We start from the raw sequence: 71,909 nt of genomic DNA, 5'->3' as shown, positions 1-71,909 counted from the left end.
TACTCTATTGGATAATCAAAGCCCAAACAATAGCTCATACCATACTTGCATATGCCCTGACATCCATCCCTCTAACTGAGGACACTTTTGACCTAATTCTCTTAAAATGTCTCCTCGAGCATTCCTCCTTGAATTGGTCCGATATCAGTCTATACAGTTTATCTGTAAGACCTTGGCTACCTCACAAGGAGAGACTTCCTATCTACTGTCTGCTAGAATGGCCTCCAAATATTATGTTAATGTGTCTCTGTCTGAGGCCTCTGTGTTGTCCAACCCTGAGACTTTTGGGCGCCTTACCACAGAAGGCCTGTGATAGAAAATTCCCTCACAATGATGATGAGGATGATACCTGTTCCCAGTATTGATTTATTCTCTTGTCTGGGATCTCCTCCCGGTGGGACATGCCTGGAACACCTCCCTAGGGAGGCGTCCAGTATCAATTTATTCTCTTTTCTGGGATCTCCTCCCGGTGGGACATGCCTGGAACACCTCCCTAGGGAGGCGTCCAGGGGGCATCCGATAGAGATGCCCGAGCCACCTCAGCTGACTCCTCTCGATGTGGAGGAGCAGCGACTCTACTCTGAGCTCCTCCTGGGTGACAGGGCTCCTCACCCTATCTCTAAGGGAGCGCCCCGCCAGCCTGCGGAGGAAACTCATTTCAGCCGCTTGTATCCGGAACCTTGTTCTTTCGGTCATGACCCAAAGTTCATGACCATAGGTGAGGCTAGGACCGGTAAATCGAGAGCTTCGCCTTTCGGCTCAGCTCCTTCTTCACCACGACAGACTGGTACAGCGATCGCATTACTGCAGGCGCTTCACCGATCCGCCTGTCAATCTCACGCTCCGTCCTTCCCTCACTTATGAACAGGATCCCATCCATCCATCCATCCATCCATCCATTATCTTCCGCTTATCCGGGGCCGGGTTGCGGGGGGAGCAGTCTGAGCAGGGACGCCCAGACTTCCCTCTCCCCGGACACTTCCTCCAACTCTTCCGGGGGGATCCCGAGGCGTTCCCAGGCCAGCCGAGTGACGTAGTCACCCCAGCGTGTCCTGGGTCTTCCCCGGGGCCTCCTCCCGGTGGGACATGCCTGGAACACCTCCCTAGGGAGGCGTCCAGGGGGCATCCGATAGAGATGCCCGAGCCACCTCAGCTGACTCCTCTCGATGCGGAGGAGCAGCGACTCTACTCTGAGCTCCTCCCGGGTGACAGAGCTCCTCACCCTATCTCTAAGGGAACGCTCCGCCACCCTGCGGAGGAAACTCATTTCAGCCGCTTGTATCCGGGACCTCGTTCTTTCGGTCATGACCCAAAGTTCATGACCATAGGTGAGGGTAGGAACGTAGATTGACCGGTAAATCGAGAGCTTCGCCTTTCGGCTCAGCTCCTTCTTTACCACGACAGACCGATACAGCGACCGCATTACTGCAGCCGCTGCACCAATCCGCCTGTCAATCTCACGTTCCATCCTTCCCTCACTCGTGAACAGGATCCCAAGATACTTAAACTCCTCCACTTGAGGCAGGAACTCTCCTCCAACCTGAAGGGAGCAAGCCACCTTTTTCCGGTCGAGAACCATGGCCTCGGACTTGGAGGTGCTAACTCTCATCCCAGCTGCTTCACACTCGGCTGCGAACCGCCCCAGCGCATGCTGAAGGTCCTGGCTCGAGGAAGCCAACAAGACAACATCATCCGCGAAAAGCAGAGACGAAATCTGCCGGCCCCCCAACCGAACCCCCTCCGGCCCCTGGCTGCGCCTAGAAATCCTGTCCATAAAAATGATGAACAGAACCGGTGACATAGGGCAGCCCTGCCGGAGTCCAACATGCACTGGGAACAGGTCCGACTTACTGCCGGCAATGCGGACCAAGCTCCTGCTCCGGTTGTACAGGGACTGTACAGCCCTCAACAGAGGGCCTCCAACACCATACTCCTGGAGCACCTCCCACAGAATGACGCGAGGGACACGGTCGAATGCCTTCTCCAAGTCCACGAAGCACATGTGGACTGTTTGGGCAAACTCCCATGAACCCTCAAGCACCCTGCGGAGGGTATAGAGCTGGTCCAGTGTTCCACGGCCAGGACGAAAACCGCATTGTTCCTCTTGAATCCGGGGTTCGACTATCGGCCGGATTCTCCTCTCCAGTACCCTGGAATAGACTTTACCAGGGAGGCTGAGGAGTGTGATCCCCCGATAGTTGGAACACACCCTCCGGTCCCCCTTTTTAAAAAGAGGGACCACCACCCCAGTCTGCCAGTCCAGAGGCACTGTCCCCGTCTGCCACGCGATGCTGCAGAGGCGTGTCAACCAAGACAGTCCTACAACATCCAGAGACTTGAGGTACTCAGGGCGGATCTCATCCACCCCCGGCGCTTTGCCACCGAGGAGCTTGCGAACTGCCTCAGTGACTTCAGCCCCGGTGATGAATGAATCGACCTCCAAGTCCCCAGTCTCTGCTTCCTCTACGGAAAACATGACGGTGGGATTGAGGAGATCCTCAAAGTATTCCTTCCACCGCCCGACAATATCCCTAGTCGAGGTCAACAGCTCCCCATATCCACTGTAAACAGTGTTGACAGAAAGCTGCTTCCCCTTCCTGAGGCGCCGAATGGTTTGCCAGAATTTCCTCGAGGCCGACCGGTAGTCCTCCTCCATGGCCTCCCCGAACTCCTCCCAGACCCGAGTTTTTGCTTCTACAACCGCCCGAGCTGCCGCGCATAGCACCGGCCTCTTCTGATCCTTCCTGCGGGTGGTGGGCCTATGGGAAGGCAGGCCCACGTCGCTCATTCGGGCTGTGCGCGGCCGGGTCCCGTGGGCAAAGACCCGGCCACCAGGCGCTTGCCTGCGAGCCCCAACCCCAGGCCTGGCTCCAGGGTGGGGCCCCGGTGACGCCAATCCAGGCGACGTATGCTTCCTTGATTATTTCTCTTTCATAAGGGGCTTTTGAACCGCTCTTAGTCTGACCCGTCACCTAGAACCTGTTTGCCTTGGGAGACCCTACCAGGGGCATTAAGCCCCGGACAACATAGCCTCTAGGATCATTCGGGTGCTCAAACTCCTCCACCATGATAAGGCGTCGGTACAAGGAGGAGAGGTGTTGAATGGTTTATGGTAAGTGCTGACTTATTGTTATTTGAAGACTCTGTACAGAAGGGTTGTAACTCCTGACCTTTTATGCTGTGATTGGGCGTTACAATTGAAATGTTGACATACAGCCTCCTCGTGCAGCAGGTCTCTACTAAAATGTCTAAAAACACAATAAACATTGCATTGTCATGTTTATGTACAGTTATAGCTCTGGTTGAACGCCATGCACCAAAAGTGCCTTAATGTTGACAAAAAGCTCATTTTCTCATGCTTGTTCCCATCAGACAGTCTGAGAGGTTTGAAGGAATCACTGCTTTTCCATTCAATGATGCAGAGCTGTTTGAAAGGCAAAAGGAATAAATCTGCAGCACAGAAGAGCTCCCACCAGTGGCTTAGAGATGTCATTTAATTGTGCCTATTTAGAAGTAATATCAGTGTGACAATGCAGTCAATAATGATGATGATTTTCAGCTATACTTACAACTGTGACCTTTATGTTCTTTGTGTAAATATATTTAACTTTCACATATTTGAAGAAAAAAAAAAGAAATATTACAACAGATTTTGAAATACACTCCACTTTCTATATTTCTGCCTTGTCTTACAACATATTTTATAAGACTTGGAGATTTTCCCATTACTGTGTCTGGTGTAATGCCTGCCTGCTGGTCTACCCACAGCATCTTGAAGAGGTTCTGCATGCGGGAGATGTTCCTCCAATGCATTTTTCATCATAAGATTCAAGGACTAATGGTATTCCTTGGCTCGGTACAACAGTCGTAAGTGGATTGTCTCTGGCGTAACTATCCTTTCCCCCCAAAAAACAGCCAATGCAAGAAGTTTCTGATTTATTGTGGGCTCTACAATAAGTACTGCTGCTCCAGAGACTTTGGTTAACCTTGATTTCTCTAACTGTCACTCAACAGACTCTGCCTAACTGTTGATTATGTAACTGCTGCTTTTCACCAGTATATACATATATATATATAGGTGTGTGTGTGTGTGTGTGTGTGTGTATAGAGAGAGAGCACTTGTATAACCCTTTTCTTTAGACTTAACCACCTGTATGGTGTGACAGAGGGGATTTATAGTGTAGAGACTAATGGGACCAAACAGCTGTGACAGTGCTGGGAAGGGAAACACCTGCTCAGTAATGGAGGAGAAACTTTGAATCAGTCATGTTACATTTAGGTTGCCAACAAGGTGGCTGACGCACATGTTCAGTGTGTCTGAATGTCTCGCCCTCAGTAACTGAGTAATACAGTAACTAAGCCTATGCGCTGGGAAAAGTCACATTTCAGCTTTTATTATCCTATACAGCTGCATTATACATTAACAGTGGTGGGAAATTGAGAGTGCTTGGTGAAAGAGCACTGGTCTTTCAGAAGAAAGTGTTTCTCTTTTTCTGCAGAGAAGTGGTGGCAGTGCATTAAGCAACAGGGCTGAAAGAAAATGTGGCTTGAATTTTGAAAAACACCAGCACTAACAATACACTGCAGTCTGCGTTTTCATACCCTTAAAGTCAACCTACTCTCAGAGTAGGTTGAGATACTCTCAGTGAGTATCTCTGTGTCCCAAAATATTTTTGCGACTGGACTGAGGACTGCCGTACATTTTGTGGAAACAGATACATTTTCAGAGCTGAATCAGTTCTGCCTCACCTTCACTCCTCTGTGCTACAGTTCTCTCTATCACCACAAGAGGGTGGGAGATCTGAGTCACAGCGCTCTCCATGGGAGGAAGAAGCAAAAAACACTGAATGGGATGTGTTATTTAAACATGGTGCAGTAGTAATATTGCAAGTGAGGTGGAGATTAATGCTGTACTACAAGCAACAAAGGAAAACACTGATTGTAAATTCACTTATTTGCCAAAAATAAACACTCATAAGCCTCTTCGTTGTCTCTTGTGGTCTTCCTAATTAATAATTAATTTTATTGTGAATTATCATTTCAGATTCTGTCTTTGTTACCTAGTGTAGCTATATGCATGGCTAATCAACTAGACATAATAAGCCTCACAGTGTTGTGCCTAAACGCGTTTATTGAACAATAGTTCATGAACTCGTTCACATTTTGGGTGAACGTGAACAGAACGTACTGTATTACTGCCTGATGAACGTAACTATGAACTAGTTCATTCTGGTTGTAGGTTCTGTTGTAGTGTTACTAGGGGACTACCTTAATTTGATGTTGCATTCGTTGATAAAAATAACGGGGCACCACCTTCCTCAGCTAAGAAGGACTGCAGAAATTAACTGCTATAACGCTGATAAATACTAACGAATGAACTAACAGTAAACCAGTCTGATAATCTGAAGTGTAAACTCTGGATACAGGGATCGTATATATTCAGTTCAAAAGGACACCGTCTAACCAGGACTTATATCAAAATATCATTTATTAAGCAGAATTATGGATAATGAGTGATGTATCATGAATAATAAGAAGATGGGAGATGATATGACAAAACACACAAGACACTTATGGCAACACAATGGTAAATAAATTGTCGATAGTGAGAGGTAGTTGAAAAGGGAATAATGGGGACGCGAACGTAAAGTTAGGGAATTAACGAGTAGTTGAGAGAATTTGGATAAATTAGCAGTATCTTAACCTCATGGACCAATTCTTATTCAAACCCGCTCAGCATGCCTACTTGACTGATGGCGTCCCGTTGTACTCTGCTCCGAACTAACTCGAAGATGCCCAGATGGTCGTCCTTGGCTCGATCAACTCAGTGGTCTGGTGGAAGCCAAGCGCACCAAGGTGGAGAGCTGATGTTGGACGGTGATGTCTCTGGAACTGGTTCTTCGGTGTCGGTTACAGATGAGGGACGGCTCCGGATGGTCGTTAGTCGGACCAAGGATCAACAGCTGGTTGCAGGGTTTTGGTTCGGTTGAGTCCGTGACGGATTATTTTGGACTGATAGTACAAATTAAGAGTCTCTTCGATGTCGGTCGAAAAGGTTACAAAAATTACTTGCCTAAATTTTCTGATGTTAAAACAAAACGTTTGGCTAAACAAAAAGGTTAACTTGAAAACTTGCGGCAAATTATAGAAACACGTCTTCTGAAAAATGAATCACGCTACTCGGTATGGCTTTTGAGTAGCTCGAAGACGGGAAAAACTTAAAGAGCAAAAACGACTGTGCAAAACTAAAAGACAAAACTAAACATAACCTAAGACAAGACGGAGTAACGCGCACTCTGAGTAACGCACGCACTGTGAGTAACGAGCGCACGCACTGAATTCATGCTGCGGCTGCGGACATTTAAATCTCGCTCCAGGGGTGTGTCTAATGGGCAGGCCGTCGAACATGTGAGACGCTTTGTGACGTGCAATAGCCTCACGGAGCTGAATTAATCCATGACTCACACAAGGGGCTCATCTGCTTCTCACTATGGTCAATCACATATAATTTCAATAACAATTTTTCAATGACATTTCAACATTGTTCACAGCATGCATCAGGCACTTCCTATGGTTGGGTGACAACATTAAATGATAATCCTGGTACAGTTTCATCCCAACATGAATAATGACTCAATGTATAACTAATACAACAATAAAAGAAATAGAAAGAGATAAAGAAGGAAATAAAGATAAAGAAATTACGAAATAAAGAAATGCAGACGATATTTGCCAAAATGATTATCATCCTTATGATTATTCCTTAATAAAGGTCTTATAAAGCACAGTCAACTTCAAACCCTACGAACCCTTAGATAATAGGAAGGCTCCATTGCAGAGCCTCAGGCAAATCTTAAAACAAAGTTAGATTCACAGCTTGTCATGGGACATGAGAGAACATGGGCATCATATAGATCATGAGTTTAGCCATGTGAATATGTCCAGTGTTGATTCATACAGAGATGCAATTGTCAGGTATACCAAGAAACAAAGTCCTCCGGCTTACAAACAGTTCATTTTAAGGTTGGCTGCTTTGCAACCCATCAGCAGACTCTGTTTGTGGATTCAGTGGAAGCCTGGCCTTTGTTCTAGATGGTCTATAGTTCAATCAGTTAGACTGGTTTCCAACTCATGAGAAGTTAGAGAGGGTAAGAGAAGGTCAGTTAGAGGCTAGTTCTGCTACACTGTACGGCACGCTCTCTCAGTTTAACTTCGTTCAATCGAGTGCCAGATTTCTATACAGCCTTCCAGGCGAAAACCCAGCTAAAACACACCGTAAACAGGTCTTTATATGTAGCGGAAAAAACATCCAACCTGGCCACACCAGCTACTGGTGTCGCACCACCGCATGCATCATCAAAACAAAAAGTAGCATGGAGGCAACAAAGCAGCAAGGTGGCATCGTATGATCATTTAAATGAGTTTTATGACAAGGTTGATGAGGATGGGAAAAATCTTACATTTCTGTGCAAACTTTGGTTTTCAAAAAGAAAATCCGCACTTCAGTCACATCCACAGCAACCCTGAAACGACGCATTGAACTGGAGCACCCAGCTAGCCTTTCAAGGTATGTTCTGATGCATAGTTAGTGTTTAAACTGCTAAAATAATTGCTGTCTGTGGTTCTATATGGGCTGTGGCAATAATTTTGAAAAACAATAGCTCACAGTAACATATGGGAAAAAAAAGAACTATGAACTAGTTCACTTTTGGAATGGTGAACTTAGTTCAAAATTTTGAATTATGAACTATGAACTGAACTAGTTCATTTTAAAATTTGTGAACTGAACTTTGAACTAGTTCATGTAGAAAGTGAACTTTCCCAATACTGCACTGCATGAAGAACCACATTTCCAACCAGTAAATCCCCGCGAATTTCGTTGATTATTGGCAATTTACGGGAGTTTACGGGGAACTTCGCCCGCTCCGAATATCGTCCGAAATGAGCCATCTGTCAGTGGGGGGCGTGTTTATTCGCGCCTCCGCAAAGGTGCGAATAGCTCTAATTAGCACATGAACGCTACCGACGTTGATCTACTCAGGCTGGCCTGCTGGCTTCACAAACAACTATTGGATGATTCCACAGGCATTTAAAAGGAAACCCTCATGTGATTGGATAGCAACTCCAATCACAGTTGACAGAAACATTTTGAAAAAGTCTTTAATGAAATCGTGACAAACACACATCAACAAGGATCAACCACATAAAATCAGTGACTACTGGGGAAAAAAAGCAAGTAGGGCAGAGGGGTTCACTGATAAGAGTCTCTAGTTTGGGCCATGCCGCTGGTCCATGGTGCATGAAAAAAAGAGTCTAAGGCCTCTGGAAATGCTTCTTTGCTGCCTCTGGGTCATACTGAGTTGGCGCCTGTCGCTTTGAAGGGGACTCGATGCGAAGCCTCTTGCGGTGTGTCGCCACATACTTTGGGTCGCTCTCCAGCCGATCTTGCAGTGTCTGGCAGAGTTTGGAGAGCTAGGACACTCCTTCTTGCTTCCAGCAGCTGTAAATACAGGTATTAATATAATATTAGTACTGCTAAGAAACAATAACACACGATAACATATGTAACCATGTTTGTCAAAAACAATGCAGCTAATAAATAAAATTCAGCCCATTTTTACATTGTTGTGAAAATAAAGCGGCATTCGTGTAACTCTTACCCGCTTCCTTCTTTGTCTGCTGCGAGCTGAAATCTTCACAGCTGCTGCCTGAACTGAAAGAGCAGGCTGGGCATACCTGAAGCTCCTCCACACCATCTCATAATATGTCTTACAGGCCGCTGGAAGAAAATATATATTCGTTTGAAATAATTAAGACAGGCTTCAGTAAAAACAACAACAACAAAAAGAAACAACAGAAAGGGGTTAAAAAAAAAATACATAAAAGGACTCCTCTGTCCACACCATCCATGTCTGGACTCCCAGTTCAAGTGGCCATCAAGTGTGATGTCACCGTTTCGTTTTGGGACAAGTTCAGTCTGTAAAACACAAAAAGTACAAACACGTCATGCAACATTTATATTTACTTATATTCTGCAGAATATTTCCTGTGTATTTTATTAACTTACCGCTGCTCAGGTTCATATCGCCTGTCGTTTCCGCACTATTGTGCAGACGCCGCACCTTTTCCTTTAAAATAAAAAATACATTGTAATGTTAAATGTAATTTGAACAATTACCAAACATTTGGGACTTAGTGCAATAAGAATAATAAAGGTCTGGCTGCCTAAAAACTGCACAATGTAGTATTAAATGCTAACGTTACTTACTGCAACTTATGCACCCGTCTCTTCGTCTCCGCAGTTGCAGTGCGGTTGGGGCTGCTCCTCCAGGGCGAGCAGTCTGGCTTATATCTTGGTCATTCTCCTCGCCAACTGCGCGATCAGCTGCATTAGCAGCCAAGACAATCCACTGAAGACGCTCAGCAGTTTCTTCTCTAAATTGTTTGGACTTTCTGGATATGGTCGCTCCGCAGCCAGGCCGTCCACTCGTCGCAGAGGAGTGCCTTCTGGGGTGAACTGTCGACGACGTCCAGCCATTGTATGAGCAGTTAAAGTTTAACAGGACCCGAAACGTAACTGTTTTGATCTAAACACGATTCACATTCACAGACGCCCCAAGGTCGTTTTCTGCCGACGTCATTGCATCAGAGGAGGCGTCCAATCATATGCGAGGTCACACTCTCGGAATTTCTCGCGAGACAATTTTTGTTGCATAGAAAGAAAAACATGCTGTGACTACTGAGGTACTTTGATTTTCTATTTCCATTTTTCATCTGGTGTTGTGGTGGCTAAATGCGAAAAATTGTGAACTGTAGATGCTTTAATTTTCACAATTTGATTTAGTGGATTTAAGTGGAAAATGAAAGGCTTTTGAGGGTCAGGACACTTATCCTGTATGTAACCTATAAAATTATTTAAACACACTTTTAAATCCTCATGAAAAAAGAAAAAAATCTTTGTCTGTATTCTGTAGCACAGAACACACACACACACACACACACACACACACACACACACACACACACACACACACACACACACACACACAATCCAATTTGCGTTTGTATAGCTTTGCAGCATTTACATTTGCATTTTAACACCACATGGTCACAGGGGCTGAGAGAGAACTTCCACGGCAATTTACAGTGACGATAATTGACGGAAATGCTACTTTTCATGCAGTGCTGAAGCCTCATATCTTGTTCAATTAAAACATGAAGACAACAGCTTATACCTTACACACAAAAATGCAAACATATTATACAGATCCCATATTCACACAATTTATCACAATGTTAGAGGCCTTGAAACATCAATCAAAGACTCTGTTCTTAGCAGGAAATATTGTACAAGGCCCCCCAAAAACCACCCATTTTACACTCCATTGTCGAGGGCCAGTAATGAAAAATATGGCATCCACTTCTGCCTGTCTGTCAGTTATTTGTACAGTTTTGTCTGTGTCAAATACTTTAAACAGGGTTTCCTGCATGTCAGTTATTGAATGAGGACCATATTCTACAGCTTTTCGAGGCTCATTCAGCCACGTCACCACTTTCTTACTATAGAATGTTTTATCAAAATACGTTCTAAAACAAGATTTTGAATAACACAAGATCAGGCAGAACTGGCTGAAGGACAAAATGATTTAACAATATGGTGGGACCACCTTGGTTGGTCTGGGGGGGGCAAGCAATTCTCAAAATTCTTTGAATATATTTGACAGAATTTATATGTAAATATATAACATGTACATAAAGTTTGAAATATATAATCTCTATCACTGCATGAAAAAACAAATTTTCGACCCGTAAATCCCCGCGAATTTCGTTGATTTTCGGCGATTTACGGCAAGTTTACGGGGAACTTCGCTGGCTCCGAAAATCGTCGGAAACGAACCATCTGTCGGCGGGGGGCGTGGTTAATCGCGCCTTCGCGAAGGTGCGAATAGCTCTAATTAGCACATGAATGCTACCGACATTGATCTACTCAGGCTGGCCTGCTGACTTCACAAACAACCATTGGATGATTCCACAGGCATTTTAAAAGGAAAATGATCACTCACTCATGTGATTGGAGTTGCTATCCAATCACATGAGTGAGTGATCATGTGATTGGATGACAGCTCTGCTGCTATTGGTCATCTGTGCGCCACAAATAATAATAATAATAATAAATACATATTAAATTCATATATTATATAATAAGTTAATATATAAAAAATAGTTATTATATTGTTATATTTATGTATATATAAATGACATATATATTTTATTTGATTGATGATTCATTGATTTATTTGGCGATCCACCTTCTACACTACCACACAGTAGAACACAAAGAACACAGTTGACAGAAACATTTTGAAAAAAAGTCTTTAATGAAATCGTGTCACACACATTAACAAGGATCAACCAAGGAATGAAAAAAAAAAAATCTTTGTATTCTGTAGCACAGGCTGTGCACGCTGCCAGCCAGGCGTCATTCCTGAAGGACACACACACACACACACACACACACACACACACACACACACACACACACACACACACACACAAAATCCCAATTTGCATTTGTATAGCTTTGCAGCATTTACATTTGCATTTTAACACCTCATGGTCACAGTGGCTGAGGGAGAACTTCCACAGCAATTTACAGTGACGGAAATTGACGGAAATGTGACTTTTCATGCAGTGTATTTTATTTTAACATGGAATGACCTACACTGCTAAGAGTTGATCATCAGTGAGCATACGTGTTTGCTAAATATGAAGCTACAGACAGTTTTCAGCTGGCTGTGCAAAAATACTGGAAGCACGGGAGAGCACCACCTGTAAAGTTGAGTACATTGTATCTTGTTTGTTGAATCTGTGCATAAAGCAAAATGTAGAAAATGAATGTGTTTTTTAGGGTAGTGAGGTGGAACATTTCCCGTCTGGTCCAGTGAGTCCTGGAATCTCCTTCTGGCAGATTTTTACAGAGCCAGGCTAGCTGTGTGTCCCTGTGTCTAGTCTTCAAGCTAAGCTAAGATACACTGCAGATGAAAGTACTTTCATATTTAGTTTATGTTTCAAACGTGTTGCCGGCATCAAATTCAGAATCAGCATATATAGACAAACATTAAATATATTGGCTTTGTACTGTTTTCAACAGAGTATGCCAAAAAGGATTAGCGAATGATCACTTTTTGTTCCAGTCATGTTTCACAGTGTCCCAATTCTTTTGAGGTTGGTGAAATGTTGTTTCAACAGCAATACAGTGACTACATTTCCACATGTACTCTGCTTCAGGCTGACAAGCTGTTGAGGCAATTATTATATATAATCTAGATGCCTTTCTTTTGGAATTTGGACTTTGTTTTAGTCTTAAAGTTTTTCCTGCTCTCACACCATGGTAATTTTCTCAGACTTAACAAAGAGTCTGAGAATCACTCCTCATGACTCAACTGTAAACTGACCTTGATTTGTAAATTTGCACATAAGAGTGCACATTTAAGCTGCATCTTACAAAGTTTTGCTCAACAGTTTTACTTCAGGAAGTTCTCCCTGCCTCATCTCATTTAAGTAAAAGCTGAATTTTTAGGCCTCACTCTTTCAAAGTCCTTGGTGCTCCCTCACCCCCCAACCATGTCTCCATTCCCCTTGGCTCTCCAACTGTATGGGATTACGTAAGTCACTGGTCTGCACCCCTGGCAGTGTCCTGGCATTTTTATTAAGTGCGCTGTATATTATTTTTATGCCTCGTGGTACTGCCACTGACTGCCAGCCCTGCCATCCCAGTGCCAAGGTGAACATGGCCGCCCTAGACCAGGCTTTTGGCAGAAAGTCACAGCATGCCAACACATAAACACCTGGAGCTCACATACACACACGCAGCACTAAAGTAATGCCCTGTTGCATGTTGACTCACTGTGTGTCCCCATCGTCACTGACTTTCGCAATTTAGCTCTATGAGAAGATGAAAATGAGTAATTAGAGAGAATTTGCTCACAGGCTGATTTTAAAGGAGACAGATTGTTGATAAACTGAAGAGAAACACAGAAAAACTAGACAATTTCCCCTGGGGAAATTTTGAAATGGCCACGAGGGTTACTGCCAGAGTGTGTACATTATGATGAGATTCTTCAGAGATTTCAAACAATTAATACTAGTGACATTATGATATTATATAGAAGGAGCCAGTGTTGGGAAAGTTCACTTTGTACATGAACTACTTCAAAGTTCAGTTGTAAGCATGTAATGTCTTCTCACATCTCTTCATCACAGCAAGTTAACTGTCAATAGCTGTAGTGTAATAACCCTTACCAAAAAGAAGTATACTTCAAATTCATTTTCTTAAGTATACTTAAGTAAAGCATAAGTATATTTTTTATAAGTATACTTTATGTAACAAGTATACTAATATCAATGTACTAGTAGTATACTTCTAAGTGTACTTTTTCAATACTTCTTGGGACTAAATTGGCCCATTTTTTTGTTTATAAAAAGTATACTTTAAGTTTATGAGAAGTAAACTTTGAGTATACAATTAGTTTACTTTTAAGTTTTATTTTGTAATGCAAGTATAGTACAAGTAAACTTACAGGTATATTCTTTGTTTATAAAAGTATACTATACGTATACTTCGCTACTTAACCACTTCCAGCTGAATTTTTTTTGTGGGGGGGGGGGATTTTTGATTTGGTGTGACAGAGACAGTCAAATTTCAGTAAGCTACTAGTTTAATAGTTTTTATACTGCAAGCATACTTTAAAGTTTAAAGAGTGAAGTTAATATCATACTTAAAGTTTACTATTTCTATATTATTTTCATACTTCAAAATATACTACTAGATTACTATTTAGGTATACTCAATATGTAATGTAATGTAATGTAATGTTTATCTGTTTCTGTGTGGGTTAATAACACCACATAAAAGATGAAGTTCAGTTCCACCCATGTACTATTTACTCTAAGCTATTCCACCCCGAAGCTGACTTGTTACTGCAAATGTACTTGTGGAATATGTAAGTTCATGAGATAGTGTGTAAAACATACTGCAGTGTACTTCAAAGAAGCCAGTATGTATGGGAAAAATATTTTAATAGGCTACTATCAAAAGAATAAGCACGACTGCAATCCAAATATACTTGAACATTATTATACTTTTCCTAAGTATATCTCCATCAAAAGTTCAAGTACAAGTGTAAGCCAAATATACTTTCCTGTAGAGTTGGGCGGTATCCAAATTTTGACACTGTCAAACTTTCCCCACATTTTCCCGGGGTATACGGTAATACCGTGACTAATAAAAAATCACTTCGCAGGGCAGCGTCAATGCTCAAGCTAAGAAGCACCAGTCCTAACTTGTAGCATACCAGAATGACGGGGAGAAACTCAGTTAAAAGCCTCTACCAAGCATTGTAACCCAAACGAAACATAATTCATACCCCACAAAATTATATGTGCATTTAACGACAAACACGAAAACAGCGCACGTCAATGGCACTATCTGCTGATTTCACCACCTCACGCAAACCACCAAAGCCTGGTATCATATGAAAGCAGACAGTCTGATGACCACGAAGATGTCTGCCTCCACACTGTGCGACGAAAACTCGGCGAGCTAGCAGCCAAAGAGTACCAGAAAAAAAACTTTGCTAAATCATAAAGTATGTTTTACCTTTGCTGTTTTGGGATCAAAATCAGAATCAGAATCAGAATCCGCATTCCTTTATTGATCCCCGAGGGGAAATTGTTTTTTGTACAGTGCTCCACACAAAACAGAATTACAGATTAGAATAAAAAAGAGAGAAAGAACAAGAAGGAATAAATATAAAGCCAATATTAAGAAACAGAATATTAATACTAAAGATATATGTAAATAAGAAATATACAACACAAAATATGCAACACAATGAAATATACAGTAATAAAAATAAGTAATATACTGAGTATATTGGATGTGCAAAAAAATGTACAAAATGGAATCAGATGTGCAAAGTAAATTGTAAATATACAACAGAACAGACCAGACAATGACAGTGAAGTCCAAGGGCCATTCAGAGGGAGGAGTTGTACAGGTTGATGGACACAGGCAGGAATGATTTCCTGTATCATTCAGCCCTGTTTTGGTGGTATTAGTCTCTTACTGAACGTACTCCTGTGCCTGGCCAGCACATCATGAAGTGGGTGTGAGACATTGTCCATGATAGTTTGTAGCTTATTCAGCATCCTCCTCTCTGACACCACCGTCAGAGAGTCACACTCCATCCCCACAATGTCACTGGCCTTGCGGATCAGTTTGTTGAGTCTGTTGGCGTCCGCCATCCTCAGCCTGCTGCCCCAGCATGCAACAGCATAGAGAATTGCACTTGCCACCACAGACTCATAGAAAATCCTGAGCATAGTCCAGCAGATGTTGAAGGACCTCAGTCGCCTCAGGAAATAGAGACGACTCTGGCCCTTCCTGCAGAGAGTGTCAGTGTTCTTTGCCCAGTCCAGATTATTGTCAATATGAACCCCCAGGTACTTACAATCTTCCACTATGTCCACACTGACCCCCTGGATGGAAACAGGAGTCACAGGTGCCTTGGCTCTCCTCAGGTCCACTACCAGTTCCTCAGTCTTTGCCACATTTAGTTGCAGATGGTTCTGCTCACACCATGTGACAAAGTTGTCCACAGCAGCCCTGTACTCATCCTCATCGCCCTTGCTGATACATCCAACTATCGCAGAGTCATCAGAAAACTTCTGAAGGTGGCAGGTCTCTGTGCAATAGCTGAAGTCCATGGTGTAGAGGGTGAAGAGGAATGGAGAGAGAACAGTCCCCTGCGGGGCCCCAGTGTTGCTGACCACTCTGTCTGACACACAGTTTTGCAGGCGCAACACTGTGTGCCTGCTTATAAGTTATATTCTAGCCCGAAAATACGCTGCCAATGTCTCCTCCTATGACTCTGCGTTAGTTTGAGATCAATCACGAAGGTCCTGCTTGTTTACATAAAAAGGAGGGGGTTTCTCGAATGAAGGGAGAGCTCTTCATGCAATAACCTATCTCTGGGCTTACTTCCTTCTGGATCGTCATTGGTGTTTCTATGGTGAATGTGGGCGGGTCGCTGAGCTACTGACCGGCGTAACCACGCAGTTAGTTTCACCGCTCTGTCTCGTGAACGAGCAGAGCGCTCACAGAGGACTCTGCTGAGCAGCCCGAAGTGTTATTTTACTGTTTTATTTGCATTTCGTCCTTTTATGAGAGCTAAGAACAATAGCAAGCAGAAAAAGGCTGAAAAAGCGTTTTCAACAGAGGAGTTTCTCTGTATGCTTGGACGAGATAACGGTACTCTGCCCAGACACGCCCATATGAGCGCCTGGACATACCTGTGTTAAAACATCTGTAAAACTGCTCAGGTTTCACCTTTTTCTCGAGTAAAAATTCAACCAGATACATTGAACGGAGTGGACTTCATTTTTGTTATGACGATGCTACAATTATGTTGGACCCCATAGACCTATATGCGCAGCATTTTTTTTAATGATGGTAATGAAACTGATACCATTGCTATTTTAAGATACCACGGGATACCTTACTACCGGATTACCAACGCTGCTTTCCTGTATACTTTCCAGTGTAAGCCAAGTATACTTAAGTATAACTTTGTTAAGTATATTTCTGATAAGCACATCAAAAGTAAACTGAAAGTATCCTCTTTTATTTTTAGTTTAAAAGAAGTATACTAATAGTATACTTAAATAAACCCCTTTTTTGTAAGGGAATCCTGTAATCAGTTACTTTAAACCCAAAATTCGGTTAAACAGCCCCAAAAAACACCTACTACATATTTTTCACGGAGTTGTCTTTAGACGTTGTGACTGGGCAAGTCAAGCCACACACATCTACACACCACTTCCTTTTCCTGCCATTACCTTATGCCTTAAAATAAAATAAACGTTTACGGTGTGTTTTTCTCACGCATTTCCATTACTTTTCACACGTCTCTCTCTCTCTCTCTCTCACACACACACACACACACACACACACACACACACACGGGTGCACGCACGCTCTCAGCGCATCAGACACACACGGACTCAGACGGGGAAAACCAGCGACTTTCTGCCCCTGCATTGGTCTGACAACAAGGCTAATGCTACTTTGCACACGTCTCTCACACACATGCGCGCTCTCAGCGCAATGCACACTCATTCAGACGGAGGAAAACAGCGACTTTCTGCCTCTGCATTGATCTGACAACAAGGCTAATGCTAATAAAACGGTAGGTCCTATCAGAAAAAACACAGACCGTCATCACTGTAAGGCAGGGGTGCACACACTTTTTCAGCATGCGAGCTACTTAGAAAATGACCAAGTCAAAATGATCTACCCACTATAAAAATGCAAAACATGCATTTATTTATAAATATATTGAGAATTCTTCATATGTGCAATATATGCTGGTGTACCTTGTATAACTTCATGAACCCATATTGCATTATAAAACTTTGGACGTTTTATGTCATTACCTTACTCTGATGACCTGCACTGAATGGAATCAGCCAGGGATGCATAGTCCGGACAGTAACCACTTTTCCCTTCTTCAGTATAGCGATGGTAGGATGGCAGATGAGGCAAACGCACTTCGAAAATGACATAGTGAAAAAAAGTCCTCCTCCCAATCCGTATGGAAGTGGTAAGTTTTTGGCTTCTTACTTGGTCCAGCTCCCCCACTCATTGTTATACCCTTTCTTAAGTTTAGAAGAAATAAATTGGAGGCTAACTTGGCAACTCGCTAGCTTGCTAGAGTTTTGCAGCACTTAGCGCCGTTGCACGCACATGCGCGGTGACCCATGTGTCAGAAAAGGTCAGATGTCAGACTGGCTGCCCTGTATGTCAATCAAGTGACAAATTTCATTGTGAGGATGGATGATAGGCTGACGTCTATTTTTTTAATACCATGCGCTTTACCCACACTACCTTTGCGATCGACCGGTAGATCGCGATCGACGTATTGGGCACCCCTGCTGTAAGGACTTCCTGAACAAATCGGTGTGATTTCGGTGTATGTACAGTCAATATTTTGGAGACACTTGCGAGTTTAAAACAGGGCTCCGTTCTGCTTGTCTCAGAAAATCTGTGTATTGCAGTCAATGAGGAGCAGAGACGGACGTGGCCGCACTTAGAGGCTGCTAATTCAAATTCTGTAAGTGTCTCTGAGTTTTTGAGCACATTGTGAGAGACAGAACAAGTTTGTCTACAAATGTGGAAAAAAAATCATGCATGTAGAGTGTAAATAGTGGCTGGGAGGAGTGTGGAAAGAGAAGAAATCTGGGCGTTTTTTCGGCTCTCTCCCACGCTGAGCGATGACGTCACGTACTCTAGCGCCAACGTTCCATCCAATACACACCCATTGAAAGCTCCAAATTTCTCCCAAAATGATCATGGTCATTGAACAGTGATAGATCAAAAACCACATGACATATCAAAACGTGGAGTAATACACCAATACAAAAGACTTTTGTCTAAAGTTTAAAGTTTAAATGGAGTCTCTAGGTGAAAGTATGCCAGAGTAGTAGGCAGTACAAAAACTCCAATGACTTGTTAGTTTTTTGACCTCCTCCCATTCATTCTCATAGAGACTGTCAAAAGTCTAGGAAAAGTAATAGCACACCAATCCCGATCAAGATGCACATTTTGATATATAATTCGTCTGGGTGCTCTCAAAGCTGTAGGACAAGTAGCGAATTGAAATTTGACATGGAAGAGGAAAAAGAAAAAACACGCAGTATAACAAGAGGGTTCGAGGCTTCACCTCGTGGCCCTAATTATGCTTTAATTATGTTTCTTGACTTAAGAATTTAGTTAAAATTTAAATTACATTCAAGACCGTGTGTGTGTGTGTGTGTGTGTGTGTGTGTGTGTGTGTGTGTGTTTTTGATGGGTAGGGTGGCAGGTGTTTCAGTTTATTCCAGGAAAGCTGATGGAGGACGTGGTGTGCACAGTGTGTATTTATAGCCAGTGAATCTCCAGCATGGAGCCAGAGTTTGGTGTGAAAATACACTCAGAGGCCTGGATACACAACAGCGACCCCAATGGAGAGCTCTCAGCCAATCGGTACAGACACACACACACACACACACACACACACACACACACACACACACACACACACACACACACACACACACGTTATAATCTGCATGATGGATATGGAGCTCCTGGCCACACTGCAGAGTACAGAGAATCCTACTCAACGCTATATATACAACAAACACATTTAAATCTATGTACTCAACTATTAAGAGATGAAGATGAACACAAGTAATAGTCCAGGTCTGAGCAACCAAGACATGTTTTTACAGTTGAAGTTTAACATTTGCTCAAGTTGTGAAAACCTGAAGAAGTAACTTATTTCACCAATATGTGAGAAATATTTGTAAACCTCCTTTAATGTGGTTGAATCTTTACTGTGAAACACACATTATGGAGAATTTATCCCAATTCATTCATCCCATTGCTCAGAAATTAGTATGAATGAGACACTTCCAATTAATTTGTCAGAAATGTTCACATTGCGGGCTGCACGGTGGCGCAGCAGGTAGTGCGCGTGCCTCACAGCAAGAAGGTTGCCAGTTCGATCCCCAGGTCAGGCGGGGCGTGTGAAGCTTGCATGCTCTTCCATATCCGTGCATGCGTGGGTTCTCTCCGGGTACTCCGGTTTCCTCCCACAGACCAAAAACATGCTCATTAGGTTGACTGGTGACTCTAAATTGTCCGTAGGTGTGAGTGTGAATGTTTGTTTGTCCTTGCATGTGGCCCTGCAATCGACTGGCGACCGGTTCAGGGTGTACCCCGCCTCTCGCCTCTCTCATGGTGACCCTTGTGATCTCGCCCAGCTGGGATAGGCTCCAGCCCCCCGCAACCCCGAAAGGGATAGGATAATGGATGGATGTTCACATTGCATTCTACAGCTGATAAGTGGAAGATGTTTAAATGAAGTTTAGTAAAGCTGGACTCCACTAATTTAGTGTTATACTTTCATACAATTGGGAGACTCACAAGAAGTAGACTTGCTGAAAATTCAAGCAGCAAACACAGAAGTATGGCTAAATCTTCAGAAACACTGAATCCTACAGTTACCCAAATGCAACCAAGAACATGTTTTTGTTACATGCTCCTTTCGTGATAAGTGCCTCCTTACTTTCAGTTTGTAATACAGGCTTTCTGTTAGAAATGTGCCTTCAAACCCAAGACCAAATAACCCTGCTGACATTATCAGTGTTACAACTGTTTTTGAAAAAAACAGTGCCAACTCAAGCTTAGCTAACTAGCTTTTTCTGAGCTTTCAACCATGTCACAGGGTCTCCATCAGCAAGTGGACTTTCCATGGTTGACATGGAGTTGATTTTTTGAGTAACTATTAGTAACTAGTAAGTTTCAGTAACTATTATGAACTAGCAGTTTTATGACTTCTTCTCAGTGTTGACTAAAAGTTTACTTAAATGACAACTGAGTGTACTCTATCTGATGATGATCATGTGATATGACTGAAAGCTCCAGAAAAAGCCAGTATGTGTATCTTTATTTGGGATTGTTTTGACAAAATGTTATTTCCAAAATGGACTTTTCATTAATCATTTATTAAGACAAGTACATTGAGTTTCATGTGAACAATCTGTGGATCGCTCCTTTAAAGTTGCCTCATCTGAGGCCAGCTGTAAGAGTTACTTCACTCACAAAAACACAATGGTGTTATTGTTCAAATACAAAGGGGTGTTATCAATAGCTCGCCATCTGCCCATTTTAATCCAAAACTGCACATTTTGTTCCAAAGGAAAATCTCTCAGGAACTGCAGATGGATTGTCGTGAAATTAGATTTGGATAGTCTTGGTCCCCAGAAGATGATTCCTAATGATCATGGTGACCCTTGTGATCTTTCTTCTTAATGGCATCATCATGCCAAAATTTCCTGCTTGTGCACAACAGATCCGACAGACTGCTTCAAAATGTAAAAGACACTGTGGCCTTTCCAATATTGCCACCCTCAGGACAAACTAAATATTTGTTGCCCTACAAGTGGGAAGACTCCAAGGAGCAGCTGAATCATCTGTGTAGTGGTCATCACCTTCGACATGTCTCAAACGCTTGTTCATTAATCTTTTTTGTTAGGCCAGCATGTGGAAACTTTGAAAATTAAATATGCAAATTCAGATGTCTCAAAGTTCTCTAGTTCACTACCAGAGTAAACTAAACTACTAGAGCACCAAATCTTTAAGTCATTGTTTGAACTTTGTAGCCAAGCCCTCTTTGCCACAGGAGCTGCAGTCTGAGTGGCAGCTGTTTTATGGTTGAGTGCTGCCCCCTTGTGCATGAACAGAGGAAAGCCTACAGAATGATGGAAATGCAGTAACTTCTTACTTCTATCCTTTACATCTTTGATACAATTTGAGAGGATTCAGTAAATGACCAGATAACATGAAATTAAAATATTCTTCAGAGAAATGAGGGTTAGGGTTAGGGTTAGAAAATAAATAATTAATAACATATTCAATTTAAAAATTAAATAATAGATTAAAAGATATATACATGCACTATTGTAGTCTTTTTATACATGGGCACTGTGCATAAAAGGAAAGATGTGGATGTGCACACGCACACACACGCACGCACGCATACACACACACACACACACACACACACACACACACACACACACACACACACACACGTGTATGCGTGCACACATGCACACACAGACACACACAGACACACTTACTCAGAAACCGCTATCCAACGTCAGTGTTTGCAGTGCTGGTCCAATGATCATGCTACCGAGTGGATCATTAACATGTGTGATAACTGAGGACCAGAATTAACCAGTTCGGATTAAACTAAGGTACACACACAAGCGCTTGCACACACACACACACACACACACACTGAGGAAACAGCACTTACAGTAGTTAGAGTCCAGAGAGTCTAGAGAAGCTTCCTCTTGTCTGGCTTTGTCAATATTGATGATGATTTTTTTTTTTTACACTCAGTCATAAGTTAGGTTAAAGCTGCAGCTATTGGGACCAGATCATTCAGAGGAGATATTGTTTAAATTGCTGGTAGTACAGAAGAGAAGACAAATTAATGCTAGCCAGCTGAAGAAATGTTGTTCCTGAGGTTTGACTTTTTTTGTTGGAAATGCAAATGTCCACATACTTGCAGGTTAACTGAACTCAAGAGCTCAGTCGAGATATCAGTGATGAGCTTTCTCAGAGTACACCTTTGACCTTTCATGTCACGAAAGGCCTCAAAAATGAGAATCTACTGAGAGGAAAGAATTCCATTTGGTCAAAAGCAAGCAAGACTGTCTCAGTGAAGAGCCGCTGAAAACAAAAACAATCCACTAACAAATGACAAAAGAAAACTAAATGCAATCTTTGAGCCAAAATGCTTAGAAATAGTCTGAACAATGTTTGCTGTTAAATAATGAGGAGGGGTAAATACCATTTGGGTGAGAGAAGCCAAAATGACACAAAATACAGCAGAGAGGTTTAGAGAACTGCATGGAAAACACCTTAAAGTGACAAGTGAGACTGGAGGTAGGTTAAGAGCTGATGAGAAAATACAGAAAACTGACACAAGCTGAAAATGTAAGTGACTTGCAGCAAAATGCAGATGGAAAAACTTGACCATGACAAAAATCTCACTTCCTCCTGTGTGAAGCATTATTTTCTGTGTTGCACTGAATGTCTGCAGGTTACAGTGAGCTGTTTTGCTGTCCTTTGTTGACTCTCAGACTTTGACCTTCCTGTCCTCTGACCTTTCTGAAATCTCTAACACCACAACAACCTTATGAGCTCGCATGAGTTAGTGAATGTTTCTTTTTCTTAACCTTCGTCACCTTGAGGAGTTATGAGCCTATGTTATGTGTTATCTTCCAGGATGGGTCAAATGCGGAGGACAAATTTCACCAACTGCATGGCGTGCGCTTGTATGTGTGTTGTGTGATAATAAAGGGGATTGTCCCTCTGATTCTTCTTCTTCTTCTATCTTTTATGCTGAACCTTCTGATCATTTGGAGAGTGTTTGCATTACCATGGCAATAGCATGAAAGTTATTTAACATGAATCACTTTCTATCTTGTAGATTTTTTTCAGCAAATGCTAATGAACCTTTTTCAGGTTTATGGCTGCTGAATGACCTACTGTGACCGTCTGTTGCCACCTTATCTCTGTGTCATTGTAAAATACACTTTTATGTGAACACTGCTGTTGAGAAAGGATAGAAGTTCAATACTGTAGTCTCGTTTTAAATGGAGCACGTCTTTCAAGGAAATTCAGCTGGAAAACAACAGCTGCTTGCTTTCAGTCTTTTCTCTCTTGATACTGGTTTTATCTTATTTAAATGACTTTAAGATGCATTTTTCATTTTCCTTAATTGACCATTTTTGATTCAAATTTCACACATTACTGCAGGAATTGTTCTCATAGCGGGAGTACAGAAACACTGTGAGGCCACAGCAATACCTGCATAACAGAATACTCCCTTGCAATTTGAACATGAGAAGTCCCTGTGGGAACTGCAGGTGTAATCAAATCATTTCAGCAGAGGTACTTTCATTATACTTTGATTATTCTGGTGCAGAATATCCAAAAAATGATGGTTGTATCATAGAGAAGTCATGACACACACATTTCACTGTTTACAACAAGTAAACTTGCATTGCTGGGAAAACACAGCCCTGAGTGAAATGTTGTAGTGATTAGTTCACTTTCCGTGTGGTTAGGCTCGTTCAAAGACATTGGCAGCTGATAGGCCGCCCCCTGCAGCCTCAAGGCTATGTTGTCCAATCGCTTTGTTTTATTTGCTTGTTATGTAATAGGGCGCCCTGCCTGTGTGGCTGGGGGGGGAATTAAAGCAACGGTCTGCGTCAGATTGCTCTTTCCAGGCAAGGGAGTAGCACCGGGTCTGCTGGCGGAGGTAAGGACGCACTTTTCTACTTCAGTTTCACAATTCTATGCGTGATGCATGGTTAGAGTGCAGACAGCGTCTCCCACACACGCGCGCGCACACACACACATTGTATTTGTATTAAGAGCCTGTTTGTGTTTGCAGCGACCTCCAGAGATGTTGAAAAATAAAAGTTCCACGTTATGGCTGCACGTGTCTTCTTAACGGGTGGCGGGATACTGTGCGATTACTGCTCTTCACGTTAGTTTGTGCTCTGACTTTCTTGGAAGTGTTTGTCGCAACTTGAACCTTCAGTGGGCTGTCAAAGCTCCTCACCCCCTCCGTGCTTTTGATTGGTCGACAACAGAAGCATGAGCTACACTTAGGCATTCCATTGGTTGACAGGGCTCAGTAATTATGACTGTTCAGGGTCAACAAACTGTCACAGCCATGATTACTGAGCACTTTTTTTATTCTTATTTACTTATTCATTAGAAAATGCTGTGTACTGCTGGCGCAGAAGGAATCATATTAGTGTTTTTATGCTGAGTATATCTATATGATGTTATATAAAGATAGGCAAACTTAAGAATGACAAACATAATACGCAATACTTCTTGAATATATTCCAAAGATGTGCAAATCTATTCAAAATACTACCATACTGGACATATAAACACATTCTTGCAAGTGCTTTTGATAAACCATCTGCAACCACATTTAAAATGCATTTTGTTCCTTTTCTGAAAATAGATTTTAAATTGCTGGTCATCTACATGTAAACATACATTCTGCCTGTGTAACATATCTGTTTACAGTCATATTCCTCAAACTGTGTCATGCTTAAGTCATTCTATGGTGAAACCACCACAGAGTTTGGACTTTGGACCCACTCATACAGTTGAGACTTTGACATGTTTGCATAAAGTGTGAGGGAGCGTCTTGTGACTTTGCAGTCTTTTTCAGAATTACCAAACAGACAACACAGAGCTTTATCATGAAATACCTGCACAAACACACATCTATCAGAAGCACAGGTGTGTCTTGTCTGAATGTTGCTGGGTGTATTCTGAAGTCAGTGTGCTGGCTGAATGAAAGTCATGGTCTCTTGAAACTTGTAGTGCCCTGTAGCCAAATAAAGACTGGGACAAATTAATATGTGTCATAGTTACAAAATATGTGACATAATCCAGAATTGCTTATACTAATTCCTAAACTTTTTGGTTGTCCTGGCTTGTGTTTCTGTCTCTTAGAATACAGTTAGGTGTAAGGATGAAGATTGCAGTGATTGGTCAGAGTCTATTCGGCCAGGAGGTTTACAAGGAGCTGAGGAAGGATGGCCACACCATTGTCGGAGTCTTCACCATCCCTGACAAAGATGGCAAAGCTGACCCACTGGGTGAGAATGTTACTGTGTCTGGAACGTCAAAACTTCAGTTTTGACATAAGAACATGGCTGTAAGACCAGTTAGAATGAATGTTAATGGAAATACTGTCACTGTTAAAACCTGATTTGTGTGTGTTTCTAAGCAAAATGAGTCAGGTCGTCAGGCACACCTGTCATGAATAGACTCGCAATGGTGCCAAATGAAATTTGAACTCCTCATAACACTGGCTTTATCACTTTGGTACCCTAAAGAAAAAGTCAATGTAGCTCTCCTGTCAAAGTTGCAAAGTCATTATTGTTGGTGTCCAAGTGCAGCGTGTCATCACCCGTTTACTATCTTTATATCTGACAATATCAGCAGTAAAATCTCTATATCTGGATTTACAGCCCTGTTAAAAAGCACAAGGAAGATCCGATTATTTGATTCTATTCTTTTGCCTGACAGCAACTGAGGCGGAGAAGGATGGTGTTGCCGTCTTCAAATTCCCCCGCTGGCGGGTGAAAGGCCAGGCCATCCCAGAGGTAGTGGCTCAGTACAATGCCACTGGTGCTGAGCTCAATGTCCTGCCCTTCTGCTCCCAGTTTATCCCCATGGAGGTCATTGACCACCCCAAACATGGCTCCATTATCTACCACCCCTCCCTGCTGCCTCGCCACAGGGGAGCCTCTGCGATCAACTGGTGAGTGATGCACACGTTCATCAGGTTGGGGTAAGCATGATGACAAGTTCAGTCTTTTACCTGCTTTTTCTGACACACAGGACCCTGATCCATGGTGACAAAAAGGGCGGGTTCACAGTGTTCTGGGCTGATGATGGTCTGGACACTGGACCAATCCTGCTGCAGAGGGAGTGTGACGTTGAACCCAATGACACTGTCAATACAATCTACAAGAGATTCCTGTACCCAGAGGGAGTCAAAGGCACAGTAAGTGCAGCGATGGGGCAAAGCATTGTGGATGGAGAAAACACAGGCTGTGTTGAGGTGGAATAGACTGAGTTAGTTGCTAAAATAGAGTGGAAACAATATGGTATGCAGGAGGCAGGAGTGTCTGTGTGTTTAACCACAAAATACACATTTACATTAGTGAAAAAGCATTCCAAGCTCTCATGCCTTTATCTAACAAACTGTTTTTGCTCTCACCTGCCATAGTTAAGCTTCAACCTGCCTTTGTTTAGCCTCTGAGGTTAAAGCAGGTCATCTGGTTTTGTGTATTTTTACATCTGGTTCTCAGTCTGTACAAAAGGGGTGGTGGGAGTCTACACAGAAAGTAGCTACTTGATGACTTTCCTATCTATCTTTATGTACATTTGATGCCACTGGGGCAGACCTTCACAATTACCTGAAAATCACATATATTTGATATTATTTTGGCCACACAAAGTTGATATAGCTAACATATTCGTGATTTATTACTCTTGCAGTCATGGTACAACATTAGCATTCATGTGGAGTGCTGATGCTGGCACCCAACATGTGTAACTCTGATATTCAGTCTCCTTTTTTGGTCTTGGCCATTTCCTTAGAATGATAATATATGGGATGGTAGTGTGTTGCTTCATCAGAGCTTAAAGTTATGTGCCATAAAATGAAAATTCTATTTCAATTCAATGTATTTATTTTGCCCTAAATCACAACAAAGGTTATATCATGACGTTTTCATCATAGAGCAGGTCTAGACTGTTAATCCACAGAGACCCAACAGTTCCCCCATGAGCAAGCATTTGGTGACAGCTGTCGGGTAAAAATTCCTTTTAACAGGCAGAAGCCAGCAGAGCCAGGCTCTAAACATCTGCCACGGACAGTTGGGTGTAGAGAAAGAGAGATATGCACAGCAATTAAAATAATAATAACAGTAACAATCATAATCATAACCATAATAATAGAAATATCAGTACTAATAAAATAATATATGATGGTATAAGTATATGGTATGTTTATGATAGTATATGTAAATTACAGCAATTATATTTATATAATGATAATAGAAATATGACTAGTAAAAATAACAGTAGCAGGGAAAATCAAGCAGGGCAACAGCAGTTGGCACGATCATGATCCACAATCCAGGCGCAGCCATGATCCATGGATCCATGGGAACGTACGAAATGAGACAGCACAAAGACACAAAGAAGCCCAGTTAGTAACCAGTTAATGGGACATGAGTGTATACAGATGGAGAAGGAGAGGAGAAAGAGAGAGGAGCTCAGTGTATCATGGGAAGTCACCCAGCAGTTTAAGCCTATAGCAGCATAACTAGGAGCTGGTCCAAGGCAAGCCTGAGCCAGCCCTAACTGTAAGCTTTAGCAAAAAGAAAAATAATAATTTAGGCCTACTCTTAAATGTAAAGAGGGTGTCTGCCTCCCAGAAAAGAGACTGGAAGATAGTTCCATCGGAGAAGACCTTGGTAGCTTTTGGAGACTATAGGAACCTCAAGTAAGCCTGCAGTCTGGGAACGCAGTGTTCTAGTGGGGTAATACGTTAAATTCTGATGAAGTGAAAACCGTGATGGACGAGATGAACCAAATTTATTGTGATAGTTTAGATGAAATTATGAGAGAAAGGTACAAACAGAAAACCACAACATATGTTGGATGTGACTCAACTCAACTGAAAAAATTGCCTGCTGTTGAGGCAGTAGATATAACAACTACCTGGTCATTCAGATGTCACTCTACTCTAGAAAACAAATGAAAGCATATAAAAATATGGAGGCTTACAACTTTCTTGCGAGCGGTTTGGTCCATGGCCTCAGGACCAGGGTGCTCTGGGATGACTGTTTTGTTTTTGCTGGGGTGCGTAGCTTTTATTGTCTTGTGGATTAGCCTAGCAACAAACATTCAACGTTGCAGTGCTGAATGTTGACGTTTATGTTTGCTACATTAACCACTTGAAAAAGTCTGATGAAACAGATTTTATAAGGGAAATGCTAATGGCTTTCACCTATTGGTGAATCCAGTTGAGACCCATAAGCATTTCCCTTATTAAATCTGTACCACTAAAAATGACAACATGAAGCTGAAGAAAGGTTTACAGGTAAATAAAAAAGTGCATGATGTAGTGGACCATCCTGTGTAACAAATGGCAAAGATAAATCATAAAGGCAGCACACATTTTACTTCGACTTGTTTGCAACTTGAATGCATCGTCTTGCTTCTAGGTGGAAGCAGTGAGGCTGATTGCAGAAGGGAAGGCCCCGAGGATCACCCAGCCAAAGGAGGGAGCCACATATGAGTGTATACAGAAGAAAGATAATTCTAAGGTAATATTCTAGGACAAAAAGACACATCACTTCTCTAATTCATAATCTAGCTCTACAAAAAAAGGTCATCTCTAGGGTGTACATTTCATGAGAAAAGTTTCCTTAAAATGACTTTTTATTGCTTTGAAATTGTCTTTAAACTGCTTGGAGAAGGTCACATATTTCAGATATTTTAAATATTATTGTAATGATACTAAGAAGAAGAGGGAGAAGAAGATGGCCCCTTTCACAATTGGGTTGCTCTACAGTGGGATGCTAAGATCTACTATAATTGATTAAAGGCCAATAAGGATAAAAAGACAACAAATGGGATAAGAAGACACTTGGAGCCAAGTGTATTCAAGATAAATTGAATACTTAACCAACAGAACAGTAAAACGCTACAACTGAAGTTGAGTGGGGGGCATTTTGTTTCCATTAGAGTACACAACAAAGAGCTGACTGGAATTAGGGGGAGAAATAGGAGACGGCAGGTAAGAAAGGTCCCCAGCCAGACTGCATCAGGAACGTTTGGCTACACTGTCACCATCTTAGACCTCTAGGCCAGGAGGATGCCCCATAAGAACAATGTAAGATGTAAGTAGAGCTGCAGGGCTCAGTTGATTAATAGATTAGGCGACTGACAGAAAATGTATCAGCAAATATTTGATAATAGAATAATCATTTTACTAATTGTTCAAACAATGGTTATTAGTTTCAAATATGAAGATTTGATGCTTTTCTTTGCCATTTAAGATGGTAATCTGAATAGTCTTACTGTAGTTTTAGGCATTACCAAAATTATTAAAAGATTAATCTAGAAATAATTGACTAATTATTCAGTAATGAAATGAATCCTCTGTGGTAGACATATGTGGAACGTGTAAAACAAGATTTGAAATATGTCTTTGAATCTGCAATCTCATATTCAGTTCAGGAGCTCCAGAGCAGAGGGCCTTTAGAGACCTTTACTCCTTCATTTAGGAACTTTCATAAGAACTTGACATAAAGAATCAGATATTTGCTAATACAATTTCAGTCAGAAAGCACAAATCAGAATTTTTAACCCATCGCGCTTAGAGTGCTTCCCTTTTTCCTCTTTTGTGACCGAGCTAACAGAGATGAGGAGGAATGTCCTGTTGATGCCTTCACACAACAGAAAAATAAGTAGCAATAATACCAAATACATTAATGTTGATATAAAACATTTTATTATATGTGCTAACTTAATTAATTGAAATGTGTGTCTGATCTAATTATAGCAAGAAGTTATGTCACCATTGGTTGTAGTTATGTTACGTCTGTCTATTTGTCAGAGTTTGGAGCAATTGTTGCTAGTGTTAACAACAGCTTTCTATGAAATCCTGTTTAACTTAGAGCATGGTTTTCTATGACTGTGGTGATTGACTATGGAGGCAAAGACAGGGATGTACCTGAAGTACATCATAATGTAATGTAAGCACCAATGAATGTATAACATTGAACTTTTACTTTGAAAACCACCTATCTGAATTATTGATTTTATGCTTTGCAATTTCAAAAACGGGATTTCAAGTTTAAGTAGTTTTTTTTTTTTAATTCACAAATTGAGAAGTCCAGTCTTCATATTCAAGATAAATGGCACCACTGAGGATATGCAATGAAGCCTGAATGGAGTCTTATCAACTCCCTGTGCTATCACCTTGGATACCTGAATATTTGATTTGAATTTGTGAACCTGCAAAAAGGTAATGCTTTACATTTTTGTACATTGCATTTGAACACACAATGAAACAGACTCCTCCGTGTTTTGGCAGATTGACTGGAACCAGTCTGCTGACGCTCTCCACAACTGGATCCGAGGTAACGACAAAGTGCCTGGTGCCTGGGCAGAAGTTGATGGACAGGTAACACAGAGCAGCGGATCATTCATCTACATTCTTTGTTTCTTTGTCCCTTGACTGGACTGTATATCTGAATGCTCAGTAATGTCCTTAAACCTAGATAATGTTGTCAGTTGAGAGGTGATCCGACTGGATATCTTTGATGAAAATGGTTTGTTCTAATTGGCAGGACAGATTTTAAATCTCAGCCTGTTAAAACAAAAGACCTTGTGGCAGATTCTAAGTTAAAATAATCTTATTTCAAGGTATTGATGGGAAGAACTTTGCACTGAAAACTGATTTTTCTCAGTCATCTTACTGTGAGCGATGGAATCTTACATAAAAGTCTGCTAAATTTCAAATAGTTTTGGCTTTAAGAGGCCTCAAGAGATTACTGTATTTTTCTCTATGCTCTTCTAATGGTTTGATGTGGGACTTATGTGCACCAGTCAAAGCATTGTTACTAATTTACTCATGACTATTTGATAATGAAGATAATAATACCAGAGAAGAAAAGAATGAAGTGAGGATTTTGGCTGCTGTCAAACAAGACACACATATTTTCAGTAACAGTAACAACTGTTGAGTTCTACTATATCTGTCTTCATCAAAGTTGTGCTTTTGTGACTCTCTCCCTGCAGAAAGTGACTTTCTATGGCTCCAGTCTGGTGGATAATGGCACGACAGCTAACGGTCAGCCCCTGGAGATCCCCGGAGCCTGCAGACCCGGCATCGTCACCAAGGCAGGCCTGGTGCTGTTTGGCAATGATGGCAAGACGGTAAGTCAACTTATGAAGCTGGGGAGGGTCATATGTAAGTAATTCTCCACTAAATTTCACCAGAAGTCAAAACCAGTGATTGATGATGGGTACAAAAGTGTAATATGTAAGGATTTTTTTGTGTATATAGCTGCTCCAGAGTCAGTAATGTCATGGGTATCTCATCTGAGATAATGATGTCATTTTCCGGATTCAACTGATCAATTTTGGAAAACAGTGATAGATTTTAACCCTGTTGTGTGGCCAATGCATTGAAACATGTTCCTACACATAGTTGTCAGAGTGCAATTTAAAGCTGTGGTAGGATAATCGACCAGGTTTTCTATCAGTTAAACTGACAAGATGTGGCTATAAGAGATGCCATTGATGCAGGTTGTGTTTTGAAAGGCCTGTTGTTCTCTCTCTTATTCTTATTTTCCTTACGCTAAAGCCCTTTGAGAGTAACATTATGGAACAGGTGACATTGCTGGCTTGGTCTGTCTGTTACAGTCACAGCATTTTGTTATTGAGACAAACAGTGTTGGGAAAGTTCACTTTCTACATGAACTAGTTCAAAGTTCAGTTCACAAATTTTAAAATGAACTAGTTCAGTTCATAGTTCATAATTCAAAATTTTGAACTAAGTTCACCGTTCCAAAAATGAACTAGTTCATAGTTCTTTTTTTTCCCATATGTTACTGTGAGCTATTGTCTTTCGAAATTATTGCCACAGCCCATATAGAACCACAGACAGCAATTATTTTAGCAGTTTAAACACTAACTATGCATCAGAACATACCTTGAAAGGCTAGCCGGGTGCTCCAGTTCAATGTGCTGTTTCAGGGTTGCTGTGGATGTGACTGAAGTGCGGATTTTCTTTTTGAAAGCCAAAGTTTGCACAGAAATGTAAGATTTTTCCCATCCTCACCGACCTTGTCATAAAACTCATTTAAATGATCATATGACGCCGCCTTGCTGCTTTTTGTTTTGATGATGCATGCGGCGGTGCGACACCAGTGGCTGGTGTTGCCAGATTGGGTGTTTTTTCCGCTACATATTAAGACCTGTTTACGGTGTGTTTTAGCCGGCTTTTCGCCTGGAAGGCTCTATAGAAATCTGGCACTCAATTGAACGAAGTTAAACTGAGAGAGCGTGCCGTTCACAGACACCAGAATGAACGAGTTCATAGTTCCGTTCATCAGGCAGTAACAGTATGTTCAGTTCACATTCGCCCAAAATAAAAACGAGTTCATGAACTATCGTTTAATGAACGCGTTCAGGCACAACACTGGAGACAAAGGTGTCTTTTATGTTAATGTTTCTTACGTCTTCATTCAGACTTGACAGAACATTTAAGGAGAGAGCTGAATGTTCGCGAGAGAGGGAAAATACAGAGAGTGACAAATTAAGACTTGACCTGGACTTTGGCAACTGAACCCCTTCATCACCACCACGCCACCAGATCATATGGTCTCGGTCATCATATTGGAATGTAACCCACAGCTGTGGTTCTTTCTCTCTCTTGTTGCTCAGACAAAATCTCTGAACTTAAACATAGAACTTAAAATCCCAGCACAACTGGAGTAGAGAGTGCAGATAGTGCTCCATTGTCTGTCTATTTTAAACTGATTTCCTATGTTTGGTTTCATCTACTGAGTCTCTATGAGAGCTATGAGTTTATTGAACCTTAACACATTTTGGTACAGACCAAACTGTGTTTAGCCCAGAATATGGAAAGCTGTAAAGTACTGAAAGTTGTTATCAGCTCCCTCTTGAGACTCATTATCTTGCTTACTTATTCTTCAATCAGATTTAGATTTAAAGGAATAGTTTGGGAGTTTGGAAAAGTGCTCTCTTGCCGAGAATTAGAGGAGACGGTTGATATCACTCTCACGTGGAGTAAGTGTGGCGCTAGAGCAGTGAAAATGTTAGCCTAGCTTAGCATAAGGACTGGAAGCAAGGGGAAACTGCTAGCCTGGTTCAGGCCAAAGTTCAATAATATGCCTGTCCGCACCTCTAACTATTATCTATGAATCTGTTATATACCTTGAAAAACAACAGTTTATCCCTCAGCAACACTCCAGGAAGTCACTGTGCCCAGCTATTGTTCACCCAAGAAATAGTTACAGCACATGGGTTTCTGTAAAGCTACAACTACAATTGGTTACAATTGGTAATTCGGAACTTCGGGCAGGACCATTCTTGTCTTTTCACTAAGCTAGTCTAATCACCTCCTGGCTCAAGCTGTGAGAGTGAGATCAATCTTCTCTTCTACTTCTCAGTAAGAACGCGAAGAAGCATATTTCCACGTCATACTTTTCCTTTTTAAATAATTTTGCTGATTCCAGACTGTATTTTATTTAAGTAAAGATCTCATATGGCTGTTTATGTTATACAGCATTTAGCATCTGAAAGGTTTGGCTTCATGTGAGACAAGAATTCTGTAGTATAATTAAAATCCTCAAAACAACAGTTTGAAAGACGTACATATCTGATACTGAAAGTCACTGGCTTTAGCATGGACAGATTTCGCCCATTTTCTGCTCATGTGCATCATTAATGATGTCTATTCTGAAGTTCTAGGCAGGACTTTGACTTGTGCACAGTTTGACACCATGCACTTTTCGCATGTGCCTCTTCATCAGCAGCCTTTCGGTGAATAGCTCATCACAGTTCCCACATTTGTATGGTCTCTCCTCTTTATGTTTGGCTAAAACATGTTTCCTCAGAGTGGAACCTCTGTTGAAAGATTTGCTGCAGATGTGACAGCTGAAAGGCTTCTCTCCTGTGTGGGTTCTTATATGTTCTGTCATGTGTCCTTTCAGTTTAAAACACTTTCCACAGAAGTGGCAGCTGTAGGGTCTCTCTCCTGTGTGTACTCTCATGTGGTTCTGCAGATTGCTCTGACATGGTATGTGTTTGCCACATATGTGACAGTCAAAGTTTCCCTTGCCATCATGCGACTTGCTTTCGTGCGTCTTGAGGTGCCATGTAAGCACACTTTTCTTGGTGAATATGTAGTTGCATATGTGGCAGCGGTATAAGGTGGTACTCGTCTTCTCTTCAGAGTGCTTTGGATCCTCTGCAGGGGCTTCCTTTGACTCCCTGCTCTCCTCTGCTGCTCTACAGTCTTCTAACTGCTGCACTGTTTTGATGAGTTCTTGTGTCAAGGCGTCCCCATCATCGCTGTCCTCTGCTGAAGGTTGCTCCTCGCTCCCGTTGATCCACAGTTCCTCTTTCTGCTCCTCCTGCTCCTCTTTAATCTGGGAGGGTCCGGGCTCATCCTGGCACATACCTGGGATCCAGTCCTGCTCTTTAGGGAGAATCTCCTCCATAGATATTGGCATAGTCGACTGTTTGGCATCTGCAAGGATGGAAATGGAAATGCATTACCTGCAGTACACATCAACGTTTTCAGCGCCAAAATAGTGATCCCATCAATCCTCTCCCATCAGAAATTTTACCTTTGAGATAGTTTTGATCAGCCGCCTCAGAGCCACATCACCTTCATGAAGGGACAAACCAGTCAAGAGTGGAAAACTGTTCTATGCAATGTGAAAGGGCTCAAACAAGGAACTAATTTCCTGTGAAAGTGTTACACCTAAACATAACAATGACAATCAAATAGAATTTCATTCAAAGAGTGAATTTAAATGAGGCATGAACTGTATGTGGATACATGAGGATGTGCCGCCTTATAACCACCTTGTATCGTCCACACAAATTTGATTGCTGGAATGTGCAACCAGTGTTTATTGTCTCCAGCCGAAGCATTTTCAAATGACATGAATGCATCTTCACCTACACTTGATCCACCCGAGCCAGCCTGCATCTGCTCAATCACTTTCCATTGACTTTGTTTCATGTTCAGTCTGAACGCACCTTTAGATGGCATATTTGCATGTTGTTAACAAAACACAACTTAGTTAGCAAATGCTGGTCAAAGCCTTCTATATTTAAACATGTTGAAACTTTGTTCGTGTAGGGCCTAGCATACAGGTTACTGCAGTTGTGACGTATGAAATCACAATGCACTGCTGGTGCCTTGTTTTAGAGCAAAGCTGTTACATTGGCACATTAACAGTCTGACCTAACACACGTCGGCCAATAGGTAACAAGAAATTGTAGGCCAGAAATGCCAAATCTATTTGACAGAATTTAATTTATGTTGTCATAACTTGGTCCCAGTCTTTGAAAAAGTACCCCACCAATGTAGCATTTGAATCCTATAACTTTATCTTTTTATGAAAAAAATCGATGCAGCAGACCCAGAGATATCTTTTTTTCTTTTTTTTTCTTTTTTTTTTTAATTCCACTCATTATTTTTCCCTGTCAAAAGCCTGGTCCCAACATTTCCCACACTACAATACTGCTCAACATTTGGGTTGGAGCTTCTGGTGTGTTATGCTAACAGCAGCTAATTTAGCCTCAGGCAGAGATGGGGAGCTAGAGGTCCAGCAACTCCACACCTCCAGATTTCCCTCATTTCCAAACTTACAGTCTTCAGCCCCAACAGACACTGACTCGAGTGAACCAGTTCCCTCTGGAGACACTTTCACATATGCAGTAGTACTCCCGTCACCTGGAAACACACTCTCATGTGTTCCCCTTCACAGTGGCTTTATAACATCTTGAAAAAAACTGAAAAAAAGTCATTCACACATCTGACACTGGTGTGACCAGACTGTACCTTCAACTACACCAACTGTGATGTCACAGCGTACTAACACCCTGGAGTACACGTCTACAGTTCAACTAGAAGAGGTCAGCAAAATTTCAGCTTTATTAACTCAGTTTTAAGGGAACCTTTGTGAAAAATGTATTTATGTTTATGTCAAAAAGTGCCATCCGCCAGCATGTGGCTTTAAACATTTTTATTTTAAAATCATGATTTGTAACTACTACTACAAAATCTACGACCTCTGCATATTGCTCATATATACACAATGAAAAAAATGCAGCAATATGAACATGCGCTGTAATTTTATTGGCATTACAGCTTTCAAAACAGTTCGTCACAGTATATACAGTATAAGCCAATAAGAAAAAAAGTCACATATGAATTAAAGACAGAATACTGTCACAAAGTTGAAAAACACAGCACGAAAAACTAATTTTGTGTAAGAATGAAAGCTCCTCTGCATAGACAATGCATGTGTAGCTTTATACTATATTTATATTAAAGGCCAGCAGTTGTTAACTATTCCCTTGAGTGTTTTTCTGTGTATCTCTATAGTGAAGTTGCATTAGCGGAGTGGATCAGAAGTGCTAGCTTGGGGAAACATATCAACTGCAACTTCAATAAACATACAATCATAAATATAAACCTACAGAGAAGGCAATCACCTCTATATATGATTAAACAAAGGAGGTGTGCTGATTAAGACTCAGTGCACTTCAACAGAAGTCAGCACTGCCCCATGAACAGTGTCTCAGACGGAGAAAGTGACATGATGCACCATCTTCATGTGCTGTTTGAACACAACGAGCAGAGGAAAGCGCTGGCTGCACTGCGTGCATTTGAAGGGCATGCTCTCCCTGTGTTTGATCAGGGCATGTTTTCTCATGGTCGAAGATCTGTTGAAACTTCTCCCGCAGATGTAGCATGTGTAAGGCCTCTCCCCAGTGTGAGTCCTCATGTGTTCTTTCATATGGCCTTTCAGTTTGTACCTGTTACCACAAATGGGACAGGCAAATGGTTTCTCGCCGGTGTGAGCTCTCATGTGGCATATCATTTGACTCCTTGTGTCTGTTATTCTGCCACAGACAAAGCAGGTGAATGCTTTATTGGTGGACTTTGGTGAAGTTTCTGTTGCATGAGCTGCAAGGTGTAATTTAAATTCTGCTTTTTTCAGAAACGGCTGACAGCAAACATTACAAAAAAACAGGTTTTTCTTCTTTGTGTATACTGGAGCTACTCCAAAGGATGGAAACGGTGGGTCATCTGTTGATGGTATCTGGTATTCGACATGCTCTCCGACTGTAATGACTTGAGTTATGCTGTCTGATGCTTTGTATTCGCCGTGCTCTCCAACTGTCACAACTTGTGTTAGGTTGCCTGGCTCATCATTTCCTTCATGCTCTCCAACAATTGGAGTCAGTCTGTCTGTAACGCTGCTGTATGGTGGACGTACAGGCGTCTCCACAGACCTGGTCCAGGGTTCAGTCACTTCCTCTTTAATTGGCAGGATGACTGGCTCCTCGTTGATGTCAGTGGGAATACATCCCTGCTGTATCTGCTCCTCCTGAGCACAAACCTCCTGTGTCGTTGTGGGCAAATCGATCTGCCTTGAATCTGTAACAGTGGATAGGAAAATGTTTTTGGTAGCAGCTAGAAAAATCACGTCTTTGATCACATATGAACTAGATGTTGGGAGACTTGAATGATCCCCGGTGGTGATGCTTGGCCTATCAGCTGCAGGGAAGTAAAATCTCTTGTGAACAGTGAACAGACACTTTAATAAAAATGCACTGAAAGTACACCAAACACTAGAAAACACAACAGAGAGCCATGATTACTGCACATATACATTATGAGCTATTCAGAATATAATCAGGCCTAAAAACTGAGAACAGAAGTGTGAGCAGAACATGATGTTTTCTGTTTAGACTCGTACCATTCAAAGCCAGTGGTTGGATGATTTGAGTTGTTGATTTACACACAGCTAAGGGCAGTTATTGAAGCCAGTAACCGTAAGTGAGTAAGTGAGACTGCAAGTGTCATGAGCTAGTGGAAACCTTCCATATCACTCTATGCTTTACTGAGCGTTTGCATACTTGAGCTCTTTCTAATAACCACCTGAATTATTCCTAGATAGTGAGCAAAAGGTGAGAGAAAGACCTCCACTCAAATGGTAAAAGTGAATTTACATCATGAAAGGAATCAAAGTGATCGCTACACTGGAAGTAGTAATCACGTACCTGAGCAGGTAGGAGGGTACCTGCACAAATGGCTCCTTATTGTGATTGGGTAAAATACACCTAAATGCAACAGGAACACTCAACATCCACACCCAAGAGACATTGAGAGTCCAGTTTGTATACAACACTGCTGTCATATTATGGGCTGTCTTTACTCCCTCTGGTTTTAAAGCTGGATTCTGCTTCTCCCTCTCAGTGTTGCACAATTACACTGTAGTGAAAAATGGATGGATGGGTCATGCATTTATTATACTGTACAACCAAATTGTACTACTGTTGGTATAATAATGGTCATCATACTGATGGTTTGTATTAGGAATGGCTTTCCCAGATCACAAGAGAGCATCTGCATGTTGCTACCAGAAGTCTGAAATGTACACACATGCATGGAGTTTGGAGTAGTTTTCAGAAACTGCTCTTTTACAGCTAGGCACCGCCAGCACTGTTCACACTCATGCTACGTCATATGGGATGACTGGAACGATGTCATTCAGATGGTTAGAACACCATATCCATTAAATTTGGGGTTAATTACAGTAAATGACAGTATTTGGCTGATATGAGGTGTCCATATATGTTTGGTGATGGTGTTGGCAGCTGACCGGCATGCTGTTTACTAGTCAGAAAGCCAAAATTGTGACATTAGCCTTGTCTGGGTGGGCCCTTTATCTTGATTCAAAATACAGTTCATTGCTACTTCCATGCTTTTTGTAGTTTAGTTATGTTGGCAATACTGCACAATGGATCTCAGTTGTGATCAAATATTGTGCAGCTTTGTTTCACCCCTTTGGGTCAGTGAATTTACTTCCTCCCACAATCCTCATGCTGTTTGTGAGCTGCTTCTCATAGAAAATGACACATTCAGTCTGACTGTAACATAATAACACCAGAAAGAGACAAACAGGGAATTAAAAAAGAAATCCAAAACGCAGTTACCACATGTGACATCACATCAACATAGTGTTTGAACATCATTAAAGCTCAACATTAAAAAAAATGTTCACACCATTTTAAAAGCTTGTTCCGAAAGTGCAGTTAAGCAGCTCCTCCACCTGCTTTGCATGCAACCTAATCATGTTTGTTGTATTCCAGCTTGTCAGCAGTGTTTTGTTCACTGAGGAATAAAACGATGTAACTTAAAAGGAATTTGAAAATAGACAAACTAGAGACTTGGTTTATTATAGGACTGTTTGGCCTGTTGTTTCACAGTTTAAAACAATGAATCATCATCTCCCTTTAAGGTCATTCAGACATTCATCACCCACCGGCATACATGTGCTCTTTTTCACCAAACTGTTAGCTGGGACACAGGAGAAGTGCCAAATTTATTAAAACTGGTCACTGTTTGGTGGATCAAATGTATGCAGAATCTACCAGTGTATCCTTCAAAAATACATAGTCAAATACACAGACAGGTGACAAATTAAAGGAAAATCCAACATAGTGTCTTAGTAAGAGGTTGCACCAACACATGTTGCTGGGACAGCATCAATGCACCTTGGCATTGATTCTTCAACTCTCTGAAACTCTGCTGGAGAGCTGGAACGCCATTCTTCCAAAAGATATTCCCTCATTTGGTGTTTTGATGATGGTGATGAAGAGCACTGTCTGACACAGTCCAAAATCTCCCAGAGGGTTAGGGTAAGGGTAGGCCTAACAAGGCCACAGAACATGATTCACATCATGTCCATAGTCATCAAACCATTCAGTGACCCCCTCCTGCCATATGGATGTGGGCAGTGTCTCCTGGAAGAGACAGCTCCCATCTGGATACAAATATTTCATCAGAGGATAAAGGTGATCACTCACAAGGACTTTGGATTGATTTGCAGCGACCCTTCCCTCTAAAGGGGAAAAATGCCTGTAAAATGCCTCCCACAGCGTAACAGAGCCACCGGCTCCCCTCACTGCAGGGGTCAGCCTTCCAGGCCAGTACCGTTGTCATTGTGCGCCACACGCACACTCTCTCACTTATCGAGAATAAGGTGAAGGATGACTCATCTGGCTCTGTCAACTTTTTCCTACATCTCTGTAGACCCTGTAGGCCTCTGCACCGCTGAACTCTCTGCCTTCATCTTTGTAATGAGAGGCTTATGCACTGCAACCTTACTGTAATATCCCTCTGTGAACTGTCAACTTGTTGCTGTCTGATCAAGCTTGCACTGTCAGTCACAGTCACCTGAGGAAGAGTTGCTCGTCTGTTGTTCTTATGTCGCACTAATGCAGGAGCATCATGGAATGTGCGCTGTCCACTACAGCTTCTACTTACTGATGTCCTTCCCGTAGATCATTAAACACAGATGTCACTTAAGTCACTTGTACTACTGAACACTATCTGAGCAGTCTCTGTTCATCTCTGCTCAAACTCAGATCTTTTCTTGTTGCCATCAGAATCATCTGGGCCTGCTCAGCATCCATACACGTGCCAGAGCATCCTTTGATGACAGTGAATTAACTTCACCATGCAGTGCACCTGTGAGGAAGCATCTGCACTCCTTATGTTTGACACCTTTTTCCTTTCATTTGTCACCCTCTGTGTGTATCCTCATCTGTAAAGTAGTTTTTACTTAACATCATTTTGGCGTGTCCCTCTACACAAAATAACCTTTAAGTCAGACGTGTGTTAAGCATAGCGTTACCACAGATCAAGTAGTAGTAGTTGGTCGTGCTGATTTGAACATTAATTTGTGTCTTAACACAATGAAAACTGTATTTTCCCTTACAGTTTTCGATGGTTCCTCGCGTGAAGAGTAAATAAAGTTTTATTTGGAAATTCGACCGGAAACGTAATTCTCGTTCATTAGCTTGGAAGCAGTAGCTATCATGGCTCGCTGGTGTAGCTGAACGTGGTGAAAACAGGCTCGTTTACCTCAACATGTGCTCTGATGTGCTTTAGTTCACGGCTGATCTAACGCTGAGGGCACCGTTTACTGTGAAGCGTACCTGCTCTGTGCAGTCTGATCTCTGGCTTGTACACCAAATCCAGCAGCCGCTGCAGCCGCTGGCTCTCCAGCTTGGCTCGGTGCACCTCCTCCTGATACTCAATTACTGTCTTTTCAACGAATCCATAAATGTCGACCGCAGCTGCGGTTAATCTCTCCGTCAGAAACACGTTGAATGTCTGAAGCGTCGCGTTGGCCATCGTACCGCCTGAGCGTCGACTCTCCGTGAGCAAGCTGTGTGCGCGATGAGGAGGACCAGCCTGACAAGGATACAGTGTCTCACAAGGGTCACACCACCACCTGCTGTACTGGACTGCGTATAACACGGTCCTGTTCAGGACCGAGGTCTGAAGACTGCAGGACCACACATTTTAAAACCAAATCTCACATCAAATTTCACCTGACGCCACTTTTTACATTACTTGTATTAGAAATACTTAAGAATAAACTTGCCTGGACCCTGTCACGGATTAATAAGTCGTAAGTTTATTCAGATTTTCACTAGTGCTGTCAAAAATATCGGGTTATTAACGCTTTAACGCAAATCAATTTTAATGGCGTCTTTTTGTTATCGCGAGATTAACGTTCGTTGTGACCTAGTGAACTTGTAGGTTATTATAAACTGTGGCCAAACACACGGCGAATGCGAATTCTCCGCCGCCTCCTCGTCAAAACCAGGCGACAATGGATGGCTTTCGACAGAGGCATATGGATGCTATTATGTTCAAAGGAAACTTAAGAAAGGAAAGTTTAAGCCATGGTTTAACTGCACTATAGCCTGAGTCCTAGTTTACAATGATGTCCACTTTATCCTGTATCACCCTGTTTTGATCCCTTAGAAAGGGCTGTTGAAGGGGCTTATTTGTAACCAACTGTGTGAGATTTGATTCATTCAAATGTGAATGACTGCTCAAAGTGAGAATGTTAGTGTGAAATATAACACTGCACGTTGTTGTTTTCAATAAAAAAACATTTGCATAAAGCAAACCTACCCACTTTTCCATGTTGATAAGAGTATTAAAATGATAATTAATGGGACATTTAGAGTAGATAAAAATGTGATTAATTTGCAATTAATCGCGAGTTAACTATGACATTCATGAGATTAATCGCGATTAAACATTTTAATTGATTGACAGCACTAGTTTTCACACATTTGGGGTATCAACTCAGGATGGATGACTATATGCACGTTTCTCGCGGGTCCTTAAAATGATTAAACATTAAGATTAACATTTTATTGATCACACACACGACCCCTAAACAAATGTCAGGATACTGACTGTGTTTATTAAGAATATTTCCTTTCACTCCAAGGTCAAGTGTCAGATGACATGAGATGATTTGTTGACTGTGTGACACCTGTACTGTCCACATACTTCATACACAGACTGAGAGCATATTTTAGGTGAACCTGGCTTCACATGTTGTTCAGTCATTGTCATCATTCCATGCTCTTTCTCTGCAGCTGTTGGTGAAGAATCTTCAGTTTGAGGATGGGAAGATGATTGCTGCAGCGCAGTACTTTCGCTCTGGGAGCAGTGCTGCTGTGGAGCTCACAGAGGAGGAGAAAACCTTCGCTGAACAGATGAGGGTGAGGCCTCCTCTCCAGCTAGTGCTAAGGAAGCTGTGAAATGTGTATTTGTCCACGAAAACATGTCCCACACTGACCTTTGATGTTTCCTCGCAGGCAGTGTGGCAGAGTATTCTGACTAATGTCACACAGATTGAAGACTCCACTGATTTCTTCAAGTCTGGTGCTGCTTCTATGGATGTGGTCAGGTAATGAAAACAGGATAAAAGATCTCCTTAGAATAGAATGCATTTCATTTGTCTGGTACGCAAAAGTTAAATCAGAAGTTGAGTCAAATTTGATGGCAAAGCTTTGAGACTCAATACTGGCAAAAGCTTATCTACTCACACATTTATGTACATGCAAGTTCATTGTGATATTTCTCTGCCCACTGTGCAACAATGACACTTTTTGTATTAATACAATCTAACTTCTCACTATAGGATGTCATAGCTGTTTTCACAGTAGTTTCCTTCTGCAGCAGCAGTCAACTTAAATTCTTGGTAGTTACAATATGTTCCAATAGTTTAAAGTTTTCATAGCAAAAAAAGAAGTAGAGCAAAATCCATAAACACTCCAAGACACAAAAATTCTGCAGCATAATCCACTTCACATACATCTTTAGCCTTACACACAGCATGGCTTTAGACATGGCGATGTGGTGGTCTGTCAGTTGGTCCACTGCTTTGATTCAGGCTGAATTAACAGCTACTGGATGTCTTGCGATGGGATTTTAAAGATGTTTATGGTCACCAGAAGATGAGTCCTAGTTGCTGGTAACGGTGTGACTTTGACAGTGACACACTGACAGTGGTGGTTCGGAGTGAAATCTTTTGGATGGATTGCCACAGATTTGGCAACCAGCACCAACACCAGCAGGTTAAATATGTCAACGTATACCAGATAGACTGGCACACGAGAACCACTGATGTCTGTCCGAAGTTTTCCAGAGAATGTACACGACTGACTTTGACATCCATTGAAATAACTAAACAACAGCTATTGGGTGGATTGCAATTAAATTTTGGTCCAGATATTTATGCTCCTCTGAGGAGGGGTTTTAATAACTCTCCTTATCTTTTGTCCAGCAACATCATCAGGTCAAAATTTATTTTTGTCCAAATCTTTGGTTTTTGACCAAGTACCTGCAAAACTAATGACAGTCCCTTTGTAGGTTGTGTTTATTGCTAATTAGAAAATGTCAACATGCTACAGAAATGGTAAAGAATTTATCCTCTACACATCAGCATGTTAGCATTGTCATTGCGAGCATGTTGGCGTGCTGATGTGAGCATTTAGCTCAAAGCAGGTACAGCCTTACAGAGCTGCTAGCATGGCTGTAGACTCTTAGTCTGGTTATTACCAGTCAACAGGCTTTATTAGGGTTGAATACATCACAACAATAATAATGGGTTTGTGGGCAGTTTGAAGCAACATTAGCCAAACAAAACAACTAATAACCAACATAGGTTGTTAACTAGAGATCCCATTAAATGAATTTTGAATCATCTCTGTCTACTTCTGATTCCGTCCTCTCACCTGCTGTCGCTGTCTTCAGGCTTGTGGAGGAGGTGAAGCTTCGGGCCAGTAGCTGTCAGCTGCAGAACGAGGATGTTTACATGAACACCACCTTCCAGGATTTCATCCAGATGTGCGTCAGAAAGCTCAGAGGGGAGGATGATGAAGAGGAGCTGGTTGTTGACTATGTAAATGCAATTGGCTGTGTTTAAATTCAGAGAACTGCTGTGATTGGCTGGTATGTGTTGACTGGCCCAGAGAAGACAACATGTTGACTGTTGTCTTGTACACTGTTTAATTCTTCAGGTAGAGAAGAACATCAACAACATGACCGTGAAGATGCCTCATCAGCTGTTCATTAATGGAGAGTTTGTTGACGCAGAAGGAGGAAAGACCTATAAGACCATCAATCCTACTGACGGCACGGTAAGGACCAAGAGACAGACAGAGAATGAAGACTACTGGAAGATTGCTTTTATCATAGGAGTTCTATCACAAGCAAAGTATTCAGTACTCTCTGTCATTCATTTAACACCATCTTCAAATTTTCAAGGCCAACAGTTCAAAAATAAAAGTTTTTTTTTTTTTAATTTCTGGTCAGTAGAAAACCAGCACTGGTGACTGTGACTGTTCACAGGTTGCTTGGTTAAAGGTTTTAAGATGTGCTACATCATTAGATATCAGTGCTCATTAGAATGTCTGTCAGCTGGTCGTAGTCTCCATCAGCAGTATCCACATTTTTAAAAAAGAAAAATCCTTATCCCCAGTATTATTGTAACCCTACCTGACTGATCCAGTGGGGTATAATCTTACCTCTGCTTGTTCTGTGATTCTGTGTCCTGACTTATATTGGTCTGTCTGTCCTGCAGGCCATCTGTGACGTGTCTCTGGCCCAGATAAGTGATGTGGACAAGGCAGTGGCTGCTGCTAAGGAGGCCTTTGAAGAGGGAGAGTGGGGCAAGATGAACCCCAGAGACAGAGGCAGACTGATCTACAAGTCAGTGCACTTGTTCTTACTAAACTGAACTCTGGTAGTACTTATTTGAATTTTAAGCTCTTAATGCAACAGACACCTGCAATGTTGGCTATGTAAGCCACACACTAGCATCTACTTATTTTATTTGTACATGTATTGTATTTGTACATCTGCTAGGTGCCATGGGTGTCAGGTAACATAATGGTCTGTGGTGTATGTTGCACTGTGAACAGCATTTTCAGTGGTTCGTTGGTTAATCTTGGAATATAGTGTCACCCTAATTGCATTACTGCTCACCAAACTAAAATGTTGGCTGGTTAAATCACCACTCATTTTTAAAAGTTCCAGTCAGTTTATCCACAGTAATTTTAGTGTCACCATAGAATTAACTGGTAGCATAGCCTGATACTTAAGTGTTGTTACTATGTACAGTATACCTGCACATTGATTTAGGACCGTGGGTAAGGCTGGATTACCCACAGGGAAAAGCTACCAACTGCAACAGAGGACACGCAATCCCCAGGTTTACTGTGTGTCATTTGGTTATGCATAATCTGCGTATTTGTTTACGAATTAGCACCATTAATTACAGAAGCAACTAGAGTTGGTTCTACATTATCACCTGTTTATTTTTGTGCTCCATGTCACAATCTACCTCTAACGCCCTCATTATTTTGGGTATGACAGGGAACCATTAACAAAGCAGGTCTAGGACCATGTTATTCCACTGTCTGTCAACGCACCGGTGATGACAGTGAAGAAGAATATTTGTAGCAAGCAATCACAGATGAAAATAATGCAAATTTCAAAATATTCCAAAAGTCAGCTGTGCAAATCATTAATGATGAAGGAACTGCATTTAACATGACTTTGGTGATACATGCAGTCTGTCTTGGTGAATATAAACATAACTTTGTTTGTTTATAAGAAAAGTCAAGAAAGCACATTCCAGGTTTCTGGGTAAATGACCTACTGTATCAACCAGTCAGAAACATGTACTTTCCACAACCATGTTAAGTAGGATTAACTAAAGGTAACCATAAAGTAGTCTTAATATAATGTGCCCTTGTAGTACTATTGAAGCTAACTTACTTATTCACACCATTTTCTTTGTGTTTGTATTCACTATATTACTATATTATCACTATTATTCACTTTGCATTATTGGGCAAAGAAAAAATAATTTCATCCCAGACTCAATCCCAAATGCCATGAAAGACCTGTGTCTTCCCCACCTGCAGGCTGGCTGACCTGATGGAAGAGCACCAGGAGGAGCTGGCCACCATCGAAGCCATCGACTCAGGAGCTGTTTACACTCTGGCCCTGAAGACTCATGTAGGCATGTCCATCCAGACGTTCCGCTACTTCGCTGGCTGGTGTGACAAGATCCAAGTAAGACAGCTGCTTTTAAAGCCCTGAATCCAATATCACTCATAAAACCAGAATGCTAGCACCAAATGATAGTAGTATATGGCTAATCAGCAGCAGAATATGGATAAATACATGTAGAAAAAAATATGTTGTCTTTTCACAGGGCAGCACCATTCCCATCAACCAGGCCAGACCCAATCGTAACCTCACTTTCACCAAGAAGGAACCAATAGGGTGAGAGATGGATGAGTAGGGAGGGACTTTCATGTTTGTATGATTAAAGACACACACACATATATATATATATGTTGAGAAGGTAGACAGTGATTGCCCTGCCTGTTATTTGTTATTGTGGCTCTTAAGATTTGTCTGTGGGTCAGTTTCACAGGATGCCTCTTTCCATGCACATCACAAAAGAGTAATATCACTCACCTAGTTTTTATCTCCTAAGAAAATAAATGTTGATCAGAAGCAAAAAAAAAAAAAAAAAAAGGAAAGGGGAATAGTCTATTCTAAGTCTAAGGGCGTATTCACACCTGCCTTGTTTGGTTCAAACCAAACCAAAAAAATCACTGGTGCAGACCTTTTGGGCTGGTGTGAATACAAACCATCGAACTCTGGTGCGGACCAAACAGCCGGACCGAGACCCAGCTGGAGAGGTGGTCTCGGTTCGCTGGATATGTGAAAGTGACTGCGCTCAGTCCGACCCAGCTCTAAAATTAGTATCATTTTTGGACGCAACAGGCTTCTGTTGCTGCGGGCATTATGTTGTGCCAAACGCCTCTGATGCTCCAGTTCTGCAAGCGTTTGTAACTTTATGAAACAAATCAATATAAGTGCAACGAGTGCAACACGCTGAATCTCCATAGTTTGTTTGGAGAAAGATCTTTGTGCATGTGGGTTTGTTGACAAATTCTGGGGCTCTTGGGAAAATTGCAATGTGAAAAGGAACCGCACCAAACCAAAAAAGAAACATTGTATTTTGGTCCGAACCAAAGACAGTGGAACAAAGGACTTTTCTGAATACACCCCAAATCTATTCAACACCTTTGAGCCTCGAATCACAGAGTCATCCCAGTGTTTTTGTTTTTTTTTCCAATATTGCATGAATAAATAAAATAGAGTTGCACTCGTGTCAAAATCCTCCCTTTCTCTCTTCTCAGAGTGTGTGCCATTGTGATTCCCTGGAACTACCCTCTGATGATGCTGGCCTGGAAGACGGCAGCCTGCCTGGCAGCTGGAAACACAGTTGTTCTCAAACCAGCTCAGGTCAGCCTGCACACCCGCAGTCAGGCTCTGTCCATACAACATGAAGTGAAAATGGCTGTGCCGTTTGCATTAACACTGTTGAGTGGATGAAAACAAGGCTAAGCATGTACATCCACGGTAACCGCTCTGTGTCTGTTAGGCTGGAAGTACTCACTGGGCTCAGTTCTGGATGACTCGTGGAAGAGGTCAGGATAATCTGACAACCACTCTAGCTCAGCGTCTTCCTTAAATACTTGAGCCCAAATCAGGCTCATGCGCTCCAAGTGCGCTGCCGGAGAGGCGGAGTCAGCTGGGCACAGGGAAACATCCAGCTGAGACAGACAGGGGAGCAGACAGACAAGCACACAACACTAGGGAAAAGGCAACAGAGAACACTGGGAGCAGACAGATCTAGCAGATCCTCACGGTGTCATGGCTAACATGCTGATTTTAGCAGCATGCCAGTGTTAACATGGTCTTAGTTTTCACATTTAAGAGTGCTATAATTTGCTAATTAGCACTAAACACAAAGTGCAGCTGAGGCTGATGGGAACATCATTAGTTTTGCAGGTATTTGGTTATAAACCAAAATATTGGACACTTTGAAATTTTGGCCAGATGTTGGTTCTACATGAAAAGTCAAAGGATCATCAAAATTATTACAATTCATCCCGAGTGGGGTATGTGCCACATGTCATCCAGTAGTTGGATAGTTGGACATTTCACTCAAAACCATAGATGTGGACCTTAGGATGAAGTCTGGGTATCACCAGTCATTATCAAGTCATTAGGATTCATTGCCCTGAACCTGATGTCTGAACCAATCTATCTAGTAGCTGTTGAGCTATTTCAAAGGCTAGTGGTAAAGGTAAAATCAGAAGATGACCAGATTGATTAGGTTTCATCCTCTGGGGAACATGAACATCTGTACAGTAGGTCATGGCAGTACGTCCAATGGTTGTTGGGATATTTCAGTCCGGACCAAAGCAATGGACTGGCTGACAGAACAACATTGCCATCCCTGGAGTCCTGCTGCTAGTATATCTAAAAACAGGTCATATGTTTCCAGGTGACTCCACTGACTGCACTGAAGTTTGCTGAGTTGGCAGCAAGGGCGGGGCTGCCCAAAGGGGTCATTAATATTCTGCCTGGATCAGGTTAGTGGGCTTCGTCGTCAAGCATTGTTTGAGCCTGAGGTGGACTAACAAAGCTTTATGAGCTGTTGTTAAAGTCATCCTTCTCTCCAGGTGCTCTGGTGGGTCAGCGTCTGTCTGACCATCCTGATGTCCGTAAACTGGGCTTCACAGGCTCCACTGAAATTGGTAAACACATCATGAAGAGGTGAGAGGTGGAGAACATTTACAAAACTCTGAATACAGTGTAACATTAGTGCTCACCTTTGTGTCCCTGTGTCCTCCTCCATGTAAAGCTGTGCAGTCAGTAACGTGAAGAAAGTTTCTCTGGAGCTTGGAGGAAAATCTCCTCTCCTCATCTTCAGCGACTGTGACATGGACAAGGCTGTGCGCATGGTAAGGTCATTCATAGGATCATAGTTTTAGGTCATTTTTCACACCTTTAAATAGTTGCAGAGGTAAAGCACTGTGTTCTATGTTTTTCAGGGCATGAGTTCAGTCTTCTTCAACAAGGGAGAGAACTGCATTGCAGCTGGCAGACTGTTTGTTGAAGACACTATTCATGACCAGTTTGTGAAGAGAGTGGTATGTGTGTTTTTATCTCACACTGCTGATGCTTCTCAATTCAGCTTTATCCGCTCTAGGGATTCATATTTTTCTTGAAAATTAGACATTTTCAATCTCAGGAACAGAAGCATAGTATACCTGGAAATCCCAGCAACTGTGTTTTTACGGTATATCTTCCGCTTCAGTCATAATGCACTGGTCATATTTCAAGCAACACTAAATGCAGCAAGGAGAAGTGTGCACAAACCTAAGAGTACCTAAAAGAAGGCAAAAGAAGGCTATTTAGAAGGCTATTTATGTTAATCAGCGTTAGAATGAATACAGTGAGCGCATGTCAACAAACAGCTGAATGTGTTCATTAATTACAATCCACAAACAATACACGCACACAGTAATTCCTGAGATGAAGGATTTTTGATCACAAAATTAAATTTAGTGAGGTTTCTGAGCCTACAGTATGTAGCTCTGGTTGTTTTATTTGGATGCCTTTTCTCTCAGGTTGAGGAGGTAAAGAAGATGAAGATCGGTGATCCACTGGACCGCTCCACAGACCATGGCCCTCAGAACCACAAAGCACACCTAGACAAACTGGTGGAGTTTTGTCAGACTGGCATCAAGGAGAGAGCCACTCTGGTCTGTGGTGGCAAACAGATGCAGCGACCAGGTAAGGCAGTGTTATCAAGTCTCAGACCTCAGCCACTGTGTGGTCCACCTCCGATTTGACAGATGACGCAGTTTTACTTGTTACACCTCTGCCTCCAGGCTTTTTCTTTGAACCCACTGTGTTCACTGATGTACAAGACGACATGTACATCGCTAAAGAGGAGTCCTTTGGCCCTGTCATGATCATTTCCAAGTTCAAGGGCAGGTAAGGCTAACTGAAGATACTTCATGCCTCATAATGACTCGTGTACCCCTTTCTGTCATTTTAACCACAGCTCTTAAAAATTTGCACTGCATCACAGGACATCCTCTGTCTTGTCTTCTCATCTTTTCTTCTTCTTGTCTTCTCCTGTCTGTCTCCATCCCTCAGTGAGGTGGATGATGTCCTGAGAAGGGCCAATGCTACAGAGTATGGTCTGGCATCAGGTGTTTTCACACGGGACATCAGCAAAGCCCTGTACGTCAGTGAAAGGCTCAACGCCGGCACAGTTTTTGTCAACACCTACAACAAGACTGATGTGGCCTCGCCTTTCGGAGGCTTCAAACAGTCTGGCTTTGGCAAAGACCTGGGTAAGAAAAGTGCTGCTGTCACGGTGCAGCTGTACTTCTTTTATTCATGTATTTTAATACAATTAACATTGCAAGTAAATTAAGGAAATACAGATACATTTGGGACAAGGTTGCAGAATAGTCAAACGTTTTGGAAAAGATGATAATCAAGAGATGTTCAAGCACTCAAATGCCTCCATGCTAACTATGCAGTTAGTTTAGCTTACCTATATGTAGCTTACATTATCTTAGCAATAAGAGTGTTAACAGGGAGGTAAATCTGGCTGCCAGCATCTCTAAAGCTAACTAACTGACATGTCTGATTTGTCAAATCTGTAAACCTGATATATGGAGAGTTTCGGGCACCTTTTCATCTCGGTAAAAAAAACGCAGACAAGCATGCTGCTCAAAATGTTGAACTAGCCGTCCAAAGTGATAAGAGAGTGAGATATCACAGACATAGAGTAAATATATAAATGTTATTTCAGCAGCAAGTCTAGTATATTTATGCTCATAATGTGAAAATTCGATAACACTAATAAAGCATCTGAGCTTGATTGAGACCATGTATTTGTGTGAAATTAATCAAGTGTGTTACAAACTCAACACGTTTGCTGTCCTGATGGGCGCTTGGTCACTTTGGCATCTCAGTTGGTTCCTAACTACTTGCAAACACTTCAAGTGTGTGTATTATGACACTGACATTATGACATTATGACATATTATGTGCATGAGAACATTTTCAAGGGACAACAAATATGAAACGTTTATTTGACTGGCAAAACACACACAGTAGTAACACAATAGTGTTACTAAGGTTTAAACTGCATTTGAAGTCAGTGGAAGTTTGGATTGTATTATAGTCCCAGTAGCTACATTGAATACAAGGTTCCATTCATCTTGTTGCTGATGTTTTGAAACTCAGCTGTTAAGTTTCAACCATCAGCCTATGTCGTCCCTGTTTCCCTAATGGTTCACATCCTGCTGCAGAATTTGGACGAAGTACTCAAGTTTGTGGTGATTAACATCGATACTTACTGTCAGTGTCTCTGTCACTCCAACAGGACAAGAGGCACTCAACGAATACCTGAAGACAAAGGCAGTGACCATCGAGTATTAAGTCAAATCACTGGAGAATGAAGCAGTGAGGCATCAGCTGCCTACGGCCAGAGGCAGCGGTGTGCTGACACAGGAGAGGAATGTGGAGAGATGCACAGCGTCATGTGGATGGTGGAGTGATGTCATCTCAGTTATCTCAGAAATCAACTCAGACCTAGTCATGTCATGAGAGCTGTTCTCTCATTATCAACCACTGACTTTAATATGTATGTGCCTTAACATGATCACATTAACATGTTAAATTTATCTAACACATGAATGTTCAGTCTTCTAATTAACACACCTCTGAGCCATTTTGTAGTAAGTATTGTCTTAAACTATGCAAATGATGTATGTTTCTCGGTAGCCCAAGTGACTTCTGCAATTGTTTTGTAATTAATGTGACTGAGTTACAAAATAGGAAAATGTTTATTTAGATGACATTCATTTCTAATATTGCTTACATTAGGCCAGAACATCCAAAATAAATGTAACATGTCTAATAATAATTTATGGTTATCAGTGAAAACTGCTGAGCACCTCACTGCTGTGGACCCCTCTGTTTCTGAGCTCTTTGTACGTTTGATACTTTGATTTACTTCGTGAAGCTGTGTGGATAAACCCTGTACTGTTAGGCAGTAACAGAAGTAGTATGCACATGCAGGTAACGTGATTCGTTCATACAAACTAGCAATGTAAACTCTAGATCTGTCATTTTATTGTACAAAGTGAGGATTATTCCACCCCCCACGCCCTTCAAGTGAGTGGTAATGTATTGCTGGTCGCTGCCCCTCTCATGTCAGTGTACTAATGGCTGATTTGGAAAAAACAACAGCGCCAGCTGATAACCAGCTTCATGATTCATTTATCTGTTGCTTTTGGAAAAAAGCTCATGGCAGACAAAGTTACAATAGTAAGTGCTGCATGTTGTAATGATGATAATCTCCTCAGTTTTGGGTCTTTAGGATGGTGAAGGAGTGGTGAAACATCCCAGGACAGAACACAAATAAACACAATAATTGGCAAATAAAAAATGTGTTAGTGAATCATCTCAATAAAAAGAAACTGGCCTGCTCACACAGAGGCATCAAGTATAAAACACTGGAAATAGTGTATTTCATCTTCTGCTGAGACACACTACAGAGCTTCTGTCAGATCTTAATGGGTGACCACTGAGTGACACAGGATCTGAGAAAACCCACACTCAGAGTTTTCATGTGATGCACAAAAGTGTCCATAGCGTTAAATGACCAAATCTACTCTCAATGTCATTGAGTGGTGTAACATCATAATCTGACATTTTGCCATTAATATGAATTAAAAACCTGTCAGTGGCATTCCACATCTTCTTTGCATGGACCTGCAAGTGTTTCATCCTGTCTTTGATATATAACAGTCACTACTACAGTACAACACTCTGCCACATGCATTGTCACAACCTTCACATGTATGTCTTCTCCACTGAGTGGGTCCCTGTGTTTTCTCAGACACTCACTTTGTGCAAATCTTACTTTACTGGTGGTATGGTTTGGACTTGTGTGAGCCAGCACGTGCCTTTGTAAATGGAACCTTCGGGTAGATACTTTCCATAGACAACACAGGCGGTGTCACAGATCACACTCTGCAGACATTGCGTGGTTTGGAGGACAGAGAATGGATTAGGAAGAGGACATCGAAACATCCTGGCACATGTATGGGTATGATGGCTGACAGTGGACTAAGCAAAAGAGAAAAGAGGTAATATGTTTACTCTAAGTAATCAAAATAATATTTTCTGTCAAGTAAACAGTATGAGTATGGGGGAGCTGTGAGTTTATAGTCATGTAAACACCTGACTGACTACCGATGTACCTTAAAAAGTCTACTCCATCTGCTGATCCTGCACTCGTCCTGCTCCAGCCTCTCTTCCACACTGAGCCAGGACTTGACTTGTACCTCTGGCTGTGAGGATCCGCTAGATCTGTCTGCTCCCAGTGTTCTCTGTTCCCTTTTCCCTAGTGTTGTGTGTTTGTCTGTCTGCTCCCCTGTCTGTCTCAGCTGGATGTTTCCCTGCGCCCAGCTGACTCCGCCTCTCCGGCAGCGCACTTGGAGCGCATGAGCCTGATTAGAGCTCAAGTATTTAAGGAAGACGCTGAGCTAGAGTGGTCGTCAGACTATCCTGATCTCTTCCATGCAGGCTCGGAGTGACTTATCAGGAGGACCGGGACAATTCCCGGTGGGCCGGTGTTCACTTTTTTTTTTTTCCCTTTTTTTTTTTGGCCGGTGTTCAGTATTAATCAGTAATTATAATCCAGTTATATACTATATAGAAGATGAATCCGTTCTGGTCATGCGTACTTTAATTTTGATGATAATATTTTAGTATTTTTGAATTTTCAATGTATTCTTGTATTTGTGGTATTTCTACCTTTAGGGTAGAAGCAATGTAGTCAGCGTAAAAGATGTGAATGCATCTTCCACGACTGAAAACAGCAACAGATTAAAGAAACACAGCTTTAGAATCATAACCCATTGTTTTAATCCTTTCCTCTGAAATTTACATTGCCTTCATCATTTATTTTAGTCGCTCTATACCCTGTGTACTTGCACAAGCACATACATAATATGCACACATGGGCAGATTCTGCCTGTGCCTGTGCCTTTGTGTGGGCATACAGGCAAACATGACTCCCAACCCTCATCCTTCACGGGGGGCAGGTCGTCAGACTGTCGGGATCTGCAGTGCGCTCTGCTGGACGGCAGCTGAACCGCTCATCAAACGTATGGTTTTAGAGCAGAGCGACGCATTTTGAGCATTTAGGCCCCCACTCATTATGATGACAGCACCGTGTTTCGCGTGAACAGCCCACTCGCCCATTTCATTGGTGCCTTCTGTGCGCGGGGATGGGCACTATTCTGCAGGAGCGAGTGCCACAGCAATGTCTGGAGAGGGTTTCCATCACGGAGAGGGAATGGAAGAGGAAGGCGTCATGGAGCAATAACAGGCCTAATGTGGTCAGGTAGCATGAGCTGCGGTGTGTTTGTCGTCAAAGGCGGTGTGGACAGAGATGTCACACTGTCCCTGTAACGCTCTTCGGGGCTGCACTGTCGCGTCGGTGGCGACGCCGAGATGCGCGTTTGTTCGTGTATCCACTTTGATCTTTCAGTCTCTATGTATTTGTGCTTCAACCGAGTTATTACAAAACAGGGCCATCATGTCGGCACCGTCAATTACAGGATATATTATCGTTCCTATGTTGCATTTGTGCTTTCATTTGCAGTTTTATTTTGGTGATTGGTTATGTTTAATTTTTAGTCTTCTCTTTTTTCCAGTAATAAAATGGGCAGGCGGCAGCCACAAAGGAGGTCACTGCAGCAACAGTACATGTTCCCAAGCCAAGAAAACAGTAGTGACAAGGTAAGTGTGAACTGAGCGGACGAGCTAATTAATTGATTTTTCACTTTTCAAGCAGGAATACCAAACATCTGTGTGCTTTTTTTTCCTCTGCTTTATGTCACAGTATATTTAATTAAATTAAAAGTACACTTTTTTTTGCAGAATTAGTGGAAAAGTACTGATGTGTAGAATAAATGCACATGTATTAGTGATAAGTAGAAAATGTATGCAGGGCTCAACGTGACTCTTTGTAATCACAGAAGCTGCAGCAAAGAAGAAAGCAGAAGTCCAACACACCCTCAACCAAACGCAATACTTCTCTGCACAGGTGAGGTTGCTGTTTGTGCAGATCTCATGCCATTCTGTGCTGCCTGAATGCTAAGACAGTATCATTTATTTTTTTCCTCTAGTGCTCAGGTAACCTCAGATTCAAAGTCTCATCCACTGGCCCCTGCAGGGCACAGGATGGAGCCAAAGGTGCAGTCGTCTGGTCAGCACTGCAGCCGCAGAGAACAAAAGAATACAGGTTTCAGAGGGAGCAGGCACACACCAGCTTTTCCCTGCCACCGCCTGACTGATTCAGGTGATCTGCTGGAGAGACCATCATCAAACCGAGAGGTGTGGAGTATGAGGCGCCATCAGGAAGGCAACAGTGACACTGACTTGTCTGAGTCAGAGACACTTCCTGTGTCACCCTCTGGTCGTGTTCCTCCACAGCTCGAGCTGAGGCCAGAGGTCATTGTGGTTGAAGACCACTCCACTTGCAGCCACAGGCCCAGAGGACGCAACCATGGTGGTTTTGACTTCCCAGACTTCCTGCCTCCACCTTTTAACTCCTGGAGCCTCAGTCAGCTGGCTGTCTTCTATAACATGGAGGGCCGGGGGGCCCCACGGCCAAGACCTGTGGGCCCTTTGGAAAGGTATCTTGACAGGCTGCTACAGCTGGAGTGGCGCCAGATTCAGACCTTCCAGGAGGAGAGTGGGAAGTCGGCGGTGTCAGATGTTCCATCCAGCTGCCACAGGTCACCCACTGCTGCCTCGTCACGCCTCAGCTCTCCAAAGTGTATCCTCCAGTGTCAGCGTGCCTTCCCCCTCACCTTCCTCTCCTCTCTGGCTAGTCACTCTGCCCTGCTCTCCGGCTGTGCCTGCACTCTCTGCCGCATCCGCTACTCCACCTGTAGCACGTCATGCTGTCGCTCCACCCATAGCCATGCACGTCAATCCAGACTGAGTCCCATGCTGGAGCGCAGGGGACCGACATCGCTCCCCAAGAGAAGCTACAGCGAGAGCCGGGTGCACTCCTCAGACAGAAGCTCTGCATCCCAAGTGCAGAGGTTCAGCAGCCCTGTGAGGACCAACAGCCACCTGAGGAGAATGCAAGCCTCAGGTAATATCCGCAACCCTGCTCAAGGTGCTAACATGAAGACTCATTCCACTGCCAGAGACTCTAGTGTCGGGGCTGGGAGGGACCGTTTGGGGTCAGGGAAAGATGTGTTGGTCTACAGGACAGATGGGTATAGGAAGAGGAGTGGCTCAGAGCAGAGAAGAGCTAGAGTAGAAAGACAACATGGTGCTTCAGACAAAAGACGAAGTGGTTCTGAGTGTAGAAGAGGAGGAGCTGAGCGGAGGAGAACCAGTGAGCTCAAGGAATGGGAGATAAAACCAGATGCCGTCACTGCAATAATGGACAATTTACCTGGGTCCAAAAATTCTCCTACAAACAGACCAAGCAGAGTGAAACAGGTTGAATTTGTTACATAACAGCAATTTTAGTACTGTAAGTGTAATCTGTACACCACAGCTACAGTCATCATTCATACTTGATGAATGTGTATTTTCACTTATTTTTCCTTATTTGAACAGGTTGACAAATAAGATTTTTTTTTTCCGCTGTTGGATGTTATATTTTGCCAGATTTCTTTGTTCTAAGCTAATTATAGTTACATTGTCGTGTTTAATCCAATGGTTTGATTGCAGTCAAATAAGCTAAAGCAAGAGTGGATGGTCACATGCACTAGTGCTCATACAGAATAGAAGGGTATGTGGATATTTATATAAAAGTCTTTCTTTTTAATCAGCCCAGTAAGCCTCTGTCAGCACAACAAATGATGTATATATTTGTATGCAGGATTTTTCAACACACTGCCAGTTTTGACTCTGTTTTGATTTGTCAACAAAATAACTGTAAAATAAATGTTATTAAAGTTTCTTCAAAGTCATTGGAACAAAGTGTAGAAACATTGTTGTATGGGGTTTCCTCTCTTATTTATCACAGAGATTTGTCGTCGTACAACAATAAAATCACATAATATCTCATTATAGTTTTGTTAGTTTGACCAAAATAACAAATTACACCAATCTGTCCTGAACCGGGAGTATGCAGGCATCACAAGGGTGATGCACTGTAGTTAGGGCTGTAATTTGTGTTTAATTTCAAAATTATTATGATTATGCAATTTGTACAGTCATGGAATGGGTGTTTGTTTTTAAACAGAATGTGTCACACTGCCATAGTCACAGCCATGGTCTGACTAGTGTGTCTGTGATGGGTATATGAAGCAAAGCATTATCCAGGAGGCAACAGAAACAAACTAAATACCAAAAACGTTAGTAGCAACTCACCATTCCCACAATTACGCCTGATGGTGGCAGCACTGTGCCAAGGGGATGTTTCTCTGCTGCAGCAAGACCTGCAGGGGAGGGACAGAAGGAAGGTCTACTGGAAACCCCGCTGCATTCTGCAAGGCAACTGAAATGCTGAGATTTTCCAGAGGGATAATAATGAGCATGAAGCCAAAGTTACATAGCCATGACTCCAAAACAACATGACACTATTTAGAAGCAGGACTTGCATATTGGTGTTCAATCACAGTCCCCATACAACTTAACAGTGCTTGAGCACCTTTGGGAAGAGTGGGGGAGATTTTATAAAGCTGGCAGCTACATACACAGGAACATGCAAAGGGTAATCAGTGCTGTGCTCATGATCTGTGGCAGTGGTCACATCAATAAGCCAGACTCTGTCATGGAATGTGAAGGCCAAATGCACAAACCACAATCAGGCCAAAACACTCAAAAACAGCCGTCCAATTGTTTCAGAATTCCTTAAAAAAAAATAAAAAAAATTCCAATAAAGATAAGAAAGTGTCGAATAAAAATAAAAACGTGTCCAATAAAACTCTGCAGGAGTCAGAAGTCCGAGGAGCAAAGTACTTTTGCCGACAATAAAGGGGAACACGTTCAGAAATGCACTAGTGCAATACTGACGAACTCCGATTTACAATGGTCTGTCTTTTATACACTTCAGCTAGGTGTTTACCACGCCCTGAGGGCATCTTTTGTTTTTTTGTGAGTTGCTTCTCATCTTACACCATAAAGTCATCTCAGGGCAACTGCTCTGACCTTAAATCCCCTATCTTTCCCAGATTTGCATTGTTGCATCAAAGGTGCTTCCCAAGGATGTATTCTGTTTATTTTCTCTCTATTCTTTCCATATTTCATCATTATCTTTTAGGCTTTTCCATACTAAAAATAAAAAAGGCTTACAACTTTATTGCAGGCACAGAGTGTATAACAGAAAGCATAAAAACAATACGTTAATCATTAACTGCACATAAAGTGATTATGAGAACTTTCAATCCATCAGTGATTATAGTAAACACACAATTATAAAGAATACATGCTTTAAGGTTACTTCAGGACAGCGAGGTTATGTTAGGTCACACAGAGTAGCAGCTGTCCGAACACCTGCAAGGCCACGAGGTGGATCTCAAGATCTCAGACTACGAGCACTCTCCTGTCATATATTCATGATCCTCAGAATCTCAGACCATGAGCATTCTCCTTCTGTCATATCCATGATCACTCCGTCCTGCTTGTTCTCAGAACCATCTGTATATATTCTGAGATATCTGTAGTAGATGTTTTTCAGGTACTGGCTTGTTTGGACTCCCACTTCACTCAAATGCCATTTTCTTTTCTTTTCCGGCACACTCGTGTCTACCTTAACATCAGGGACAAGCCATGGTGGTACTCTGCTAACTGGAGTGGACTTTGTGAATTCTTTGGCTTCTAGTCCATACTTTTTTGACATTTCTTCCTCTGACCATCCAAACCCACGTCTCTGGAATCTGGAGTAATCCCAGCATCTCTTCCCCACTTCCTGAACCCCAACTGACAGTTATTTAGCAGCCCTCTCTGTTCCACTACATATGTCAGCCTACTCACTATTACTTTCTCCAACCACATACGAGATGTCAGTACAATTGGTCCATAGTTATTAGGATTTGAAGGGTCCTTCCCTGGCTCGTTGAATGGTAAGATTATTGACCTTTTCCAGCAACTTGGTATCATCCCATCTCTCCAGATGATATTAAAGAGTCTCAGTACTAGCTTCAGTGACACTTCTGGGAGCTGCCTGAACATGGCATAGCAAAGTTGATCTTGTCCTGAGGCTGTGTACCCGGTACCTTGTAATGCTATTTTGAGTTCTGTCATTGTAAAATCCATGTCTAATGTTGACCTGAAGTCCTCTCTCTTCCTCACATCTCCGTTCTCTCTGAGTACCCGCTCTTTCTGCTGCCTGTGGCTGTTGTTAAGGTGTTCACCATTATAGGCGGTACGGTGGAACAAGTGGTAACACTGTTGCCTCACAGCTAGAAGGTCCCGGTTTGAATCCCGCTGTGGGCGCTGGTGGGGTGTCCTCCATCATGCCTTCAGTGCCTGCTGCTCGAGAAAAAAGGGCCTTTCTGTGTAGAGTTTGCATATTATCCCCGTGCTCACCTGGGGTATCCTCCATAAAATAACCCCACTAAAACATGCAAGAAGAGAACTGGGTCCCCAGGCGCTGGTCGGATGGCAGCCCACCACTCCTGGTCTGCCACGGAGGAAGGACGACCAGGATGGGTTAAAGGCAGAGGAAAAATTTCACCAGTGCATGGTGTGTGTGCGCATGTGATTCTTCTTATTATGTACTGCTGCAAATGCTTTTCCTAGCACCTCTGCCACTGCTAGCTGATCTCCATAAACCAGTGCTGGGATTTTAACTGACTTCCTTTTCCCACTCATTTGCTTAAAAATAGATCAGACATCTCCTAATTTAACTCCTCTGCCTATGGTGGAGCAGAATTCTTTCCAAGTTAGATTCCAAGTCCAATCAGATTCTCCTGTGTCATGTTTTTCCGTAGAGCTCTGAATGCTTTGTTTCGTTCTTTAACAGTTCTGCGACACTCATCATCCCAAGGAACCACCTTTTTCCCGCCCTTTGTTGTTCTTTTTGGAATACTCAGATTTGCAGCACTTAAAACATGTTCAGTTACTTGTGTTGTACATTTTTGAATGCATCCATCAAGTGTTATTAACTTTGCAGACTCTTCACAGCATATCCTGAATTTCTGCCACTCAGCTTTACTAAAGCACCATCTGGTGAATGTATAGCCCTTTTGTATGCATACATTTGTATTTACCGCAATTGATTCTGGGTAGTGGTCGCTCCCTACAGTGCAGTCACTCTTGACACACCATTCACAGGCATTCACCAATATACCTGATACCAGTGTAAGGTCTAAGCATGATTCCGTCCCTCTCCTCACATCTAGTCTTGTTCCCCGTCCATCATTAAGGCAGACCAGTGATCTTTCATCCATCATTTCCTCCACTATTTCCTTATTGATGTCTGTGTGGTTTCTGCCCCATAAGCTGTTGTGAGCATTACAGTCTCCACACCATATTTCTCTTCTGTGTACTGTCCCAGCTATTTCCTTAAACATGTCTACAGTAAGATTTCTACATGGATTATAAAAGTTAATTATCTTTATATTGCCATCTTTCTTTGGGCTACAGATCTCAGGTATCACTCACTCTGACTCTTCCGGGAAGGGAATTTCCCTGAAGGCCAACCCATCTTTAATGAATGTAGTGCATCCTCCGCCATTTTGATTGTTAGCTCATGTCTTATTATACTAAACCCAGGAATTACAAAATCTAACTGAGGTTGTAACCGGGTTTCCTGCACACATACCACATCTGGAACGGTTTCTAGTACATGGATATATTTTGTAAGGCCATTGGCTATGAGGCTCCTTGCATTCCATTGTAGTTGTAACCGTCCAGGGGACATTTATTGTGGTGATTTCTGTTTTCAAGTTTGTTGGTATTTCTGTCATCATTTATAAATATTTGAATTCATGTGGTCATTTAAACTCATTAAAGCACAGTAAATAAGATGTTCAGAAAGGTAACTTTGAAGATGTATAAGTTTAAAAATTGATGTGTGGTTTAAAATGTTATGCTGTTTTTTGTTTTTTTTTGCAATGTGTATTTGATGAATGAAATAAGTCACATGACCACAGTTTGGTTAAGGGTCTCACCTGTTGGATTGTGGGTCATGCAATACGGCTGAAGAGGAAGACGCCAACATTGCTGGAGAGGAAACGTGACCTACAAACATATTTATTCTGCATGGTCTGAGAGGCGCACACGGTAAATGTGACTTGTGTTTGATTTGTTTCATATTTGTTGGCATTATTTGTTTAAGTGTTTCGTATGGACATTTTAATACACTGTTGTTGTGGGTTAGCGTATTGGACCCGTCTAATGACTGAATTTAGCTTGATTGGCTTATTTTTGGATCAGTCTAATTAGAGACACTTTTTGTTAAAGTTGTTTATTGAAATGTTTGTATGTCTTTTATTTTTGTAGTTTTCACGGTGTCAGCTGATTGAAGATAAAATAAATGTTTGAAGACATCTGTATGATGCGTGGCCTTCATAACATCAGACTAGAGCAGTTATAGTAGTATTTGCAGAACCATGATTAAGGCTTCAACTCTCATTTTGAACCTTCTCTGCTACTTCAGTTGCTGTTAACATTGCATGTATCTGCTCTGCATTGATGTCTTTCATGTCAAGGAATTTTACAGCTGCCCCCACAATTGTTTTGATTTTATCACTTTTCTTTTTCATCATTGCTGCGACATTAATGGTGTGACAGATAAAGGCCACAAAGTTGACCTTTTTCATCACCATTATGTTTTCATCCACTTTGCATTCGTGTGTACATGCAGTCTGAATGTGAACTGGTGCTACATGGATTGGAGCCTGATTTTCCTGTGCATTCCTTTTCCTTTGTCCTGCATTACTTTGAGCCACACCACCATCATTCCTGCTGTTTGCTCCCTCACTTCTTACTTTCTTTAGTGCTTCTGCATATGACACTTTTTCCCATTATTTTAACTCTCTGGGCTTCTCTGGCTTCTCTCTGTACTATACAGCCTCCAAATGCAGCACTGTGTTCTCCTCCACAGTTGCAACATTTTACCTTGGCATCTTTTTCACATTTCCCATACTCATGTTGCCCTCCACATCTTGCGCATCTTAGCTTTCCGTTGCATTGTTGCACCGTGTGCCCCATTCTCTGGCATGCATGGCACCTGAGTGGCTTGGGGATGTATTCCCTCACATTATAGTTCACGTACCCCATCTGCACTGATTTAGGGAGTGACTTCTTAAACATGAGGATAACTGACAATGTTTCTCAAAGCACACCGTCCCTTTTGCTTTTAATTCTTGTGGTCTCACTTATTTTACCACCTTTGATTTCATTTTTAACATCTTCCATTGTCATACTCCATGGTACTCTTGAAATTACACCTCTCAGTTGGTGCTCCAGGGATATAGGCCTCCATCCTTTCCCCTTCAAGTGACGTCATTCTGAGTATCTTTTCCTGTATGTACTCGCTTGTTATTCATAAACTTGGCGCACTTGATTGTCCCCATTTCTCTCTCAGTTGCTTTTGTGAGTTTGATCAGATGGTAGTGCCCACCATCCTGATTGAATTCAATCATTACTTTCCACTCTCTTTCCCGTGTTTGATCCACTTGTGTCTGCTTAGTCGGGCTTTTCCTTGATTTTTTGTTAGTACTAGGCCATGACACACTCCCCTCCGACAAACTTCCCCCTCTATCTTGCCTCTCTCTTTTTCTCAGATCTCTTTTCAGCCTCGAAGACTGAGGTATCATCCACTCCATTTCATTCTCACTACACCCATCTGACATAGTTGACATGATGTTACAGTCAGAGTATAGTCCGCAAATAATTTCCGATTTTCAATCCTACCGCTTTCGTCTCGTCGCATCCGCTTCCGCTTTGCCTGTTAACCTGTGTGTGTGTGTGTGTGTGTGTGTGTGTGTGTGTGTGTGTGTGTGTGTGTGTGTGTGTGTGTGTGTGTGTCTGGTTAACTGGGTGATTAGAAAACTGTTCTTGGGGATACATGCAATGAATGTTTCTATCTCCTTATTGCAAATTTAAAAATATGTGTTTTGACCCTTCAAATTTACAAATTGAGCAAATGTTTAAAAAAAGGAAGGAAAATACATGTTAACATCACAAAATGTGTGTGCCAGAGAGACTACTAAATTCCCTATTAGGCCTTCTGAACTGCTAGTTTTTAAATAATTTTAAACAAACTTCTTCACGTCAAAGAACTATAAACTTCAATATAGTAGTCTCACTAGTGTATCTTACTCAATGTTATGCTTACATAGTAAATGTCAAAACCATAAGTACATGTGGGGTGTGTGTGTTTGTTCTAATAAATACATATAAACGCTTCGGCGTGAAGAAGTGGAGGACGCATACAGGCTGTTCGTGGGGAATTATTTTTAGGCGGCTTCCTGTCGGACCGTTCGGCTTTCAGTCGTTGTTTCAGACCGGAAGTATTTTTATAGCGACACAGCCACCATGGACGCTGAATCTCAGAGTGTTCTGAAGTATTTGACAGAAGTTGAGGAAGCAGCTGAAGATGTTCTCACCACTAAACAACAGGTAACGAAATACTTGGTGACAGTAAGCAGTTTGGCGCAGAGGGAGGACTGATGCATGAGCTAACGAACTGAGAATGTTAGCAGCTAAGCTAAGTAGCCAAATTGTGACGTCGTGGTTCACAGCGAGTTTATTTTAAGAAACTACATTTTCACTTGCCTTTATTGTCAAATAAACACACGTGCTCTGGAAAAAGGTCTTGGTTGCTCGGTTTTGATATTGGTAGTACATTAAATTAATACATACACTGACCAGATTACAAAAAAGCACATTGTACAATGCAATACAAAGCAAACAGCCCAACTGTTGTCAGAGTTGAATCGCACGGAGACTCGTGTATACTACATTGATATAACCTAGAGAGGCCAATAATACGGAGGAATAAACTGCTCAACACTCATTGTGGGAATCCAAAGGATGAAGAGAACATATTGTAGCGCACACACGGTTTTATACACGTGTCACATGTCCCTATCAACACATATGATTGGCCATCACCTACTCAAGATATTTTCTATAAAATAAAAGTTCCTACTGTACAATTGATGGCATTCCATACATATAAATACCAGCACTATGTTAAATAACTTAATTTACCGAAACGCTAAATGTAATAAAAAAAAAACCCCACTAAGCTTAAAAAAAAAAAAAAAAAAAAAATATATATATATATATATATATATATATATATATATATATATATATATATATATATATATATATTTTAGACCAATTATTATTAATATGTTTTCATGTTTGTGTGAGGCAGTTAAATGATACCAAAATAGCATTCTTTGATAAAATGACAAGTTCAAGTTCTCGTACAGCAGTACATGCGTCCTACTGAGCTAACTCAGAGTGTGAGCAGCACAGAATCGGTTTCCCTATTCAGCTTTACAGAAAGTTTGATGAAAGAAGCCTTAAATGAGAAATTACATTTTTTTATTTTGAGTAATGGGAGCTTTTGTAACAGAAGCTAACACGCAAATGATGCTTGAAACTTCAATGGAATGAAACTGGTTTGTAATAATTTGTCCTCGATTACTGATATGACAGAGCATATCAGTAAATGTTGTATTGTGCTAGGATGCACACATCATGCAGTAACGGGCAATTAATTTAATAATAATACACTTCTGATATTGCATATTTATATTATATATTCTGTATACCTTTTAGCATGGCTGGTGCAGCATCACCTACTGTAAATGTTGGTGTTTCAGATAGTGGACCTGGACACAAAGAGAAACAGGAACAGAGAGGCATTGAATGCACTGAAGAACGAAATGTCAGATTCAGGTGAGTGACCCTTCATGACAGGATGTTCTACTCATCTTGGCTCAAACATTCAACAGGAGTATCATGGACACATTGGCTTAGGTTATGAAAACAACTGCCCCATTGATTTTACAGTGAAAGTAACAATTTAGTAACTTATGATTCTGGTGTATAATTGTAATTGTGGATGTTGAGGTTGATGTAACTCTGCTATCATTTGCAGAGAAAGTGAAGGTTTGCTTTGGCAACATGTTCATCAAAATCCCCAAAGAGAAGACAAGAGAGATGATTCAGAAAGGTAAACAATTCAAGTTAACACAGTCTAAATGTATTGGGTAGAGTTCCACTACAAATAGATTTGTTGCAAATGTATTGTTGCTACATATGAGATCATCCTAAACTCTTTTGATCTTTATTTCTCATCTGCAGACCAAGAGCAACTGGACAAGGAGATAAATGATCTTCGCAAAGGACTGAAAGCAAAAGTCAATCATCTCAATGAGGTGCAAGGTACGAAGAGTATTTTGCCTGCTCTACTGGCTAACACTTGCAACATGCTAAGCTAAAGGAATAGTTTGGCATTTTGGGGAATATGCTTATTTGTTCTCCTACTGAAAGTTAGATGAAAAGATTGACACTCTCCTGTCTGTGTTAAGAGCTGGTGTTAAGGAGACAGTTAGATTAGCATTATGACCGGAACACGTTTAAATCTAGCTAATTAATTGTACCGTATTTAAAGCATACACGATATATGTAAAAAACAGCACCTGGTGGTTTGGTGGCAAGTCAGTAATATAATAACAATAAGCGGAAACATTTTAGTTGCTACTATTTTGTGAACTATATCTCTTTCGTGATAGCTGAAGTCAAAACAGGTCTGTCAGTATTCTGAATATCCTCCCAGCAGTCTTCTCAAAGGTGACTATGATGTGTGTCTTTTTGGTTGTTTGCAGGCAAACCTGAGCTGAGAGGCTACAGTCTCTCTCCTCTGTCCTCTGATGAAATCAAAGCTATTAACAGCCTTTTAAAGAGATGACATCAGACTGCAAATTGTGGAATATTTCTGAGGACACAAGGACAAAGAGAGACTAGAGTCCCATCTGCATCTCTAATGTGCTAACTTCTGGATGAGCTGGTGACTCTAAATTATTCACTCGGATGATCGACCGTATGGATGTAATTGACATCTTCATAAGCTGTCTTCAGGATATTTTTTAAAAAATTCATGTCTAAGATCATATTCTAGGTCTTAAATTTACAAACAGCAAATTTAAGACAGAAACTGCATTTACTCATTTCCTCTCAGTTGTTCAAGCTTTACTCCAATCATTTTCAGCCATCTTCATGAGCTGTCTGCTTTAAAACAGCTGCTTACCAGAGGCAGTGGTAACCTGCATTTGTAAAACCATCACAGGTACTGAAAAAGCAGAGGGCCAGCACAACAGTCTTGTCTGCTGTGTTTAATTTTGCAGTTTAACTGTTCAAACCATAGCTGGTGCTGTTGCATTTGTGCTCTGTAGTCACTAGCTGCAGCTTGACGGTGTTATAACGAGCTTACTGCTGGCCACGGCCGCAGCAGGTGTTGTTCCAAGTCCTAAACATTTCAGAACTGAAATGCAAATTTAAGGGTAACTGTAAAAAAATATGGAAGGATAACTACAGCTCATTGCAAACTGGATTTTATCTTTTTAATTCCAGCCATCAGCTCAATCAGTTATGAGAAGACTGTGCTCATTAAAGAACCCGCCAACATCTAGATATGAACTCCAGAATTAAGTGTCATTAGTGAATTGCCACCAGGTGGCAGTGCAGTGCAAGTGCAAAGAGGAAGGACAGGATCGTCTTTGAGTTCCTGCCTCCATGGCCTCACTACCAGTCTTGAAATGCCCTGGTATTAGTGCCACACTGCTTTATAATAGGCTATGTAATACACACACAGTTGGTTCTTGGAAATTAAACAAAATGCTTAACCTGTGCAGATGACCTGTGTGTTTGCCAGTGCAAAGTGTAAAATGTTTATATTTTTTTGTTCTTACAATCTTTTCTATGAATAAATGATACTTGGAGGAGTCAGTTACTCACAGTGCATTCAGTATGTGTTTTTGTTTTATGTTTTGTTTCTCTTGAATGAGACATACCATACATCCTTAGTCACAATATGAGTGATAAACAACGAGTGTGCTGTCCTGAAGAAGGAGAAACTAAAAAAGTGCTTTGTGGTGTAATCCCTTGGTCTGGCATGCCACTGAGCATGAGAGGACATGAATGGCCTCAGGCAACGGGAGAAAGGGAGAGATGACAGTCACATAGTAGGTATGATTTCTTGTGTGCGTGGATGTGGTGGTTTTGGTTCACTCTCCTCAGACCTGGGTTGCGTGCCACAGCTCTCAGACCTGGAACCAGCTCTGAGTGATGAATTTATGAGTCAATGGATAGGAACCTGCTGATTGGCTCAAATGTTCGATAATTATACCAAACAAGACACGCAACACTGCTATGTTAAGAGAGTGACACACTGACACTCAGCATCTGTCTTCCACCTGTGAACTACAAATCAAGACATTCTGAACTGATGATTGATTAGACGATGTTGTTTGCCTCTGCTTGACTACAACAGCGAAAGTATTCATGCCCAAGAGAATGAAAATAAATCCATAAAATATATGAAATTTGTGGTTTTGACAGTGTAGAGTGAAGTTGGATCAAAGGCTAAATATTTGCGTGTAATTCTGCCTTAGCTGCATTGATTCATTAATCACAGATTGAGGGCCAGACACCAGTATAGTGCCAGAAGGCAGTGATATTGGTGCAACAGCTGGATTAACAAGATCTATAATGAGCATGTCCAGCTGTCACTCTTAGAGAGAGAATTTGAATTTATCTGCTATTGATTTCAAAAGTACAAACTCTAAACTCCGCACATGGAGAGGCTTAGTGTTTTTCTTGGCATATTGGCAGTGTTTGTGTGTGGCTATGCCTCCTTCCTGCTGGGAATTTGAATTTTAATGGCTTTCAGGAGAAAAAAATCTATTTTGGCTGTCATTTCCATGTTATCCCAATGGGCAGAGCTGGAGTAATATGATTTACTCTAAGTTATTGGCTGTTTATGAGTGCATAAATCTTAGAGTATGCACTGTTGCAGAGCTAAATGTGAAGTCAAATCTTGAGGAAATAAGTACAGGGTCCAATTTCATGTGTGGGACAGAGATACTTATTTTGACTAAGCAGAGAGTCGTGTGTCTTATCTTGAGTGGAGGAGACTCCAGTTAGTGACTGAGAGGACGTAAAGTGAGAAGATTAGTTCCACATTGTGTTCTATAGTAATGTCTGTTCAAATTCTGAGCAGTTCAGTCAAAGGTTAGTACAACCATATAACCCAAAAGACATAAATTCCACTCACTTTGTGGTATCTCTGCTACTGCCAATAGCTCCAAGTTTTGAACCTCAGTTCATCTTGGATACCAACAGAATTGTGTATCGAGCTGTCAGGTACTTGAAACTGCCACACACTTGATCAGAATCATACTCCTCTATTTTGTAAACCTGCAAGTTGTTTTTTGGCCACTAGTTGGCAGTGGAAACAAGTTTTGAAAACAACATTAAAATGTCACCTTTAGTTATTATCGTGAACTTGTAACAGTTGCTTATTTACACATCCAGCAATTAGTGTCTGCATCTGTGCCTAACTGCTTAAAACGATGCAGTGAGAGCAGTGAGGCTGAACTCAAGCTCCCACCTTGTCACATGCAGACATTTGGTCAGTGGCTTATGCCTCAAACCATAGAGCTCTGACTGAGTACCCCTCTAGCATCAGTTTTGCATGTGCAGGGCTCAGCAGTAATACATGTTTTCAAAATAAAGCTACTAAACAATAAAAATATGTGGTTAACCAGCCCAGCGTCAGATGAAAGTGTGTAATTGACATCAGAGGAACCACCAGAGGAGAGTCAGTGTGACCTTTGCCTTGCTTACACATGAAATGTACATGTGTATGAAGCTGCAGCCAAATCATTATCTTTTCCCAAACTGGATGTGGAATGTGGACTTTTCTCTGTTTTTCTTCTATGTATTTTGACGCTCTGGAAGTGAGAACGGGCTGTCTGCAGAAATCTGTCGGACTATTCTGCACGACGGAAAATGGCACTGAAGGGGTACACTGTGCCTGAAGAAAATGCAAAGGGTTCCTTACCAGGTGGCTATGTGTGACGAGTTGGAAGTGAGGTGTCAAAAACAGTTAAGTTGTGGTCCGGACAGCCATCGATAAAAACAACGAGCTGAAAGTCACTATGAAGCTCTGTAAAACCAAGGGGAGCTGCAGATCCAGGTGCTTCATTCATGTTCTGATTATGTGGACTGCAAAGCAGAAGTTAACAACCCGCCTCTTCCACTCGTAGCTGGGAAACTAACACAGGCAGGTGATAACTATGTTCATGATGTCGTTATCCAGGATCAGGATAACAACTTGTGTTATGGAGGATGGCGGCTAGCCAAGTTGTTGCAACTTTTTTTCTCACCCTGGACAAACTACAAATAGTGAACCTCAATTCAGCACAAGTCATGCTGCTAATAATACTGTTATGCAATGTTGTTTGAGTAGCATAATGTGTCTTCCTTAAAGGAATTAATAAGGAACTGATCTTGATCTCCATTGAAAGACTTCTTGTCAGTGGGCCAGTGTTGTCTGTGTGTGTGGTAGGTGATTCACATTCTTTGGCAACCCAGCAGCATTTTGACAGCTGTGAAAAAAACACACTGCTGGTGTTACACATAAATCAAAAAGCCCCATAACAGCCCCCTCTCTTCTAGTGTTTACTACTTTTTATTCTGTTGTCTTTAAAGCCTTTGCAGCCTTTAGGTTCAATTTCTAACCTTCTGAACTTTTCATTAGGTTCCAATGCGTTTAGGCTAACGACATGTTAGCCAACTTCAGTCTATTTTTCATATCTTACATGCATTGATATACAGCTGTTGTTTTAGTAAGTATTAAATTTGACTTCTCTATTATGTAGTCTCTTATTCCAATGATTGCGTCCATGTTTCAACAAAGTGTCATGCAGCATTCATTCATTCTTCTGTTTTATATCAGTGTCCTCAAGTAACATATAACATTGAGGAAAAGTTTAAATAGTGGGAAATTGTATCCTGTTATTTCTTTACATTCTACTGTTAGTTGAATTTGGTATAAAGCATCAGCTGTATAGCTCCACTGAAATGTCTGATAGAAGGATGTGTGTGGATGTTGGATGGATGAAACGGTGGTTAATGTTAGCCCATGTAAAGACATCATAATATTCCATCTGACTAGCAGTAAGACAAGTCTTACTCTGACAGAGTCACTCAGCTTAAGTTACCTGCCCCTGCTTTTCATTTCCTCCTTTCAGGAGTGGGCATTGGAGTTGTGCTAAAGAACAAGGAGTCTGATTGAGTCTATTATTGAACTTAACAATAATAACAGTGATATTTGACCAGACATGTTGCTGGGGTTTTTAAATAACAGGTGATGGAGAGAAAGATCTTTCTAACGAATAAAGAAAGCAGTTTTTTTGTTAATCAGACCTATGGCAGAATGGGTCATAGAAGAGCTCAGAGACCTCCAGCGTCGCACTCTCAAGGCATACGTTTCTGCTACATTTGCCCTGGTCAGCTGGAACTGTAACAACCGCAGTGGAAACATTTAAACAGTAGGCTTCACAAGTTCACTGAACAGGACTGCCCAGCGTTGAAGTGCAAGAAAGAAATCATCTGTCCTCCATTGCAGCACTTACTTCCAAGACTTACTTCCAAACTGCCTCAGACATAGATGTCAGCACAAGAGCTGTCCATTCAGCTCTTCAAGACATTGGTTTATAGTGCCAAGCAGTGGCACCAGGAACCTACCAGGTTTTGTAAAACAGTCTGCTATTGAACTTGGAGAAGTGGTTGTCCGTCTGGATCTGGGAGTCTGATGGACAAAGAGAATGCTACCTGTCTGAATGTAACGGGCTCGATTAGTTAATGCCCAAGGATATTATAGAAAATAGTGTGCTTTCAACGTACTTTTCAGTGAAAAAACATGTTAAAGGAGTGTAGTGCTGAAGCAGTAGAGTTCTTTGTTACTGCCTGTGGCTTTAAAATTGCTCACAGTAACATATGTGTAAAATATATCCATATACTCTTAAGACATATAGTACACCTGCACAGCTAGTAGATGCGAGCCAAATTTTTTCTTCTTTCTCTGTTTTGAGATTTGGTTTAATTGACCTTCTACACTAATACCCTTGAAAATGAAACAAAGAGACTGTTCTGTCAAAATGTGATCATCTCCACAGAATTCACTTGTGCTGCACTTTCAAAGTTAACTCGCGATTAATCACAAATTAATCGCACATTTTTATCTATTCTAAATGTCCCTTGAATTATCATTTTAATACTGTTATCAACATGGAAAAGTGGATAGGTTTGCTTTGTGCAAATGTTTTTTATTGAAAACAATGTGTAGTGTTATATTTCACACTAACATTCTCACTTTGAGCAGTCATTCACATTTGAATGAATCAAATCTCACACATTTTAACACTGTCAATAAACAGATGACAAAAAAATAATGCTTGGTTACAAAAAAGCCCCTTCAACAACCCTTTCTAAGGGATCAAAACAGGGTGATACAAGATAAAGTTACAAAGTGTACATCATTGTAAACTAGGACTCAGGCTATAGTGCAGTTAAACCATGGCT

At 41.7% G+C, this 71,909-nt stretch overlaps 4 protein-coding genes across 4 annotated transcripts; 3 read left to right on the top strand and 1 right to left on the bottom strand.

Annotated features, from left to right (window-relative positions):
* The first annotated feature begins 23,876 nt into the window (after positions 1-23,876).
* Positions 23,877-52,265, top strand: aldh1l1 (aldehyde dehydrogenase 1 family, member L1). Its single transcript, XM_070958681.1, has 23 exons — positions 23,877-23,945; positions 25,169-25,314; positions 25,748-25,982; positions 26,063-26,228; positions 28,462-28,563; positions 30,339-30,428; positions 31,046-31,183; positions 42,494-42,619; positions 42,716-42,807; positions 44,157-44,304; positions 44,423-44,542; positions 44,986-45,113; positions 46,334-46,484; positions 46,627-46,697; positions 47,627-47,732; positions 48,781-48,868; positions 48,959-49,052; positions 49,141-49,240; positions 49,331-49,429; positions 49,910-50,075; positions 50,174-50,279; positions 50,445-50,644; positions 51,688-52,265. The coding sequence occupies exons 2-23, from the start codon at positions 25,188-25,190 to the stop codon at positions 51,741-51,743; spliced, it is 2,709 nt and encodes a 902-aa protein (XP_070814782.1). The 5' UTR covers positions 23,877-23,945; positions 25,169-25,187; the 3' UTR covers positions 51,744-52,265.
* LOC139328719 (zinc finger protein 182-like) lies at positions 35,929-41,302 on the bottom strand. Its single transcript, XM_070958682.1, has 2 exons — positions 41,027-41,302; positions 35,929-37,457 (listed from the first exon to the last, which is right to left on the bottom strand). The coding sequence occupies exons 1-2, from the start codon at positions 41,223-41,225 to the stop codon at positions 36,595-36,597; spliced, it is 1,062 nt and encodes a 353-aa protein (XP_070814783.1). The 5' UTR covers positions 41,226-41,302; the 3' UTR covers positions 35,929-36,594.
* A 2,164-nt stretch (positions 52,266-54,429) lies between the features above and the next one.
* On the top strand, positions 54,430-57,412 carry LOC139328819 (serine/arginine repetitive matrix protein 2-like). Its single transcript, XM_070958848.1, has 4 exons — positions 54,430-54,720; positions 55,034-55,118; positions 55,358-55,425; positions 55,508-57,412. Exons 1-4 carry the CDS (start codon positions 54,605-54,607, stop codon positions 56,856-56,858), a joined length of 1,620 nt encoding a protein of 539 aa, XP_070814949.1. The 5' UTR covers positions 54,430-54,604; the 3' UTR covers positions 56,859-57,412.
* A 6,406-nt stretch (positions 57,413-63,818) lies between these two features.
* pdrg1 (p53 and DNA-damage regulated 1) lies at positions 63,819-67,281 on the top strand. Its single transcript, XM_070959147.1, has 5 exons — positions 63,819-63,920; positions 65,141-65,216; positions 65,419-65,493; positions 65,625-65,705; positions 66,149-67,281. Exons 1-5 carry the CDS (start codon positions 63,837-63,839, stop codon positions 66,229-66,231), a joined length of 399 nt encoding a protein of 132 aa, XP_070815248.1. The 5' UTR covers positions 63,819-63,836; the 3' UTR covers positions 66,232-67,281.
* The last annotated feature ends 4,628 nt before the right edge of the window (positions 67,282-71,909 follow it).

The sequence above is a fragment of the Chaetodon trifascialis genome, chromosome 3 (genome assembly GCF_039877785.1).
Source record: "Chaetodon trifascialis isolate fChaTrf1 chromosome 3, fChaTrf1.hap1, whole genome shotgun sequence".
Classification (NCBI taxonomy): Eukaryota; Metazoa; Chordata; class Actinopteri; order Chaetodontiformes; family Chaetodontidae; genus Chaetodon; species Chaetodon trifascialis.
Note: the sequence above shows the minus strand (reverse complement) of the source record. Positions and strands in the feature narration are given on the sequence as shown.

Bases quoted from the DNA above. Each gene is read 5' to 3' on its own strand.
- aldh1l1 (XM_070958681.1), top strand. From the start codon at position 25,188: ATGAAGATTGCAGTGATTGGTCAGAGTCTATTCGGCCAGGAGGTTTAC. The intron at 49,241-49,330 runs GTAAGGTCATTC...TATGTTTTTCAG, and splicing joins TGGACAAGGCTGTGCGCATG to GGCATGAGTTCAGTCTTCTT. The intron at 50,076-50,173 runs GTAAGGCAGTGT...CTCTGCCTCCAG, and splicing joins CAAACAGATGCAGCGACCAG to GCTTTTTCTTTGAACCCACT.
- LOC139328719 (XM_070958682.1), bottom strand. From the start codon at position 41,225: ATGGCCAACGCGACGCTTCAGACATTCAACGTGTTTCTGACGGAGAGA. The intron at 37,458-41,026 runs GTACGCTTCACA...CCACTGTTACAG, and splicing joins GATCAGACTGCACAGAGCAG to ATTCAAGGCAGATCGATTTG.
- LOC139328819 (XM_070958848.1), top strand. From the start codon at position 54,605: ATGGGCACTATTCTGCAGGAGCGAGTGCCACAGCAATGTCTGGAGAGG. The intron at 54,721-55,033 runs GTAGCATGAGCT...TCTTTTTTCCAG, and splicing joins AACAGGCCTAATGTGGTCAG to TAATAAAATGGGCAGGCGGC. The intron at 55,119-55,357 runs GTAAGTGTGAAC...TTGTAATCACAG, and splicing joins AAGAAAACAGTAGTGACAAG to AAGCTGCAGCAAAGAAGAAA.
- pdrg1 (XM_070959147.1), top strand. From the start codon at position 63,837: ATGGACGCTGAATCTCAGAGTGTTCTGAAGTATTTGACAGAAGTTGAG. The intron at 63,921-65,140 runs GTAACGAAATAC...TTGGTGTTTCAG, and splicing joins TTCTCACCACTAAACAACAG to ATAGTGGACCTGGACACAAA. The intron at 65,217-65,418 runs GTGAGTGACCCT...TATCATTTGCAG, and splicing joins GAACGAAATGTCAGATTCAG to AGAAAGTGAAGGTTTGCTTT.